General features: G+C 45.7%; 1 protein-coding gene across 2 annotated transcripts; it reads left to right on the top strand.

Moving 5' to 3' along the window:
• The first annotated feature begins 13,284 nt into the window (after positions 1–13,284).
• On the top strand, positions 13,285–46,502 carry LOC141117605 (uncharacterized). Of its 2 annotated transcripts, none has more exons than XM_073610537.1 (7): positions 13,285–13,372; positions 32,896–32,971; positions 37,767–38,081; positions 39,507–39,533; positions 40,775–41,080; positions 43,612–43,772; positions 45,908–46,502. In XM_073610537.1, the coding sequence occupies exons 2-7, from the start codon at positions 32,929–32,931 to the stop codon at positions 46,022–46,024; spliced, it is 969 nt and encodes a 322-aa protein (XP_073466638.1). In that variant the 5' UTR covers positions 13,285–13,372; positions 32,896–32,928; the 3' UTR covers positions 46,025–46,502. The 2 variants fall into 2 exon arrangements, with proteins under 2 accessions (XP_073466638.1, XP_073466637.1); XM_073610536.1 differs by lacking the exon at positions 13,285–13,372 and adding an exon at positions 27,488–27,615.
• Positions 46,503–62,175: the final 15,673 nt, after the last annotated feature.

Genomic DNA, 62,175 nt, shown 5'->3' with positions numbered 1-62,175 from the left:
AATTTTTCTGCTCCTGTTCAACAGGGACATGTAATTACAATTCTTGATCTAATATTTCACAGCAGGGCCTGTTTCTGCGCTCCACCAAGAGTAAATGTGAGGACTTACAGTGTTGTGGCACCAGCACCCCCACCATCAAAGGCTTAATTTTTCTGCCCCTGTTCAACGGGTGCATGTAATTACAATTCTTGATCTAATATTTCACAGCAGGGCCCGTTCCAGCTCCCACCAAGAGTAACCGTGAGGACTTACAGTGTTGTGGCAACAGCACCACCACCAAAGGCCCAATTTTTCTGACCCTGTTCAACAGGGGCATGTAATTACAATTCTTGATCTAATATTTCACAGAGGAGCCCGTTGCTGCGCCCACCAAGAGTAACTGTGAGGGCTTACAGTGTTGTGGCAACACCAACACCTAAGGCTCCAATTTCTGCAGAGTATATAGTGCCTACTTGCAAATGGAAGGAGACAACAGGAAGTGAGATGAAATCTACCCCTAGGAAGGGACATTCTCTCCTGTAAGAGTTTATATAGGAAAAACGTGTCTCCTTTCCACTGATGCTTTATCACCAATCCTTGTTTCACTAAAAACCCCAAATTGTCAAAAAACATTTGTCATTGGGACAGAAAGTGAGGTGAAATCTTCTGAAGAGGAGCACAGACAGCAAAACAAATGTCACACAAATGTGATAACCCTTCCCTATGTTTTCCAAAAAGCTTAAAATAGATTTTTTTGCTGGAGCTAAACACGTTAAAAATGTACCAGTTCAAAATTACAAACAGATTCTACTTAACAGCAAACTTACAGTCCCTGTCTTGATTGCACCGCCTGCATACTGCTGTTCAGAGTATATAGGGCCTGGTAGCCCTACGCCTTTCCTTTTTTAAATTTGGGTGCGGGGTTCCCCTTAATATCCATACAAGACCCAAACGGCCTGGTAATGGACTGGGGGGTACCCATGCCTTTGTCTCACTGATTTTCATCCATATTACCGGGACCCGACATTACATTAAAGCCGCAAGCAGTTTTAAATGACTTTTATTCATTTAAAAATGTCATTTTGTGCAGGGACTGTTCTAAGCATGGGAAACACGCACCACTTTACAGGCATACTATAGACACCCCCCAGGTATGATATTTAAAGGAATATTTCACTTTTTTTTCACTTTAAGCATCATTAAAATCACTGCTCCCGAAAAAACGGCCATTTTTGAAACTTTTTTTTGCATTGATACATGTCCCCTGGGGCAGGACCCGGGTTCCCAAACCCTTTTTAGGACAATACCATGCAAATTAGCCTTTAAAATTAGCACTTTTGATTTTGAACGTTCAAGTCCCATAGACTTCAATGGGGTTCTAACGTTCGTGCGAATTTTCGGCCTGTTCGCAGGTTCTGGTGCGAACCAAACCGGGGGGTGTTCAGCTCATCCCTATTCCTTACACTGATACCAATGATGGGGCACTATTAATCCCACTGATACCAATGATGAGGCACTATTCCTCCCACTGACATCAATGATGGGACACTATTCTTTCCACTGACACCAATGACAGAGCACTATTCCTCCCACTGTTACCAATGATTGGACACTATTCCTCCCACTGATACCAATGATGAGGCACTATTCCTCCCTTTGATACCAATGATGGGGCACTTCTCCTCCCACTGACATCAACGATGAGACAAACGATGATAACACTATTCCCCCCACCCACAATATTTGTCCTTCCACAGGCAGAAATCTTTGACCACAATCCAGCGTCTGGAGGTATGAAGGATAGTGATCTAACCCTTTGCTTAGAAAACATTATGACCCTTTCCTAAAGCTGGCCATACACTAGTAGAATTTCATTTGAAAATGTTTATTCAATTTTCTAATTGTTAGCAAGATCAACATTCATATTCAACTGCAGTGAAAATTGAATTAAATTAAATTTTTGGACAATGTACGTTGGAAAATTTACTGGTGTATGGCCAGCTTGACTCTCTTTCCTGCTGTGTTCAAAGCTAAAGAAAATTATTGGCTGGAGCTGGAGCTGAACACTGAGTAACAGAAATACTTGCCAAGTCTGCATTTTAACTGCAACTGTGTACATAGCCTTGACTGCACTATTTGAAGTTATATCCCATCAGAAGGGAATTTTCGAGGCATTGATCAGGTGAATGTATGAGTGTTAACTGTGAAAGGTAAATGTGTTGGCATATTGTGTATATATAAATTGTTATATTGTGTGTATGAAATTTCATGAATTGAAGGAAAAATAAAAAAATGAAGTAAAATTGTGTCTGTGTTGTGTGATAAATACTGTATATACATAATATATAACCTGAAGGATCTTTTAGATGCAGTTGTTCATATTTTGGAGAGATCAGGGGGTCCATCCAAGAGGATTGAGGGTGTCACAGGTGCTCATCAGTGTAGTCACAGATGTGGGTAATAATATATTTTCAGAAAGGAAGAGGAAGTGACAGTTATGAGTCTGCAAGAACCATGTGTCCAGAATGTGTTTTCAATAGTCCTGGGGAGCCAAGACTGGCCCAGACCTACAGTGTGTCTGTGCGGACATGGAATCTGTTGCCTTGCCTCCTGGGATGTGTGATGTAGACATCCAAAAAGACAGCGGTGGCTTCATACGTCATCCTCGCCTAGGTGAGGATTGCACAAGTGAACATGAAAAAAAAAGTTATTTCCAGTTATATTTCTTTTTTTTGCAACTGTGTAATGGCAGCCATTCATACTTCGTTAAATGTCTGATTTTTTTTCGGATTCACCTCTTCCCAAAATAAATAATCGATCAATATTTGAAAATCTATTCAATCGATATGCCACACACAGAGAAGTAGATTTCAATCAATAAATAAAGATATGATTGTAATTTACGATTGTAAATTATCGATCACATCTCTGTTTCCACCTTGTAATCTCAATGTAGTGCCACCCTTGTAGGGGGCCGTTGGTATTAACTGGTTCTTCCCTAAAACAGCACCACCATCTAGTCTCTGTCCCAACCTTGTATCAGCAATCGGCAGCAGAGAGGAGGACAGAACTCCTCCACCATATTCTGCACTTCTCTGTGCAACCGCAATGAAGATCCTTTTTGCCTCTCGTCTCAGCAGTCAATTCCTCAATTGTCCTAATTCACCAAGTGGCACCTCCTTGGCGTTGTTCGACTCGTTTTTTCGTGTAGGGACCCACCTCATTTTCATACCAGATCTCCCCTTATCACCACCTAGTTATGAAAGTAGAAAAGAATGTCAAGGGGCTTCAATCACCCCATAAACGAATGACGATTTTACGTCCCCTCAAGCGCCTTAAAACTGACATTGCATTATTACAAGAAACCCACTTGACAGTGGATGATTTTCATTGTATGCGTAAGCTGTGGGTAGTCTCAACGTCAGTCAAAGGGAAGGCAAGTGTGCTTATCCTCATTCACAAAAACTTACCCTATGAGGTGCTATCGGTAGAGGGTGATGGCGTCTGTTTTCCCAAGACTGGGTACTTTCCAGTATCTACGCCCCGAATTTCCCGTCTAAGCAATTCTTCCAAACACTGTCTTCCAATAAAGCCCCTCTCCTCCACCATCCTCTTTTAGTTAGGGGTGATTTTAATTTAGAGGTGCACCTCCTGGAGGACAAATCCCCAGGCAGGGACTCCCTGGGTACCTCCCCTTCGATAGTTACAACACCATTGACACACTTCGCAGACGGTTTACAACTTGTGGTCCTCTGGAGGCTAACCCCCCCTCCCCCCCACATCATACTTTGTCCAGGATAGACTCTCACAGTCTGGTAGATTTTGTGCCACGAGTTTTGTAAATACATGGTGTTTCCCATCTTATCTGTCAGACAACAAAGATCTCCTAGTGGTCATAAGGGGAGCAAGGGGAGCATGGGTATATTACACAACTAATTCAAGGCATACTTCTGACCCCAATCTTTTCTGTAAAGCTGGGAAAGCTGTGTTGTGCGGCAGAATTATTTCCTTCTCTGCTGATTACAGGAAAAATGCCACTAAACAGTATTGTGCAGCGAGCAATACCCTTTGTTTTGCCCAAACTAACGAAGCACAGCAAAGCTTGGCGAGAAGCAAAATGTCAATTTGATTTATGGGCAGATGTGCAGGAACAGATCCACCAGTCATTCCAGGACCTCCAATATCACAAATTTGGAAAAAAGACAGGGAAGTTGCTGGCCCGCCTGAGCAGGGGACATCGCATTCCCGCTCATAACTCTGCCCTGAAAGATCCTCATGATAGGCTTACTTCATTCTCCAAGGAAGTGAATTACATTTTAGAACAATTCTATGCTAAACTGTATGGTTGAGACACCATCAATGTGGTAGCGGTTCCTGGATCAGGTCCTCCTCCCACAGGTTGACCAAATGCTCCTGGCCCAGCTCAATGCCCCGATCATGGTCGCCGATGTTACACCCACCATTATGTCTTTGACCAACGGCAAAGCCCCGGGCCCCGATGGGTACACGTCTGAGTTCTACAAGCTTTCGGCCACCACTATTGCTCTGAACCTAGCCTCCATTTACCAGTCAATTCTTGATAGGGGACGATACCCCCTCAGGTTTCCAAGCCCATATCAAGTTATTTCCCAAGAAAGGTAAAGACCCAATGGAGCCGTGCTCATACCACCTATTATCCCTGGTAAACCTTGACCCTAAAATCCTCTCCAAGATTGTTGCCAACAGATTAGCATTGATCATGCCCACCCTGATTCACCCCTCTTAAGCTGGATTCACTTTAGGGCACTCTGCCACCTCCAATATATGTAAAGTCCTTACTGTTTTGGGACATGCAAGAGCTAACCCCTCCAGTGATCTAGCTATCATTGCTCTAGATGACAAGAAGGCTTTTGATAATGTTAGCTTTCACTGACTGTGGTTAGTTCTTCAGAATAACTGTAGCACTTGAGCCCCTGTCACATTACCTCTTATCCCACTCTCACCTCCACGGAGTCATGGTGGGCTGTGTACAGCTTTATTCACCTACAATATTCTAATTTTTACATCTGACCCCCAGCTGGACATGCCCCATATCCGGGAGATTTTCACACAGTTTCGGACTTGTTCAGGGCTCAGAATAAACGTTTCCAAAAGTGAAATCTTATCATTGTACCAGCCCACCTGGACAGTCAACTCAATCTTTCCCATAGCTATAACCAACAATACCTACTTTGGGATTAAAATAGGAAAACTTCCCTCCTCCCTATACTACCTCAATTATCACCTGCTTATTTCCAAAATGATCCAATATTAGAATTTATAACTTGTCTTGTCTTCTAAGGCTATCTTCACACTGATCCGACCTACTTTTATGCGACTTCAATGAACGGGATCCGACTTTGAGCCGACCATACCAGGCCCTTTGAGTCTGGTATGGATCTGGAGGGGGAGCCCCACGCCAAAAAAATGGTGTGGGTTCCTAATTAGATTCCATACCAGACCCTTATCCGAGCATGCAGCCCAGCAGGTCAGGAAAGGGGGGGGCGAGCGAGAGCCCCCCTCCTGGACCATACCAGGCCACATGTAGTCAACATGGGGGAGGGTGCTTTGGGACAGGGGAGGTTCTGCGCACCCCCCCAAAGCACCTTGCCCCCATGTTGTTGGGGACAAGGGCCTCTTCCTGACAACCCTGGGCGGTGGTTGTGGGGGTCTGCGGGCAGGGGGCTTATCAGAATCTGGAAGCCCCCAGATCTCGCCCCCCCATGTGAATGAGTATGGGGTACATTGTACCCCTACCTATTCACCAAAAAAAGAAGTGTAGTGTTACAAAAAACAAGAGACCGTTGTTGAAAAGTCCTTTGTTAAAAATCAAGAATGTCCCCCATCATAGCTCCGTGTCTTCCTCCAGTTTTCTCCCTCAGGTTCTTCTTCCCTGGTTCTTCTTCCTCCGGTCTTCGCCCTACGCTTCTTCTCCCGGTACTTCTCCATTCGCTGCTTCTCCCAGTTCTTCTCCCAATGACTTCTTCTTCTGCCTACCCAGTCCTCCTCCGACACTGGCTCCCACTGTTGTGTCAAGTCCAGTGTTTGACAGTTCTTATCCACTTACGGACTGCCCGCCGCCGTTATACGTCGGTTGTTTGAAGGAGGAAATCATTGTTATGGCAGCAGCTAGCTGCCATAACCCTGGTATCCTCTTCTTCAGTGGCCGGTGCACTACAGAAATAAAGTGGTCTCTGCGGCAAATCTAACGCACGATCACTTTTATCAGCGGCGGGAGAGGAGCCCCCCCTCCCGCCGCGCTCCGGTGCCCTCCGCCGCTTACTGGAGCCGTCAGCAGAGGCAATCGGGTCCGGTCACTTGCTGGGTATGGAGACGAGTGAGGGGAAGATGGCCCCCACCCGTCTCCATACGTCCAAACGTCACTTCCGCCCACAGCTCTTAAAGGGCTATTTTTTTAAATTATTTTTTTAAATGACAATTTTTTTTTTTTTATTGCATTTTAGTGTAAATATGAGATCTGAGGTCTTTTTGACTCCAGATCTCATATTTAAGAGGTTCTGTCATGCTTTTTTTCTATTACAAGGGATGTTTACATTGTTGTTGGGATGTTTACTAGTTCTGGCCGAGACCCGATTTATTTCACCCCCAGACGCTGCCTGGCTCACTGCCAAAACTACTGGTTGTCAGACATGGCCCGCCTGGCGTCTAACAACCAGTGACGTCATGATGAGGAGGAGAGCGGAGCCCCAGCATTCAGAGCGAGCTGGAGGTGTCCTCCTCCTCGCGCCTAAGCTCCGCCCTTGGCTCCACCCCCGACTCTGCTCCCTCCCATACACTGCCCCCCTCCAGTCATGCTGTATAGTCCCCCCATACTGCCCTACCCCCCTATTATACTTCCCCCCTCCCATTATACTGCCCTCCACTGCCCTCCTCCCATTATACTGTCCTCCACTGCCACCTCTACCATTATACTGCCCTCCACTACTACCCCTCCCATCATACTGCCCTCCCTCCCACCATACTGTCCTCCACTACCACCCCTCCTATCATACTGCTCTCCACTAACCCCCCTCCCATTATACTGCCCTCCACTACCAACCCTCCCATCATACTGCCCTTCTCTACCACCCCTCCCAGCATACTGCCCTCCACTAACCCCCCTCCCATTATACTGCCCTCCACTACCACCCCTCCCATCATACTGCCCTTCGCTACCACCCCTCCCATCATACTGCCCGTTCGCTACCACCCCTCTCATCATACTGCCCTCCACTACCACCCCTCCCATTATACTGCCCTCCACTAAACCCCCTCCCATTATACTGCCCTCCACTACCACCCCTCCCATCATACTGCCCTTCGCTACCACCCCTCCCATCATACTGCCCTCCACTAACCCCCCCTCCCAATATACTGCCCTTCACTACCACCCCTCCCATCATACTGCTCTTTGCTACCACCCCTCCCATCATACTGCCCTTCGCTACCACCCCTCCCATCATACTGCCCTTCGCTACCACCCCTCCCATCATTATGCCCTCCACTAACCCCCCTCTCATCATACTGCCCTTCGCTACCATCCCTCCCATCATACTGCCCTTCGCTACCACCCCTCCCATCATACTGCCCTCCACTAACCCCCCTCCCATTATACTGCCCTCCACTATCACCCCTCCCATTATACTGCCCTCCACTATCACCCCTCCCATTATACTGCCCTCCGCTTACCCCCTCCCATTATACTGCCCTCCACAACCACCCCCTACCATCATACTGCCCTCCACTACCACCCCTCCCATCATACTGCCCTCCATTAACCCCCCTCCCATCATACTGCCCTCCACTGCCACCCCTCCCATCATACTGCCCTCCACCCCATCTTACTGCCCTCCCTCCCTTCATACTGCCCTCCGCTACCACCCCTCCCATCATACTGCCCTCCACTAACCCCCCTCCCATTATACTGCCCTCCACTACGACCCCTCCCATCATACTGCCCTTCGCTACCACCCCTCCCATCATACTGCCCTCCACTACCACCCTCCCATCATACTGCCCTTCGCTACCACCCCTCCCATCATACTGCCCTCCGCTAACCCCCCTCCGATTATACTGCCCTCCACTACCACCCCCTCCCATTATACTGCCCTCCACTACCACCTCCTCCCATCATACTGCCCTCCACTGCCACCCCTCCCATCAAACTGCCCTTCACTACCTCCCCTCCCATCATACTGTCCTCCACCCCATCATACTGCCCTCCACTGCCTCCTCTCGCATCATACTGCCTTCCACCCCATCATACTGCCCTCCACTTCCACTGCCCTACTGATAATATCCACTGCCCTACTGACCATGTCCACTGCTCTGCTGACCATGACCACTGCTCTACTGACAATATCCACTACCCTACTGACCATGTCCACTGCCCTACTGACCACTTCCACTGCTCTACTGACCATGTCCACAGCCCTACTGACTGATATCATTCACAGTCCACACTGACACCACTGGCAGAACTACCAGCAAAGGTTGCACTTGCGACTGGCCATTGGTCTTCTGTCACCATGGCAGGGCCCAATACTCCACAACATGTGAAAGGGATCCACTGTGGGACCATGAAGGGTGGTGGGATCAGTTTGAGGGGCTCTGGGCTCGGAGGGAATGGCCCAGACCAGAGGTCGGGGGGCCCTTCATGGTTTCTTGCACCAGGGCTCTGAAGGTTCTAATTACGCCTCTGCTGCACCCTGTATATAGCTTATCCCAGTACCCTGAACCCTGTATATAGCTCATCTCAGAACCCTGCACCCTGTATATAGCTCATCCCAGAACTCTGCACCCTGTATATAGCTCATCCCAACCCTGCACCCTGTATATAGCTCATCTCAGAACCCTGCACTCTGTACATAGTTCATTCCAGAACCCTGCACTCTGTACATAGCTCATCCCAGAACCCTGCACTCTGTCCATAGCTCACCCCAAAACCCTGCACTCTGTACATAGCTCACCCCAGAACCCTGCACTTTGTACATAGCTCATCCCAGAACCCTGCACTGTGTACTTATTTCATCCCAGAACCCTGCACTCTGTGCGCAGCTCATCCCAGAACCCTGCACTCTGCACATAGCTCATCTCAGTACCCTGCACTGTGTACGTAATGCACTCCAAACACTGCATGCTTTTATCCTTTTTTTTAAATGAATGTGCTGGGGTTTGTATGTATCCATGAGACTCTTGCTTGAGTAACAATAATAAAAGCATATTTTATAGGTACAAGGAAGCCCGAGTTTTGTTTAATGGTGCCCCTTAAGCTCCTCCCACTGTCAGAAGTTTGAGCACACCCACATTTGTCACAACACGCTATGCAAGGTTACTTCCTTCCTCAAGTGTCCCTCATTCTGAAGTTCAAAAGTTGGTAGGTGTCACGGAACGCCCCACACTCCGCTTGAGTGCTTCCGTCATATACCGCTTCCTAAGTTCTGGAACACGAGTCCAATGGATCTGGCCATAGGAACCCCAAGAACTAGACAACACCAGTCTTGGAGTACATCAGAACTACCTTTATTTTGAGATCTCACAGACCTTTATACAGCAGGGATGACTCAAAGCTAACCTAATTAACATGACCTAATTTACTACAAAATGTACCCAGACCAGATGACAGTCTTGTGGGCACCGAGCTTCACACATTAATACAATTAACAATACAAACAACAATCTCCCCCCTCCTCAGCCTAGACCATTCGTCTATTAGCCAGGGCTGGTGGCTAATGTGATCAGCTCTCTCAATTAACATAAACACATGTTGATAACACCAGCATCTCCTCACAGGATGTGTCCCAGCAGAATGAATCAGTCTTATCAGCAGGGGGCTGCTGGAGGAATCCCCCCTCCCTCTTCAGGGACACAAATCTACAGTAAGGAGTCCCCATACAATATATACATGACTGAGTCCGATTAATACAGTTCAGACTGGATTTCTCATTCACCTCAAATGCTAGGGCCCATAATCGGTGGGCAACAGGCTTGCACACAGTCCTCTCCAACAGCCTCCGCTCTGGCCATGCCCGTGACATTTCTCCCCTTTCAGCAGGAGACTAACACAGGAGGAGACCCCAGACGGGTTGACTCCGAAGTTAGTCCACAGCTCCAGTCCTCTACTGCCTGTACCCACACAGTACCCCAAACAAATCATCCCAAACAGTGCATTACTCACCCAGCCATCCTCTGCCTCTCTCAGAGAACATATCTGCCGCTGGGGAGAGGCCCGGACTGGCCCTTCTCCCTGGAATCCTTTCTGCCGCTGGAGAGAAGACAGGGGGACTGGGCTCACTCCATCCTGCTGTTGGGGATCTGGGCCGACTGCCCAGCATCCCTGGGGTATACAGGTGGGGACTGAAGCCCCATCAACCGACACCAGATCAAGCTGCAGTTGTGAGGTGATGACTGCATTCTCTCCTTGGATCCTGATCTGCAGCTCGCGATAGACTGCCACCTCCTCACCTTGGGCCTCCACAATTGCTGCAGGTGTGGGGCAGAGGTCTTGGACCCTCTGTCCGGTTGCCAGCACTTCTGCTGGGGGTTTGCCAGGTGGTTCCTCCTCTACAGAAACGTCTATTAAATCCTCTACCTCTATAACTGGTGTCTGTGGATAGAGGTTCACCATCTCCTGTCCGTGGAACTCAGAAGATGCCATCAATGCTGAGCAGAGCGCAATGAAGTTTGGCCCTAATCCCAACTCTTCTGCTGGGGGCTCACCCGATGGTTCTTCCTCAGCAGAAAAGTCTATCAAATCCCCTGTCTCTGCAACTGGTGTCTGGGGATGGAGGTTCACCATCTCCTGTCCATGGAACCCAGAAGATGTTATCAGTGCTGGGCAGAGGTTAGCAGAGCTCTGCCCTGTTGTCAGCACTTCAGTTTTGGGGATGGCAATCTCCAGATTTTCCACTGCAGATTCTCTGGCATGCTGCTGGACAGGCACATTCCTCCATCCAAGATCATCCCATGCAGAAACAGGATCATCAAGGTCAGTCAGCACTTGCTGCATCCGCCATAAGACCTCCGCCTCCATAGCTGTGGGGGCAGGTTGGCAAAGCACACTATCGCTCTGCCACATTGCCGACTCTTCAGCCAGGATTTCAGGGTTGTCAGCTGGTATTTCCTGATAGTCCCAGGCAAAGGGAGCCCAGCCCTGGCACTGAGCAATGTCTAGCAGCCGTCTGTAGGCGATCTCTAGCTCCCATTCCTGAACGGCCAGAAACTCCAAATCTTCCTGTGCCCAGTGCACTTCCAAAATGTTCAGTAGCCCTTCTCTGAAATCCATGATTTCGTCCACCCGCCGCTCCAAATCACTCCCAAAGTTAGGGTCCCCTGTCAGCTTCACAAACAACAGTCCCAAGCCGCCGTAGCTTAAGCCTTCCGTTGGGCTGTCATCCGCTATCCAGGGACATGCTTGGGATACATGCCACCGGAGGGCTCTGTAGCTCTCATCCAGCTTCATCTCTGCCCAGACCAGCCTGCTTAATTCAGCTGTCTGCTTCTTGTGTGGTTTTTCTCCCAAAAACCGCACCCGCAGTCTGTACTGCGACCAGTACCTTTCCTCGATGGAGGGGAGAACTTTTCCCTGGTGTCGCTGCTCACGGGCTAGCGCTTCCTTCCAGAGTTTGCAGCGAATAGAATCACACCATCCCAGCAGGACCTGCTCCGATACTGGTCCTCTGTGCTGTATCTGCATCTCTCGCAACCTCCTTCTGAATTCCTCATCCATGGCGGCTGGTATCTGTACCTCTCCTCTTCTGCTATCTGGACCTTGGATCCAGATGGAAGTTTGGATGTCCCAGACTTCAGGAAGCTTTCCCGCTGCTTGCCACCAATGTCACGGAACGCCCCACACTCCGCTTGAGTGCTTCCGTCATATACCGCTTCCTAAGTTCTGGAACACGAGTCCAATGGATCTGGCCATAGGAACCCCAAGAACTAGACAACACCAGTCTTGGAGTACATCAGAACTACCTTTATTTTGAGATCTCACAGACCTTTATACAGCAGGGATGACTCAAAGCTAACCTAATTAACATGACCTAATTTACTACAAAATGTACCCAGACCAGATGACAGTCTTGTGGGCACCGAGCTTCACACATTAATACAATTAACAATACAAACAACAATCTCCCCCCTCCTCAGCCTAGACCATTCGTCTATTAGCCAGGGCTGGTGGCTAATGTGATCAGCTCTCTCAATTAACATAAACACATGTTGATAACACCAGCATCTCCTCACAGGATGTGTCCCAGCAGAATGAATCAGTCTTATCAGCAGGGGGCTGCTGGAGGAATCCCCCCTCCCTCTTCAGGGACACAAATCTACAGTAAGGAGTCCCCATACAATATATACATGACTGAGTCCGATTAATACAGTTCAGACTGGATTTCTCATTCACCTCAAATGCTAGGGCCCATAATCGGTGGGCAACAGGCTTGCACACAGTCCTCTCCAACAGCCTCCGCTCTGGCCATGCCCGTGACAGTAGGTATGTTCATGTTGATGTTTATATGCTACCTATTCACTGATACCCTTGACTGTTTTATGTGCTTGATGTTTTCCGAGTCCATTGATGGCTCCTCTTATGTAAAACTCTAGCTTAGGCTACTTCTCCCCTCCTTCCTCACCTTCCCCCCCTCCCCTCTCTCCTTTAGTTGCCCCCCACCCCATGTTTAACATTACGATGGCTTATATTACCTTTTATGTAATTTTTCAAAGACTACCTTTGTCATTGCTCAGAGTCTTTTGATTTTGTATGTTGTAAAATCCAATAAAGTTTCTTTTAAAAAAATACACCCATTTTAAGTAACTCTGAATAGACAAAAACAATTTGTCACTGCTCCACTCAGTACAGAGAAGCCTAAAACTAAATGTAGCAGCCTAATCTGATTAACTAAAATACAATGGTGTTCATGAACTAACGATCTCAGTGCTCCTGACTGGCTAAAAACGATAATATTCTAGCCTGACCGATCAACTTAATTTGATTGAATCCGATCGAAATTGAGTCTAAATTTATCGGATGAGATGTTAAGGCTATTAAATTGTTTGTGGATTTGACCGTTTTGATGAAATCAGACAAAATGAAGGATTCTCTACTTTTTTAAAGACACATAAAGGCACTGCAATGGCATAAATTTGTAATATAAGTAAATAATTTTTTTTGCATATGCATTCGTACTGCATTTAAAAAAAAAACATTTGCGTGCATCTACTGTTGTAAACAAGCCTTAACCTCTGATCTAGCTTTGCACACGGATCCATGGAGGGAAGAATACAGGAAACAAGAGACTTCCTGATAAGGGTTAGAGAGATATTTGAGAGACTGTGAAGTGAAACATTGCGAGATTCGTCTTAACAATTCACAGAGGTAAGAATTTGTTGAACCTTTCTGAGAATTCACTGCTGACTAATACTTAAGCAGAAAGCTTTGCTGGGGAAACCCAAAGCTCTAACAGCACTCATAGAGTCTCTGAGACTCCAGCTATATCTTCTGTGTACTCAGACCTAAATTGTCCAAATTGTTTTTTGTTAAAACTGTGTTTTTAATTAATCACAATTTTTTTTTCTTTGAAGATCAAGGCTTTATATATAAACAGGGTTTCAAATTTTAGAACCACAATCATAGGTCGCCAGGGGGTGGCTATTGAGGCTGTAGCCCCGAATCTTGAGCCCATAGCCCCGAGTCTCTTGACGCGGGGTCCCTGCCTAACCAGCGGGTCGTGGCTGCGGCGGGCGGGCTGCATTAGAGGTGGAGGAGAAAAACGAGCGGGCGGACAAGCATAGATGACATCATCTCTCTCCGCCCGCTCCACGTCATAACTCTTCCGCCCTCACAGCTGGGCCACTTCAATGTGGCAGCGATGTGCGGCGGGGGGCAGAGAGATGACATTGTCTCTCACTGCCCACCACACATCAGCGCTCTTCCGCCCTCACATCGCTGGCCTCTTCAATGTCGGAGGTGCGGCGGGGAGCAGAGAGATTACATCATCTCTCACTGCCCGCCCCGCATCTCCACTCTCCTGCCCTCACTAAATGGACCAGTGCTGCCAGCCTGCCACCAATGCAGTGACAATGGACATTTTGTGGCACTGGCTGGCATGGCAAGTGACAATCCACATCAGTTGGCAAGTGCCAACCCACATCTAGTAGCAGGTGACGTGGCAAGTGACAATCTGCTAATGGTGGCAGGTGACGTGGCAAGTGACAATCCGCATCAGGTGGCAAGTGAGATGGCAAGTGACAATTTGCAAATGGTGACAAGTGATGTGGCAATCTGCAAATGGTGGCAGGTGACGTGACAAGTGACGTGGCAAGTGACAATCTGCAAATGGTGGCAGGTGACGTGACAAGTGACTTACCAAGTGACAATCTGAAAATGGTGGCAGGTGATGTGGCAAGTGACAATCTGCAAATGGTGGCAGGTGACGTGGCAAGTGACACGCCCAAGGCTCCCACTGATTCTGTATTATGGTGAGTTGAACCACTTCATTATATATTAGAATGTAAAAATAGAAACAATGCGCTTTGATCACCCTGACACCATATCAAACATGGTGCCATGATGATTGAAACGTCAGCACCAGCCTTTGCCCGCGAAAAATTGCTTACCACTGGCGTTCTCACTTCTGGTTCTGCACCCATCTCAGACTGCAATCTGCCAGTCCTCTCAGGCGTGCCACCCCAGGCCTCTCTTCTGGTTCCACACCCATTCCAGACTGCTTTCTATCAGTCCTCTCAGGCGTGTCTCCCCAGTCCTCTCAACTGTGCTTCACTCACCAGCCCTCCTGGCTGCGACCTGTTGTTCCTCCTTGGAGACTTGCCTGGCAGTGCTCTCTCCCACTGTCCTCTCCTTATTCCTGTGCAACCTGTCCATGATACCTCCGTGTGTTGTAAGAGGGCCCCGACTGCACCTGGTGCCCAAGGTCACCCCCTCCCCAGATTGGGGGACTCCCTTCAAGGCCACAGACAGCCTAGCACTCCATCTCCAATCTCCACCCGAACAACTCCTACTTCAGCTGCGCTGAACCTGGGTATTTAAGGAGGCCTGCCCCCTGCCAATCCAAATTGGGGATAGGTCAGGGTTCCCCAGAATGCCCCAGGCAGCTCCACGTCCCCCTCCACCTCTCTTTCCAGAAAACACAAGAATGTTCTGGAAAGAAGTGAGAGGTGCTGGTGATGCTGCCTGTGAGTCACCCAGCACTACCCTGAGCCACTCCCAGCCCAGATCAAAACAGGCAGGCCTAGCTACTCTGACAAAAACCTATATACATCACTTCTAGCAACCTAGAGGGTGCTACACCTGCTTCCCCCAGCATGCCACTGCATACAGGAGTGTGCTGGCCATCACAGACTCATAAAACTCCTCAAAAAGTAGAGGCGGCTCTGGCCCTTCCTATAGAGCACCTTAGTGTTCTTGCTCCAGTCCAGCTTATTATCTATGTGCACCCCCAGGTACTTTTAACTATCTACTACCTCCACATCCACTCCTCGGATGGAGATTGGGGTCAATGGCAGTGGCGGTGTTTTTTTATTTTTGAGGGGGGCAGCAAACAACCCCCACCGGGCCGCCGTGGAGCAGCACTACCCCCCCCCCCCCCGTGGCAATTACCCCCCCCCACGGCACTAACACAGCCCCCCCACCACCAAGTGTCCTTACCTTGGATGCGGGTGGTAAGAGTATGGCGGGCTCGGGGAAAGCTGCTCTGGTGACCGGTGTGCTCTCCTTTAGCAGCTTCCGCAGTGTCTCTCTCCTCCTCCCGGCGCTAGGCGTCCAATAGAATCGCCTGACGTTTTGGCCAATCAGGAAACATGTTTCTTACCTGCTGTTTCAACACACCTGGTTGGGCTCCAGACGCAATGCTCTGCGTCCTGAGTCCACCCTATTTTGAAGTCTATTAGAACCTATGGCTCTAATCAGGTTCTTAAAAAAAAAACCTGGCCGCTCTAATTCATATGCCCGGTGATTTGAAAGGGGCCGGACACATGAATAGGAGGTGGCGGCCGTGGATAGATTTATGCTATGCATGAATCTATCCACTGCATATAGGGGGTGGAGAGGATAGGGGGGCCGTGCCCGGGTGCCCCTAATGGATGGGTCACCCCTGGTCACTGGTTGCTTTCTCTTTCTGAAATCAACAACCAACTCCGTTGTCTTTGTCACATTTAGATACAGATCATTAACCTCACACCATGTGACAAAGTTCTCCACCACAGCCCTATACTCAGTCTCTTCCCCATTCCTCATACATCCCACTACTGCAGAGTCATCAGAAAACTTCTGAAGATGGCAAGACTCTGTCTGGTAGCTGAAATCAGTGGTGTAGACAGTAAAAAGAAAAGAAGAGAGAACTGTCCCCTGTGGAACCCCAATATTGCTGATCACCCTATCTGACACACAGTCTTGCAAACGCACATACTGCGGTCTTCCTGTCAGGTAGTCTACAATCCATGACACAAGGGAAACATCAACCTGTATTGCTGCTAGCTTCTCGCCCAAAAGATCCAGCCTGATAGTATCAAAAGCACTGGAGAAGACCCTCACAGTGCTTGCTGACTTTATCCAGAAATGCATACATGCGATTTAACATGAAAACGATAGCATCCTCAACCCCCAGTCTTGGCTGGTATGCAAGCTGCAAAGGGTCTAAACATTTACTAACCATGGGTCGTATATAAAAAAAAGTCTCTCCAAGGTCTTCATGACGTGGGAGGTCAAAGCCATCCTTGGAGCCACAATCTTTGGCACAGGGACAAGATATGACATCTTCCACAACACAGGAACCTTTCGTAGTCTCAGGCTCAAGGTAAAGACCCGTTGAAGAACACACCCCAGTTGCATTAGTAAGCACCCTGGGGCTAACTCCATCAGGGCCTGCTGATTTTACTACCTTAAGCCTCCTCAACTGTCTTAATATAAAAAGTCTGCTGCACTTAGCAATCTTAAGTAAATAAATAAACAAATAGTCCTTCAAGCAGCCAGCACAAAAAAATGGTAGAACACCAATGTTAAAGAAATAGAAGAGAAGGTGCAGCGCTTAAAGCAGGGCCGGAGCTACCACTAGGCAAACTAGGCAGCCGCCTAGGGCGCCCGGGCACTGGTGTTCCTACTCTCTTCTCTCTGCAGCAAGCAACTAAGTCTCAGCATCAGCAGGTAGCCGCCGCTCCATTCATACATAGTGTCAGAGGCGCAGCGGCAGCAGGGGACTGTGTCTGTGTCCCAACTCCCGAATGAATGGAAGCAAGCAAACATTCATTGATGGGCACTGATGAGGCTGCATTGATGGATGCTGGTGAGGCTGCATTTCATGGGTGCTGGTGAGGCTGCATTTGATGGGTGGTGGTGAGGCTGCATTTGATGGGCGCTGGTGAGGCTGCATTTGATGGGCCCTGGTGAGGCTGCATTTGAAGGGCCCTGGTGAGGCTGCATTGATGAGCGCTGGTGAGGCTGGATTGATGGGCACTAGTGAGGCTGCATTGATTGGCGCTGGTGAGGCAGCATTTGATGAGCGCTGGTGAGGCTGCATTTATGGGTGCTGGTGAGGCTGCATTTGATGGGTGCTGATGAGGCTGCATTGATGGGCGCTGGTGAGGCTGCATTTGATGGGCACTTCATTAAAAAGGTGGGGTTTACATGGGCAGGGGAAAGGGGGTGGAGTCGGGGTGGAGCCAGGGGGGCGGCAAAATGAGGTTTCGCCTAGGGTGTCAAAAATCCTTGCACCATCCCTGGCTTAAAGATATTGTCCTTAAGGTGGTGAATCCCCAAAGAAAGCTCAAGATGTATCGTATTTCATGGTAAAAAACACACTTGATCAGGAAAGAGAGGGAGCCACCACTGTCTCACACTGCCTCTTACCCTCCTCTGTGGACCCTTATTACAGGGGTCAAATCAGCCAGAGATAAAAATGGTATCCTTGATCACAGCACGCCATGTTCAATCAAGCCAGCCAGGATAGACATAGGTAACCACGTCTCTAGAAGCCGTTCCCAGTGTTCATAACAGCGTTGCAACACCAGCGTACATCCCAATGAACTCAACTGTCTACTCACCTGATCAGCTGTAAAGGACATTGATGCCCTTTTCCATAAAGGAGGAGTAGAGTTCTTCTTATAAAACGAACCAGTAAAAGTATCCAATAGGGGTGAATCAGAACACATATTAAAGGAGGAAGGACATCTAGTATGAGGAGAGGAGGGTACTTTCCGCAACTCTACTCTCGTACAGCTTTGTGTTGAATCTGATGGAGTTAAAGCCAGGGCCCCATGATTTAAACCTATTTAAAAAATGGTTCAGTTCATTTGCCCATTACACATCACCCCTAGTCTCTCCACCAACCTGCTTAAGACCTGTAATGGTTCTCATGCCACTCCAGACCTCCCTTACTTTGTTTTGCTGGAGTTTCCACTCCAGCTTTTTCCTATTTTTCTCCTTAGCCTCTCTAATCTTTATCCTCAGGCCCCTCTGAATAATTTTTAACTCCTCCCTATTACCTACTCTAAAAGCCATCTTCTTGGAGCTAGGAATATCCTTCATATCCCCAGTTACCCACGGTTTATTCTTTGAATAACAACAAACAATTCTTGTTGGAACAATAGAATCTACACAGAAATTAATATGTGTTATGCACTCAGTAAGCCGATCAATGTCCCTTCCATGTGGCTCGCAGAGTGCATTCCAGTTTGTTTCCTCAAAACAGCCCCACAAAAACTCAAAAGTACTCCTCACTGAACTGGTGGTCACAGGTTGGCTCTTAACCATAGGCACATAACAAGGATTGAGGTAGACACGAATTATGATGTGATCTGCCCAAAGGTAGAAGATTAGAAGAGCTGTATGTATTCTCATCATTGGCATGCAGCAGATCCTATTCTCTCTAGTTGGGCAGCTCACAAATACTGTGTGAAGTTTGTCAAGGTTTTCCCCATGGTGACATGATTAAAATCACCTGAGATTATGATAAGGGCATTGGGATGCTTGGTTTGAAGTTTTGCAATAACACCGTGGTTGGCATCATTTGCCAACGTTGGGTTGGCAGAAGGTGGAATAGTCACTGCCACAACAATAACATGTGGAATCTCCCTTGGCAAGTAATAAGGCCGAAGCCCCATAACCAATAATTCTATATCTGGGCAGCAAACACTTTCCTTAAGAGCCCTTGCACACTGGGGCAGGGGCGGCGTCGGCGGTAAAACGCCGCTATTATTAGCGGCGTTTTACCGCCGGTATGCGGCCGCTAGCGGGGCGGTTTTACCCCCCGCTAGCGGCCGAGAAGGGGTTAAATACCACCGCAAAGCGCCTCTGCAGAGGCGCATTGCCGGCGGTATAGCCGCGCCGTCCCATTGATTTCAATGGGCAGGAGCGGTAAAGGAGCGGTATACACACCGCTCCTTCACCGCTCCGAAGATGCTGCTGGCAGGACTTTTTTTACCGTCCTGCCAGCGCATCGCTCCAGTGTGCAAGCCCTCGGGGCTTTCACACTGGGATGACAGCAGCGGCACTTTCGGGGCGGTTTGCAGGCGCTATTATTAGCGCAATAGCGCCTGCAAACCGCCCCAGTGTGCAAGGGCTCTAATAGTTATGTGACCAGGGTTGGACCATCTATTGTTTAGAAAAATAACAAGCCGTCCTCCCTTCCTCTTATCTGGCATCCAGACAGGTGTTTTATGTTATGTGTTACGTGGCTTATGTCACTGTTTTCTTTGTTTCCTTTGTTTGTTTTTTTCATTTTTGTTTTTGTCACGGTTGCCATATCTGCAGGGTCACTTTGTTAAGGTGCCCTTTAAGCATAAACCAAGTCTAGTATTTAATGTCACTATTTCTTTGAGATTAATCTATATGATCCTTTTAATTCTTAAATAAATATTGGTAGTATATGGACAGGCTAGGGTAGTATATAGACAGGCTAGGGTAGTATATGGACAGGCTAGGGTAGTATATAGACAGGCTAGGGTAGTATATAGACAGGCTAGGGTAGTATATGGACAGGCTAGGGTAGTATTTAGATAGGTTGGGGTAGTATATGGACAGGCTAAAGTAGTAAATAGACAGGCTAGGGTAGTAAATAGACAGGTGCTCTTCTGAGCAGTCCAGTATCTTCTCAGTATATGGGTGACATGTGATGCGATTAGACCCCACACGCACACACACACACACACACCCCTTTACCTGAGAACAGGACGCAAACAGAGGAGAGCAGACAGAGCGGAGAGCCCGATGTCCGGCCATTGTACAGGGGACACCACCAATTGTGGAAGGGAAATCCACATCCTTACTGCTCTAACAGTAAAGAAGATTAAAGAGGAGCTCCAGTCTCCCCCCAACAAATACTGTAGCTGCTGACTTTTAACATAAGGACGCTTACCTGTCCAAGGATCCAGTGATGTCCTTTTGGTTCTTCAATTGGCTTCGGGTCCAGGCGTCAGCATGTTTCCGGCTTCACAGCCAGTTTCCTACTACACATGCTCGACCCCGCTGTGCTTTGCAAATGTGTCTCAGAATGCTGCGAGGAGATCAAGTGGGGGGGGGGGGACTTTCAGCCGTGGCAATCTGACCATAAGTGAGAGCGAGTACCTGTCAAAACCAGGTACCCCCCCCCCCCCCCAAAAAAAAAAAGCCAAATGGGGCAGTGGAGGGGGGAAGATGCAAACAAGTGCTACTTTCCCTTTTGGGTGAAGTTCCGCTTTAAGGTTAAACTCAGTGGCAGAACTACCAGGGTCAAAAAGGTCACACTTGTCGCATTGATTTAGACGGAATCCATTGAAATGAAGGTGCGTTTTGACTTGTCTTGTGACTTAATGTGTGTCGCAAGTCACATGAAACTCACAGCAGTGTGAACCAGGGCTTATAAAGGGCCCTGTGGCAGGACTAAAGGGCCCCAATATCAAAGGGAATGACCCTAGGCCCAGAGGGAAGGACCCCAAGCTTGGATGGAAAGGGCCCCTGTGGTCAGGGGGGCCCTTCATGGCTTCTTGCACTTGGGCCCTGAAGGTTCTAGTTACACCTCTGGTTAAACTGCTTCTTATTCAACTTAATTGAGTGATTGCGTGTCCTCTTAACCGCTTCAGCCCCGAAAGATTTTACTCATTTCCTGACCAGAGCACTTTTTGCGATTCGGCACTGCGTCACTTTAACTGACAATTGCGCGGTCATGCAATGTTGCACCCAAACAAAATTGACGTCCTTTTTTTCCCACAAATAGAGCTTTCTTTTGGTGGTATTTGATCACCTCTGCGGTTTTTATTTTTTGCGCTATAAACAACAAAAGAGCAACAATTTTGAAAAAAAAAACACAATATTTTTTACTTTTTGCTATAATAAATATCTCCATTTTTTTTTTTTAAAAAAAAAGCTAATTTTTTTCTCAGTTTAGGCCGATATGTATTCTTCTACATATTTTTGGTAAAAAAAAACGCAATAAGCGTATATTGAAAAGTTATAGCACCTACAAAATAGGGGATAGATTTATAGCATTTTTATTATTTTTTATTTTTTTTACTGGTAATGGCGGCGTCTGCAATTTTTATCATGACTGCGACATTATGGCGGACACATCAGACAATTTTGACACATTTTTGGGACCATTGGCATTAATACAGCGATCAGTGCTATAAAAATGCACTGATTACTGTAAAAATGTCACTGGCAGTGAAGGGGTTAACACTAGGCGATCAAAGGGTTAATTGTGTTCCCTAGTGTGTGTTCTAACTGAAGGGGGGAGGGGACTGACTAGGGAAGATGACAGATCGCTGTTCATACTTTGTATGAACAGACGATCTGTCACTTCTCCCCTCAGTGAACCGGAATCTCTGTTTTTTCACATAGAGATCCCGGTTCTCACCATGTTACGAGCAATCGCGGGAGTCCGGCGGTCATCGGTTCTGGGGGTAAGCAGCGGGCACCTAGTGGTCGCCTTAGGAACCGACGTAACATAACGGCGATTAGCCTGCCCGTGCCATTCTGCCGCAGCTGCGGCGGCTGGTCGGCAAGCGGTTAAAGGACCTCAGACAAAATAGTTTCCTCCCTATGCTAGAATCACCATTTAGATATTTAGATATTGTGATCAAATCTCCTCTTAACCACTTCAGCCCTTCAACCACTTAAAGTGGTTAAGCTTCTCTTCCCTAGGGAAAATAAGCTTAATGTGTGTGGCCTTTCCTCATAACTGAGGTCCTTCAGCCACCATATTAGTTTTGTTGCCCTTTTATTGCACTCTCTCCAGTTCCAGCACATAGTCATTGAGGACTGGTGACCAGATCTGGATGGCTGAACCAGGGTCTTGTAAAGTGTATAGTTTTGGAAGTGCTCCTATTTGTTCCCAGTAGGCCCTCAATGTCTTACCTCTAAACTGGCCGTTGGACCATTTGTGCACTCACAAAGAGGTAAAAATAGGCGGTTGATCCTCAAGCGTCCTGCTAGTACACATTAGCCCAGAGCAAACTATACAAACTGTCATGTTTGGTGGCAATACCCTATCCAAGTGCATGGGCCCACGTCGCAACTGTGAGCCAAACGCTTGGCTCATGAGTGTGCAGCAGTATTTCCATTCAAAATCCCCCTTTGACTGCCTGGTAGCCGCATCTCTACCACCCCAAAAAAACAATCCCCTATGGTTTCATTTCAAGAGGGGAGATTGAGACTGCTGCCCATCTTAACAAGCCCTTTCTCACATGGGAAATGCCCAATCACTTCTACAGATCCAGGAAGAGCAAAGCAAAAGAAAATTTCAAACCAAAAATGGTTCTAAAAAATTGATCTGGTGGCAAATGGGTTCAGCCCTTTCTGGCTTTGGGTAGAGTATGGAGGGGTTAGAATCTATTTTCTATTCTGTACCCTCCATAGTAGACCTTTTGTCGGCATAGTAGATTTTTCCTTACTTCCTGTTCTGTTTGACACTCATTCCCTGGACAGGAAGTGAGGGGGAAATCTTCCAAGTAAGCAATGAGCAAAGTTTCTTCAGACTACTAGAAAAGAAAAAAAATGGTCAAATACATATTATAATTTTTGTTTCCTTGTGCCAATCCATGGCAGCATACTACCACATGTGCCACCATGTTGGCACCAGGTAAACAAAACATTTTATTACATATTTACCATAATTTCCCTTCCCTGGCATCAACCCATGACATCATGCTAACACATGTGGCACTAGAAAACTGGAAAATTATATCAAATACTTACTGTTATTTTAATTTCCTGGCGCCAATACATGGCAGCATGCTGTCACATGTATGTTGCCATGTTGGGGCCAGGAAAACAAAAAACTGTATCAAATACTTACTGTCATTTTGTTTTTCTGGTGTCAACCCATAGCAGCATACAACCATGTGTATGTTGTCATGTTGGTGCCAGGGAAACAGAAAATCTATCAAATACTTACCGTAATTTTCTTTTTCTGATGCCAACCCATGACAGCATAGTACCACTTGTATGTTGCCATATTGGTCCCAGGTAAACAGAATATTTTATCAAATACATACCGCAGTTTTTCTATCCTGGCACCAATCCATGACAGCATACTATCACATGTATGCGGCAATGTTGGCACCAGGAAAACAAAAAATGGTATCAAACATTTATCATAATTTTCCTTTTTTGGTGCCAAATTCATGACAGCTACCATATGTACGTTGCCATATTGGTCCCAGGTAAACAGAACATTTTATCAAATACTTACTTTCATTTTTCTATCCTGGCACCAATCCCTGACAGCATACTATCACATGTATGTTGCCTTATTGGCTTCAGGAAAGCAAAACATTTTATCAAATACTTACCACAATTTTTGATTTCTGGCGTCAATCCATGACAGCTACCAAATGTATGATGTTATGTTGGTGCTAGAAAAATGGAGAATTGTATAAAATAATTACTGTAATTTTCCTTTCCTGGCACCAATCCATGGCAGCATGCTATCACATGTGTGCTACCATGTTCATGCCAGAAAAAACAAAAATTGTATCAAATACTTATTGTAATTTTCCTTTCCTGGAGCCAAAACACGGCAACATACTATAACATGTATGCTGCCATGTTGGGACCAGGAAAACGAAAACTGACATCAAACATTTATCAAAATTTTCATTTTTTGGTGCCAATCCATGACAGCTACCACATGTATGCTGCCATGTTGGTGCTAAAAAAATGGAAAATTTTCCTGTAATTTTCCTTTTCTGGTGCCAATCCATGGCAGCATACTACCACGTGTATGCTGCCATGTTGATAACAGGTAAATGGAATATTGTATCAAATACTTAAAATAATTTATTTTCCTGGCTCTAATCCATGGCAGCATACATGTGGTAGTATGCTACCCACCAAATAGAATGGGTGTCAAATACAAACAAAATAATATTTTTAAAATGAACATTTTTAATTAAATCTTAAATTAAAATAAAAAATGTAGGTGCATCGAAACTATCAAAATAGTAAGGGTATGGGGCTTTTAAGGCACAGCATATTTTGGTAAATTTAAATTTATTAAAAGTTGATAAGATTCAAACAAGTTCAATTCATATAACAATAGATTGCAATAAAATAAAATTGTATATAAAACCAGTCGATTTCGGTACTGTAGAAATGCACATGATAGTCTATTCAGCTCAACGCATTTCTTGGACAAAGTCCTCTTCGTCAGGAGCTATCAGAACAGACTTTCTATACATGCCATCTAGATAGAATAACAAACTTTTAAGTAATCATATCATAATACAATGAAATATAATACAATTTAAATGTAATTGTTTAATACTCTACACTAAAAAAAATCTCCCCATGGGGGGTGAAAAGCATACATATGTGTACAGGAGTCCCAGAGTGCCCTCTCCTCCTTCCCCTCCTCCTCCAACCTGCAACCTCCAATATAGTCTTATTTATTCAAATGCAATATATGAAATTATTTACCATTCTAATTTGTAGGTATCATAAATGTGTAAAAAAAGTCACCGCCGTGGTGACAGGCATGTACTGGCCATCGGGACTCCTGGGAGTTTCCTTGTGGGCCGATGGCTCAGTGGGCCAGTTTCAGCGGCTGCCTAATTTGCCTATTGCATTGTTTCTCAACTGGGGTTTCCCAGTTGTTCTGCGGTGAATTCCCCCGGAGGTCCGCGGCGATCTACCTGTCAATCATCGACAGCTGGCGCCTGATGGGTAGATGGATATTTAGCAAACATGCAGAGTAGCACAGGAAGCGCCTATAATAAGTTCTATCTCATGTCACGCTGCTCCCCCCCGGTACCCTGATGTGCCCCATGTACCCTGATGTGCCCAGAAAAAAGAATGAGGGAGTTCACCACTCACAGGTAAATACCTTTCCCAGAATCAGCTGTCTCCACATACAAGCAGGGTGCAGGCTCTGTTTGCAACAGAAGTGATAGGAAAAAATGAATAGCTGGATAGCTGCACTCCAAAAAACAATTCACCTTTATTGTATAAAATTGGATATCAAAGCATCACAGATGGGTACAGACTAACTGTACAGCCACTGACAAGTTTCACACCAGGCACAGTGCTTAGTCATAGTGCCGTGCCTGGTGTGAAACGCATCAGCGGCTGTACACTTAGTCTGTACCCATCTGTGATGCTTTGATATCCAATTTTATACAATAAAGGTGAATTTTTTTGGAGTGCGGTTATCCAGCTATTCATTTTTTCCTACCCTGATGTGCCCCATGTACCCTAATGTGCCACATGTGCTTTGATGTGCCCCATCTACCCTGATGTGCCCCATGTACCCTGATGTGCCATGTGCCCTGATGTGCTGTGCCTCGATGTCCTGTACCGTGATGTGCCCTGTTGTACTGTGCCCCAATGTCCTGTGTCCTGATGTGACCTGATGTGCTGTGTCCTGATGTGCTGTGCCCTTTACCCCGATGTGCTATGCCCTGATATGCTGTGTCCTGTACCCTGATGTGCTGTGTCCTGTACCCTGTCCTGATGTGCCGTGTCCTGATGTGCCCTGTCCTGTCCTGATGTGCTGTGTCCTGTGCCCTGCTGTGCCATGTGCCCTGTCCTGATGTGCTGTGTCCTGTACCCTGTTGTGCCATGTCCTGATGTGCCGTGTCCTGATGTACTGTGCACTGATGTGCCGTGTCCTGATGTGCTTTTCCCTGATGTGCCATGTCCTGATGTGCCCTGTCCTCATTTGCTGTGTCCTGTACCCTGTTGTGCCCTGTCCTGATGTGCCGTGTCCTGATGTGCCGAGCCCTGATGTGCCATGTCCTGTACCCTGATGTGCCATGTGCCCACTACCCTGATGTGCCATGTGCCCTGTCCTGTACCCTGATGTGCCATGTGCCCACTACCCTGATGTGCCATGTGCCCTGTCCTGATGTGCCATGTCCTGATGTGCCGTGTCCTGATGTGCTGTGCCCTGTGTCCTGATGTGCTGTGCCCTGTGTCCTGATGTGCTGTGCCCTATGTCCTGATGTTCTGTGTCCTGATGTGCTGTGCCCTGTGTCCTGATGTGCTGTGTCATGATGAGCTGTGTCCTGATGTGCTGTGCCCTGTGTCCTGATATGCTGTGTCCTGATGTGCTGTGCCCTGTGTAATGATGTGCTGTGCCTTGTGTCCTGATGTGCTGTGCCCTGTGTCATGATGTGCTGTGCCCTATGTCCTGATGTTCTGTGTCCTGATGTGCTGTGCCCTGTGTCCTGATGTGCTGTGTCCTGATGTGCTGTGCCCTGTGTAATGATGTGCTGTGCCCTGTGTCCTGATGTGCTGTGCCCTGTGTCCTGATATGCTGTGTCCTGATGTGCTGTGCCCTGTGTAATGATGTGCTGTGCCCTGTGTAATGATGTGCTGTGCCCTGTGTCCTGATGTGCTGTGCCCTGTGTCATGATGTGCTGTGCCCTGTGTCTTGATGTGCTGTGTCCTGATATGCTGTGCCCTGTACCCTGATGTGGCCTGTTGTGCTGTACCCTGATGTGCTGTTCCCTGATGTGCTGTGCCCTGTGTCCTGATGTGCTGTGCCCTGTACCCTGATGTGGCCTGTTGTGCTGTACCCTGATGTGCTGTGCCCTGATGTGCTGTGCCCTGTGTCCTAATGTGCTGTGCCCTGTACCCTGATGTGGCCTGTTGTGCTGTACCCTGATGTGCTGTGCCCTGTGTCCTAATGTGCTGTGCCCTGTGTCCTGATGTGCTGTGCCCTGTACCCTGATGTGGCCTGTTGTGCTGTACCCTGATGTGCTGTGCCCTGTGTCATGATGTGCTGTGCCCTGTACCCTGATGTGCTGTGCCCTGATGTGCTGTGCCCTGATGTGCCCTGTAACCTGATGTGCTGTGCCCAGTACCCTGATGTGCTGTGCCCTGATGTGCCCTGTACCCTCATGTGCTGTGCCCTGATGTGCCCTGTACCCTCATGTGCTGTGCCCTAGGCCGGTCTGGATGAAGTCCAGGGCCACATTTTTGTCCCAGTCCAGCCCTGCATGGTGATTTGTACCCTTGCTCTGGGACTCACTCAAGAGAGGTAGAGGAAGTAAAAAAAGCTCAGGGACTCAAGTAGTTAAGTACTGGGAGGAGTGCAGACATGCGTACATTCTATGCAATGAGCAAATAGGACAAGTAGCTTGTAGGACAAAAGTGAAGCAATCTACGATCCGTCTGATCATTTTATGAAGGTAAGATTTTTTTCAATCTATCCGCGTATTCCCTACTAAAATTCTCTATGTGACCATTATCCAAACAGGAAGCTTTTCTGATGAAGCGAATGGCTCTAACAGTAGTTGTATTGTCTCGGGGACCTACAATGACTTCTCTGTAAATGTCTTCAGTTCTTCAGAAAACATTTCCAGCTTTGGGCACTGTGCAAGATCGCAGGCATTATTCTACAAGTCCTGGCTGTTTTTCACCACCTAGACTCACTCCTGTACGCCCCCTATGGACCAGAACAAGGCTTATATTTCTCCTATGGGGCTATTGATCTGGCATTAACTTCTCGTTACTTTCACTTTCCACTTTGATAAAAAAAAAAATAGCTATATATTAAAAAATTGTAATAGCAATAATATTATTAATAATAATAATATTATCATTATTATTATTATTCACGATTTATATAGCGCCAGCAGTTTACGCAGCACTTTACAATGTAGAGGGGGGACAGCACAATTACAGTACATAATAGTAATAATAATAATGTAGCATAGTTAGACAACGAGTACAAGTTCTAAGTCATATTGTAATTGAATGTTATTAAAAACCACCTTTCTTTTTCAATCTGCAGCTCTGTAATTTTCTGTAAACTTCAATATTGCCATCCGGAGGTGTTCTGTACAGTAGGGGTCCCCAAATGGTTTAGTATGAGGGCCACATCATATCAGTAGTCCCCCTTCGCATGAAAAGCTCAAATCGCATCAGAGCTCCCCTTCACATCAGAGTCCTCCTTTCACTTCAGAGCCCCCCCACCCCCCTTAAGTCAGATCTCTCATCACATCAAACCTCCCCTTCACAACAGAGTCCCCTTTTCACTTTAGAGCCCCCCCTTACACATTAAAAGCCCCCCTTACACATTAAAGCCCCCCCTTACAAATTAAAGCCCCCCCTTACACATTAAAGCCCCCCCTTACATCAGAGTGCATCCTTCACGTTTATTTCTGTACTCTCTTGGGAATGTTAGCAAGCAAGATTAGATGCTTTGTAAAGAATTACCAGGTGTTTTACAGATCTCGTCTAACCGGTTGATCTTCAGGGTTGTTCACTCCCGAGTAATAATTAACAAATGCAAATAGACTCAGGCAGATCAGTGAGTTGCAAACATTTCTGTTCCCTAAGAAATGCCCTTCAGCCATCACAGAAGGGCAGGTAGTCAGGAAGTGGCTGCAAAGAGGCTGCAGGAGATCAACAGTGCTGAGATGTAACAAAGAATAAAAAAAGTGAAATGTGTATTTTATTTTTTTTAAATGGCAGTTGGGGCTGTTTAGCATAGTTTTGAGGATTGGCATACAGTATTTGGTATCTACTCGATTCAAACCTTTTTTTGTACAAAAAACAAAATTGGGATTAAATTATGTTGGTGTATTTTTTTTTTACTGGAAATATAGGTTTAAACCACTTCCCGCCCAAATTACGTCATATGACGTCCTTGACTTTGTGCGGGTATATCTCAATAATGCCTACAGCTACAGGCATCATTCAGATATCGTCTTTTTCAGCCGGTGAATCCCTACACCATAAGCACAAACATAGCGGCTGTACCGACGCTTGATCCTTACAGGTGGCGAGAGCAGACGCTTCCATCAGTGATCGTTTGGAGGCCAGGCGGTATGTTATGACGTCACACCCGGCCTCTGCATTTTCAAACAAATGACGCCGCCTCGGCTGGGAAGCCGAGATCGTTTTTTAATTTTTTTGATTTCAGGCTTCCCAGCCTAGAGGTGAGATGTGGGGTCTTATTGACCCCATATCTCACTGTAAAGAGGACCAATCATGCCATATTCCTATTACAAGGAAGGTTTACATTCTGTGTAATTGCGGACTTTGGATTCTTCCTTCACCTGTTCCAAGTCATTTGGTCTAAAAGTCAGGAAATCCAGCAACTTCATCACAATAAATACAATCTCTTCTTGACTGATTGCAAAAGTCTACTGCATCAGCAAGAATTGCTCCTTATTTGTAACCCTTAAAGAGGATCTGTACTGTGGAAGCTGTGCCCAAATAAGACATATGGCAAAGGACTAGTCACCGGTATTCCCTGTGGTCTTCCTGCAGCAAATCTTTGCCCCATTACTGGCTTAATATAATTTGACCTGCATTCTCTGTGGAGGCAGCCATCTTGGTGTGGGAGAAGATTCTCTGTTTCCTTATGCCAGAGCTGCTCCCCCACTGATGAGTGGTGATATATTGTCTGGTGGGATTATGACAAAGAGCCAGCAGGAGAGATAGAGGAAGCACAGATCCACAGAATGATGAAGCAGGGAGATCCTTGCTCTACAAGTCCTCAGCTACAACTTCCTCTCCAGTAAGGAGAACAGTGAGCAGCACAGTAGTGACATCATCTAATAACTGATGGAATAAAGATATGGATTGAGCAAGCACTGCACCACAGAATGGATGAAACCAGAGCAGGGAGATTCTTGCACTGCAGCTCCTCGGGTTCAGCTTCCTCTCCAGCAAGGGGAACAGTGAGCAGCACAGTAGTGGTATTATCTAATAACTGGTGGGGTAATGAAGGCTGTTGAGCAAGATCAGATCCACAGAATGAATGAAACAGAAGCAAGGAAATCCGTGCACTGCAGGTCCTCAGGTACAGCTTCCCCTCCAGCAAGGATCACAGTGAGCAGCATAGTAGTGGCATCATCTGATAACTGGTGGGCTAATGACGGAGGTAGAGCATGCACAGATCCACAGAATGGATGAAGCAGAAGCAAGGAGGTCCTTGTGCTGTAGGTCTTCAGGCACAGCTTCCTCTCCAGCAAGGAGAACAGTGAGCAGCACAGTAGGGACATCATCTGATGACTGGTGGGGTAATGACACAGGTAGAGCAAGCACAGATCCACAGAATAGATGAAACAGGAGCAGGGAAATTATTGCGCTGCAGGTCCAGCAAGAAGGATAGTGAGCAGCACAGTACTGCTACGTTGGAGTCCCCCTTCACCCTCCTTGCTTAGCAGTGGGTGCAGGCTCCTATTCCTACAATCCCTAGGACTCCTGGACATGCCAAGGAGATAACAATTCCACTGACAATCCCCCCCTCTAGTAATCAGAGACACCCTGCCCGATGGGACAGAAGTGACTGGGCATGTAACCTGTAACCAGGTGCTGGGCCTTACATTTCTATGTCCAGCATGTGGTGGGCCACCAGCAGAGAGCACAAGCGTGCAAAACTTCTGCCTACGCCTTAGTCACTCTGGTCGATACTGTGCTAGCTGACTTTGGAGTAATGTCCTCCCGGCATTGTCTTCAACCACCTGAACATCCAGGCCAAAAACGCCTCAAGCCTTACCCTAGGGCAGTGATGGCGAACCTTGGCACCCCAGATGTTTTGGAACTACATTTCCCATGATGCTCAACTACACTGCAGAGTGCCATGGTTCACCATCACTGCCCTAGGGGGTCCTGTGTCCAGCCGCCTGAACTATCAGCTACAACAAGCCTCCTAGTAGGAGAAATGTTAAGCCAGCCATGCGTTACGCAATTTTCTTTCCTTTAACCAAAGGTTGAGGGAAAGAAAATTGCTTGATTTCCCCATCAACACAGTCAGTGTTGATGGGGGAATACCTCCCGCAGGGCTATTGTGTTTTGCTGGGAGCATTCCCCACTAGCAGAATACAGTGATCACTGCCGGTGGATGGCTAACAGCAATGATGGAGCTGAAAAAACCCTAACATGCTGGTTGTATTGAAGTCGATCAATGGATTGTCTTCAGTACAACCAGCCTGCCTATAGATGGATTAAAAATTTGGCTGGTCCTGCTGAACCGGCCAAATTTGGATTCATCTATGGCTCGATTTTCACCTCTTTACCAGGGAACCACAAGTAAGTGCATTGGTAATGACTGTATTGCAGTTTGTTTTGCAAGAGGCTATCCTTGTTCTTTAGGAATCAGTAATACTTTACTGCCACTTAGTGTTCAGGTGTGGGAACTACTCTTCGCATAGCACAAACAAACAAAAGATTTCCCAGCACACCTACCAGCTAACCTGCAAATAAAACAAAGTGGTACTGTCTAACAATTTATGGTAAAAGCTGGGGTTATAGCTACACACGTTTGCAAATACAGCCTCCAAGTTGGAGTGTATATAGCATATATAGCAGTGAATAATTTAAGGGCAGGTATGCCTGAAGGGAGCCTATTCCTAAGGTGCAGGGACACATTAGAAGCCCAGCAAGAGTACACTGGAAGCTAAAAACATCCAATGTGTCCCCATGCCAAATCCCGCAAGCAAGCTATACAAGAATGGCAACCACCCTAATTTAACTAGCTTTTAAAGTAAGGTGCAAATGGAAGGGCATTGCACAGCACAAACAAACAAAAAATTTCCCAGCACACAGTGCTGGAGTGAGATTTAAGCCGGGTACACACAATTTTTTATTTTTGTTTTTCATTCAACCCCACGGGTTAAACGAAAAAAACAAAACTGTCAGCTCCGGTCAGAGCCACCCTACTAACCATGCGAGGGCGGTTCAGAGATCTCCCCCTGCTGAGCTGTTGTGTTCTGACAAGGGGACGGTCTGCCCTTGGCTGAGAGCGCTGATCGGGAGTCAGTCGGCTGCTGGTTTTCCAGCATGCACGTCTGACCAAAGCCAGCCAAACGGCATCTCGACAATTGTCAACATTTCTAGACATACCTCCCAACTTTTTGAGATGGGAATGAGGGACACCTATCAGCAAAAGTATGCAGGCATAGGACACACCCCTTGCCATGCCCCGTTAAAGTAGAATTGTACAAAAAAAAAATACAAGATTGGTTAAACCCACAAGTGCTTTTTTTACCACTACTATTCCTTTATATTGGCTTTTGGAATTTACAAATGCAGCACTGGAAAACACTTTTTGATACTTAAAAAGTGCATTTTATATACAACTATATAGATCAGACCACAATGAGGGACAAATGAGGAGGAATGAGGGACAGAGGGACATTGCTCCAAATCAGGGACAGTCCCTCCAAATCAGGGACAGTTAGAAGCTATGTTTCTAGATGTTACTATAACATAGCTTCTTCCCCAGGTCTACTTTATACCCTTTACTTCCATTGACAGTCCTGTTCTGTATCTTTATACAAGGCATAATCTAGCAGCATAGTATACCTGCAACAGCCCTGGAGGTAGGATATGAGCTTATCATAGGTGTGAGGTCACAATCACAAGTCCATTCTACCAAAGAAAAAAAATGTACCAGACTGTAGATATAGTCGGAAGTTTCTGTGCTTTTAACATTTTGTTTTTTACTCTTTCAGCCCCACAAGAGAAACAAATAAACTTGAAGGAAGATGGATGCTATTGTATTATTAGTCATTTTACTAATTACACATGGTAAGTTTATAATATTATCCTCCAATGTGTTCTTGTAGCTCAGGCAAAGGGGTGATGGATGGAACTTTACACACAGTGCCCCTCAGCTTACTCAGAGGGCCCCTTGGCTTGTATCACAATGTCCGTCATTACTAACAGCACCCCTCGGTTTACACACAGTGCCCCTCAATGCACAATGTTCCCCTCAGTTACACACAACGTCCCTCAGTAGTCACAGTTCCCTTCAGTACTCCTAGTGCCCCTTGATTTTACACTTGCCACTGACAGTGCCCCTCAGTACTCCCCTCAGTACTCACAGTGCCCCTCAGTACTCCCCTCAGTACTCACAGTGCCCCTCAGTACTCCCCTCAGTACTCACAGTGCCCCTCAGTACTCACAGTGCCCCTCAGTACTCCCCTCAGTACTCACAGTGCCCCTCAGTAGTCCCCTCAGTACTCACAGTGCCCCTCAGTTGCACATTGCCCCTTGGTTAAACATTGCCTCTCGGTTACTCACAGTGCCCCTTGCTACTAACAGTGCTGCTCACTACACCCTTCAATACTCACTGTGCACCTCAGTACTCACAGTACCCCTCTATTACTCATTGCCTCTCAGTTACTCACAGTGCCTCTGGCTACTCACAGTGCTTACATTGTCCCTTGCTACTGACAGTGCCCCTCAGTACTCACATTGCCCCTCAGTTACTCACAGTGCCCTTTCATTAAACATTGCCCCTCGGTTACTCACAGTGCATCTCCGTTACACATTGAGGTTGATTTACTAAAAGTGAAGAGTGCAAAATCTGGTGCAGTTGTGTATGAAAGCCAATCAGCTTCTAACTTCAGCGTGTTTAATTATGCTTTGACAAAAAACCTTGAAGCTGATTGGTTTCTATGCAGAGCTTCACCAGATCAGACTCAGAGTGCCCTTCTGTTACACATTGCCCCTTGGTTACTTACAGTGCCCCCCTGTTACACATTGCCCCTTGGTTACTTACAGTGCCCCCCTGTTACACATTGCCCCTTGGTTACTCACAGTGCCCCTCCATTCAGGGCCAGATTAAGAGCAACATGGGCCTGGTGCTAAGGATTTTGGTGGGCCTTTTTATGAAAATAAATAAAATGAAAACGCAAACAATTTTTTGTTGAATTAAATTAGAGAGAGAGGGGTGTGTGAGAGAGAGAGAGAGAGAGAGAGAGAGAGGGGTGATAGCGAGATAGGGGGCTGAAAGAGAGGGGATGAGAGGGAGGGGAAAAGAGAGAGAAAGGCATTGAATGAGAGAGATGGGGATGATAGAGAGGGGGTGAGAAAAAGAGGAATAGAGAGAGGGTGAAAGAGAGAGAGGGTGGTAGGAAAGAGGGGGTTGAAGGGGGCGAGAGAGAGAGAATGGGAGATGAAGGGGGTGAGAGAGAGAACAGGGTGAAAGAGAGAGAGAGAGGGGGGGTGAGAGTGAGAGGGTGAGTCTGTGGGGGGCACAGCATAGTACATTACACGGGGGGGGGATAGCACAGTACATTACATGGTTGGCACTACACATTACATGGTGGATACATGGATACAGCACATTTAATGGTGGGCGAAGCACAGCACATTACATGGCGGGCACGGCACATTACACTGTTGGCACTGCCCAATACAGCACATTACAAGGTAGGCACAGTACATTATATGGTGGGCACAGCACATGACATGGTTGGTACTGCACAACACAGCACATTGCATGGTGGGCACAACACAGCACATGCACACGGTGGGCACAGGACCTTATATGGTGGGCACAGCACATGACATGGCGGGCACAGCTGAGCACATTACATGGTGGGCACTGCGCATTACAAGTGGGCACTGCACAGCACATTATATGGTGGGCACAGCATATTATATGGTGGGTACTGCACATGGCATGGTGGGCACTGCACAGCACATGACAAGGTGGGCACTGCATGACACCATATGATATGGTGGGCACTGCATGACACAGCACAGCACATTACATTATGAGCACAGCACATTAATTGGTGGACACCGCACATGACATGGTGAGCCCTGCATAGCGCATTCCATTGTGTGTACTGCACGGCACATGCCATGGTGGACAATGTACAGCACATTACATTCTGGGTACAGCACATTACATGGTAAGCACTGCATGGCCCAGCACATGACATGGTGGGCACAACACAGCACGACAGGGTGGGCAGTGCACAGTAATTTACATGGTGGGCACTGCACATGACACGGTTGGCACTGCATGGCACAGCACATTACATGGTGGATACAGCGCATTACATGGTGGGCACTGCATGGCACAGCACATGACGTGGTGGGCACAGTGCATTATATGGTGGGCATTGAATGGCACAACACATTACATGGTGGGTACTGCATGGCATAGCACATTTCATGGTGGGCAATGCAACTGCACATTACATGTTAGGAACTGCACATGACATGATGGGCACTGCTGAACAGCCCAGCACATTGCACAGTGGGCACAACACACTACATGCTGGGCACAACAAATGGCAGGGTGGCCACAGTACATGACATGGTGGGAACTGCACATGACATGGTGGGCACTGCATGGCACATCACATTACATGGTGGGCACTGTACATTACTTGGTGGGATCACTGCATGGCACAGCACATTACATGGTGGGCACTGCACATGACATGGTGGGCACTGCAATGTACAGCACATTACATGGTGGGCACTGCAATGTACAGCACATTACATGGTGGGCACTGGAATGTACAGCACATGACATGGTGGGCACTGCACATTACATAGTGAGCACTGCAATGCACAGCAAATTACATACTGGGCACAGCACATTACATGGGGGCACTGCAATGCACAGCACATGACATAGTGGGCACAGCACATTACATGGGGGCACTGCAATGCACAGCACATGACATAGTGGGCACAGCAAATTACATGGGGGAACTGCAATGCACATGACATGACATGGTGGGCACAGCACATTACATGGGGGGCACTGCAATGCACATGACATGACATGGTGGGCACTGCAATGCACATGGTATGACATGGTGGGCACAGCACATTACATGGTGGCACTGCAATGCACATGGCATGACATGGTGGGCACAGCACATTACATGGGGGCACAGCACATTACATGGGGGCACTGCAATGCACATGACATGACATGGTGGGCACAGCACATTACATGGGGGGCACTGCAATGCACATGGCGTGACATAGTGGGAACAGCACATTACATGGGGGGCACTGCAATGCACATGACATGACATAGTGGGCACAGCACATTACATGGGGGCACTGCAATGCACATGACATGACATGGTGGGCACAGCACATTACATGGGGGGCACTGCAATGCACATGACATAGTGGGCACAGCACATTACATGGGGGGCACTGCAATGCACATGACATGGTGGGCACAGCACATTACATGGGGGGCACTGCAATGGACATGACATACTGGGCACAGCACATTACATGGGGGGCACTGCAATGCACATGACATGGTGGGCACAGCACATTACATGGGGGGCACTGCAATGCACATGACATGGTGGGCACTGGGCACAAGAGAGCACATTACATGGGGGGAAGCAGGCAGTCTGTCCCCTAGCACAATAATTACACAACATCTCCCTAACAAATGTACTAACCTTATCTCAACAGTATGGGAGATGTCCTTCCTCCCGGGCTCCCACTGGTTAGGACATCAGCGCCCCTCCCCCAGACACTGAGGATCTGTGTGAGTGAAACAGATCCTGTGATAGGAGTCAGGCATCGGCAGAGACAGGACTCTGCTGCATTGACTAACACTTGTCTCCTCTTCCTTCAGGAAGGCACACAGATATTCATAAGCCACTGGTATGGGCCTAGATTGAGGGAGGGGCCTGGAGCTGCAGCTCCACCAGCCCCTATGTTAATCCGGCCCTGCCTCCATTACACATTGCCTCTTGGTTACTCACAGTGCCCCTCTGTTACACATTGCCCCTTGGTTACTTACAGTACCCCTCCATTACACATTGCCTCTTGGTTACAGTGCCCTTCTGTTACACATTGCCCCTTGGTTACTCACAGTGCCCCTCCATTACACATTGCCTCTTGGTTACTCACAGTGCCCTTCTGTTACACATTGCCCCTTGGTTACTCACAGTGCCCCTCGGTTACACATTGCCCCTTGGTTACTCACAGTGCCCCTCCATTACACATTGCCCCATGGTTACTCACAGTGCCCCTCTGTTACACATTGCCTCTTGGTTACTCACAGTGCCCCTCCATTACACATTGCCTCTTCGTTACTCACAGTGCCCCTCCATTACACATTGCCCCTTGTTTACTCAGATGCCACCCCCCCCCCGTTACACATTGCCCCTCGGTTATTCACAGTGCCCCTCAGTACTCACAGCCCCTCATACTACTCACTGGGGTTGATTTACTAAAACTGGACAGTGCGAAATGTAGTGCAGCTCTGCATAGAAACCAACCAGCTTCCAGGTGTTATTGTCAAAACTTAAATAAACAAGCTGAAGTTAGAAGCTGATTGGCTGCCATGCACAGTTGCACCAGGTTCTGCACTCTCCAGTTTTAGTAAATCAACCCCTCAGTGCTCAAAGTGACAGCAGTTCTACAAGTGCCTGACATCATACTCAATCAATCCAACAATCACCCCACTGCAGTGATCACTTGTGGCAGCTCCTACTCCACATTCACCAGCCTCTGGGGAAAATTCCCTTGCAAAGGGAAGAGCCTGTTTGCCTTCAGTAAATCAACCCCAATAACGCACATTTCTGTTGTTGTCTAGGTGTCACCACTGAAAGTTTTAGTAAAAAAATTATAGTTGCTCACCGGGAGGAGGAGATCAGCCTACCGCTGCCTGAACATCTACGAAATCAAACAAAGTATGTTTGGAAAAAAGTACAGGAACATATTGCCACAAGTTTTGGCAATGGATCCCTAGATATTCCAGACCCCAAATATACAGAGAGATTAAGCTGCGCTCATGGTGGATCACTGATTATAAAGGCTCTGTATTGGCAAGACGAAGACGATTATTCAGTGGATATATTGACGATTGATAACAGTCGCTCTATAATACATTATCAAGTCATTGTTCAAAGTGAGTCACTAAAATGTTCTATTTCTGGACCAGTAACTGAAATGTTTGTTGATCTTGGCTGTATCTCTCTTTACTCCCAACCGAGTGTATTTATTAGTGAGGCTGCAATTTACATTAAAGGAAAGGTCTCCAAATCATAGCTCATGAGCCACATCTGGCCCTCTACAAGCTTTCACTTAAAATCCACAGATTGAGGATTCAGGTCAGCAAAGGCTGGCCATGGTCTCTGTTTCTTACCACCTAACCCCTGCCCCGGGACCACCAGCATCCTGGCAACCAATGACCTATTTGCCTCAGACTTCACAAGAGGACAGCACTTCCTCTGTCCAGACCTGCTCACCTCCTAGCTTTTGCTCTGTGCATGAAAGAGGGACTGATGGGGACTCTGACGCAAGTGAGGGGATGTTAATGAGGACAATTTCACTTTAAGATAGGAGATGAGAAATCTGTCCTAATTCTCTAAAACTCATTACTGAACATACAAAGGTTTTGTCAAACTAGCAGGGATGGTAGGAAACCCTCATAATAGACATGGCAGGTGTACAGACCCGAGAACTCAGCACAGGGATGGTGGGAACACCTCATAATGGGCACAGCAGGGGTGCAGACCTGGAACTTAGCACAGGGATGGTGGGAACCCCTCATAATGGGCACAGCAGGCGTATAGACCCAGGAACTCAGCACGGGGATGGTGGGAACCCCTTATAATGGGCACAGCAGGTGTACAGACCCAGGAACTCAGCACAGGGATGGTGGGAACCCCACATAATGGGCTCAGCAGCTGTACAGACCTGGGAACTCAGCATAGGAATAGTGGGAACCCTCATAATGGGCAAAGCAGGCATATTGACCCATGTACTCAGCACAGGGATGGTGGAAACCCCTCACAATGGGCACAGCAGGTGTACAGACCTGGGAACTCAGCACAGGGATGGTGGGAACCCTTCATAATGGTCACAGCAGGGGTACATACTCAGGAACTCAGCACAGGGATGGTAGGAACCACTCATAATGGGCACAGCAGGCTGATAGACCCAAGAACTCAGCACAGGGATGATGGGAACCCCTCATAATGGGCACATCAGGTGTACAGACCCAATAACTCAGCATAGGGATGATGGGAACCACTCATAATGAGCACAACAGACTTGGGAACCCAGCACAAGGATGGTGGGAGCCCTTCATAATGGGCACAGCAGGTGTACAGACCCAGGAACTCAGCACAGGGATGGTAGGAACCCCTCATAATGGGCACAGCAGGTGTATAGACCTGGGAAATCAGCACAGGGATGGTGGGAACCCTTTATAATGGACACAGTAGGCACAGAAGTCTTGGTGAATGTATTCAGTGAATGTATATATGAATATCACATAAAATTTTACATCTATTAAAAATTGTTTAACACTTTTTCTCTTTATCCGTAGGATATAAGCACATCCAAAAGGATACAGGTATATACACACACACACACATATATATATATATATATATATATATATATATATATATATATATATATACACACACATGTCTTATATTTTATTTTTAATCAGCTGATTCATGTGCAGTTTGATAAGGAGCAAATATTATATAGTCCTCACCATGGTTGGAGTAGGAGGTACACAGGTATCTGCTCTTCTATCTCCACCCTTGTCCAAGCCTGCCTTGCATAAGTGTGCTACACCCGGTGTCCTTAGACAGATCAAATGGGCACAATTAATTCTATTAACACCAGCGATTGGGCGCAATTCCTTCAATAATACCAAAGATAGGGCAGTGTTTACTCCCACTGGTCGCCAGGACATTTTCTACTCCCACTGACTACAGTCCGGCCCCTTTAAAGTCTGAGGAAAAGTAAACTGGCCCTTTGTTTAGAAAGTGTGAAGATCCCTGATCTAAAGGGAGGGGGAGGTGGTACAACAGGTAATAGCTCCGGGGATGATCTAATGAAGGTGGCCAAATGACAGTTTTTAGTGGGAGGTGGGGTAGGCATCCCTGAATAACTTCGTTTTCAAAGATCGTTTAAAGGAGGACAGGGTAGGAGGTAACCAGACATCCTGGGTAGCAAGTTCCAGAGAATATGAGAAGTTCTGGAGAAGTCCTGGAGGTGAGCATGGGAGGAGTTACAGTAACAAGGGAGCTAGAAAGCAAGATTTCTTGGGGGGGGAGTGGAGAGGACGATTTGGGCAATACATCAAGATGAGGTTTGTAATGTACCTGGGAGCAGTGTTGTAAATGGCTTTGTACACTGTGGTTAGCATTTTGAATTTTTTATGTTGAGCTAGTAGAAGCCAGTAAAGGGATTGACACAGAAGGGCAGCTGCCACGGATCGGTTAGTAAGGCATATAAGTCAGGCAGAGCAGCATTTATATAAGACTGAAGGGGGATAGCCTGTGTAAAGGTAGGCCAGTGAGAAGGAAGTTGCAGTCGTCAAAGCGAGAGATAACCAGGGAGTGAATAAGTCATTTTCTGGTGTCATTAGTTAAGAAGGGGCAAATTCTGTTAATGTTGCGAAGATTAAGGTGGCAAGATTTAGACAGTGATTGGATGTGGGGCTTGGAGAGGTAAGAATCCAGGATTATGCCTAGCACTGTGGCATGTGTGTAGGGACCAATAATTATGCTATTGATCTCAATGGTAATAAGCACATACTTGTATTAACTAATGTGTATTATGAATCTTCTTTTGAAGGCCCAATAATTGTATATACTAGAGTTGAAGAAGATGTCATTCTGCCACTGGAAGATGGTGTAGTTGCAGAGAGTGAAATCGAAGAGATTGATTGGCTCACGGAGAGATGGGTTTACTTGGCTGCAACAAAAGTTGATGGCAATATTCACATTCTTAAAAACAATTATGAAGGGAAATTGTCCAGCTCACCAAATGGCTCCCTAATATTTAATAAAGTAACAAAGAAAAATGAAGGCGTGTACAGAGCCAACATATTTTCAAATAAAGGAAAAATAGTGGAGCAAATGTACCGGCTCATCATTTCTGGTGAGTTGGAAAGTCTATACAGATGGGTGACATGTAGTTGCACATTAAGCAAGTTATTTGACTAGTCCACCACTTCAGCCTCCGATGTCACTTCCATGCCTTCGGTCTTCTCATTAGATAGTATATCGGCATCACTATCTCTGTCCAGTGAACAAGGAGCTAACCCAAGAAGCAGCAGTGCTAAAATGGAAAGTTGAAATATCTGGCCAAAACCACAAACAAAGCAATAAATATATATGTCTTCCAACTATGTATTGTGATGTTCACCTGTAGTTCCACCTTAAAAAAATATAGTGAACTACGTAACTAGTATAGTTGAAGTATTTACTGAATATCATTAAAGCCTAAGTTTGGGTATTTTTTTTCCATTAGCATTAGTTCTTACATTCATCAAGAAGTGTCTCTTGTGCCAGTTGTCCTAATTGAAATCAGAAGTCCTTTGATCCCCTCCCCCTTCTCCAAAACCCCAGAAGCTATAATCTTCCAGTTCTGCAAGTGTGCCAACAATGCCCACCCTTTCCTCCCCCCTCCTTCATTTATGGAAGCTGTACTAAAGCTTTCATCAATGAAAAGCATCCACCTCTTTAATTATTATAGCAGCTATTATCAGGGAAGCTATAGTAAAGCTTCTACGAATCAAGAAAGGGGCAGGAAGGGTGGGTGTATTCGCCACTCTTGAGGAGTGCCTATGACAGGTCAAGCACTTGTATTAACCACTGTGGCACCAGAAGATTACGCCTGCAGGGGTGATCAGAACACTTTGGATTTCAACTAGGACAGCCAGCACCAGCACAAGGGCCTCATCTTTTTAAATATAAGTAACTACCCTTGTGCTGATTTTTTTTTTTTTTTACCTAAACTTAGGTTTTAATAGCTCACTAAAAGCTTTCCTCTATAAAAGTAGACCATTCTTTTTTTTAAAGTTGTTGGATAAACTAATGGCCGCTCGCTCCAGTGCTTCTACAACTGGCTAGGCAAAGATGCCATTTAGAGGTCGTCATTACAATAAAACCATATAAATGCAACAGTCACACCAATGCTTAAGAAGGCAAATGCCAAAAAACATTGACATTAATTAAAAATATTAAATATGTTGATGTTTAGTGGCATATTCTGAAAAAAGTTTTCCATTTCCGCCATTGGCCAATGCCAAAAACATTGATTCAAAATTAACTTTAAAATATAAAAAATGTAGATGTTTGCTGATTTATTCTGAAAAAGTTTTCCTTCTCCACCCTGGGCAAATGCTAAAAAACATTGATCCAAAATGAATTAAAAAATATTAAAAATGTTGATATTTAGTGATTTATTCTGTAAAAGCTCTCCATTTCCACCCTTGGCAAATGCCAAAAAAATATAAATTTTAAAAAATATTTTTAAAAGTTGTTATTTAGTTATTTATGTCGAAAAAAGTTCTCCGTTGCCACCCTTTGTAAATGCCCAAAAAACCCCATTGATTCAAAATCTGTTTAAAAAATATTAAAAATGTTGATGTTTGGTGGTTTATTCCAAAAAATTTATCCATCTCCAACTATGGCAAATGGGTAAAAAAAAAACAAAACATAAATTTAAAAAAATATTTTAAAAAGTTGATCTTTAGTGATTTATTCAGAGAAAAGCTCTCAATTTACACCCTTGGCAAGTGCCAAATACACTAATGAAAAATTAACTTTAAAAATGTTGATGTTTGGTAGTTTATTCCGAAAAAGTTTTCCATCTCCACCCTTGACAAATGCTAAAAAACACTGATTCAAAATGAATTAAAAAAAATATTAAAATGTTTAATATTTAGTGGTTTATTCTGTAAAAGCTATCCATTTCCACCCTTGGCAAATGCCAAAAAAAAACATAACTTTAAAAAAACTATTTTAAAAAAGTTGATATTTAGCAATTTATTCAAAGAAAAATTTCTAAATCACCACCCTTTGCAAATGCCAAAAAAAATGTATTCAACATTTAAAAACAAAAAAAACTTTTGATGTTTAGTGGTTTATTCCAAAAAAAAAAGAAAATAGGCATAACACGAACACAGTCCCAGATTTAGAATTTTTCATGCGTGGCATGCTAGACCAGAGAACCGACAGTAGTTAATGTTTAGTATGCCCAGATATGGGCTTTGCATTTTGCATTGCTTTGCACTTTCTCAATGAATGCAAAGCATTCTTTGATTGGACTAGGTGGAGAGTGGAACATCACCGCCCCACCTCTCCATCTCATCCAATCAGAGAACACTCTGCATTCACTGAGATAATACAAAGAATTCTCGAATGGCGTCCTTTCCAAGCTGACCTCCAAGCAGCAAGCTAGTGGAGATCCCTGGGGTAAGGGTGCCTACTACAGTGATCTCAAGCTTCCCATGGGATCCCACAGGTATAGTATCTACATACTTACATTGGTCTAAGCTGGTCCAATGTAACAATGTAAAAATATCCTTTCCGTCTTTAATAAATAAACTGCATTTATTTAGAGATGTATTGTATATGTCTAAAATGTGTTTTGTCAAAAATATTATTATGAGGTTTATTTTACAGATCAAAATTATGAACCTTATGTTGGGAAGAGAACATCAACTGAGCTTTCTTCAGTTAGTAAAAATAAAATGACCAGCCCTGTTTTCATCGGTTTATACATTTGCATCACAATCGTTATTATATCTGCCAGCTGTTTGATTTATCTAATTAAAAGAGACAAGGTAAGTTAAACCAGAAACCCATTCCCTTTAACTTGTTCAAGCCGTAAGAATTATCAGTATATTTCAGAATTATTTCTTACATGTTCAATATCTACTGTACCTTCAACCGTTCAAACTGTAATACAAAATGTAGAGCAGACTTTCTAAACCTTTTTACCCCAGAGGAACCCGTGAAATAATTTTCATGTCTTGGGGAACCCCTGTTGAAATTAATAAATTGGTGGCCAGTTGCAAAATTGTCCTTCTTACACTGGTGGACAGAAGGCCATTCACAAACAGATAAAAAGGTCATTGGTGTCAAGCAGTTGGTTTTGCTATGTGGGTTTGGTCCCAGAACTATGTAGACAAGATCAAATGGGAAGTCAATCAGCCACAGCTCAAGGAACTCCTAGGAACCTGGGGAGGATCTCTAGGGTTCCATGGTACCCTGCCAGAGGATGGCTGATCTAGACATACCAGGCTCAGGTTATGATGAAGGTATGCATAGTCAGGGTTCTCCCTTTAGTGAAAACTGTATGTCAAGGTCATCAGAAGACACAGAGATATAGGCAGGTACATTTCTAATTTTAAAAGGAAAAATTGCATTAGCCCTGGACCTTCCATGCCCAGTAGCTCCTCATTGGCATTTTATTGCAACATGGACCTCATTGACCATTGAGGAGATAAAATTGGGAGGGGCACAATTACATGAGCAGGATACATTACAAAGAATGAATCAGGCGTACTGAGAATGGGGTAGAGAATCCTTTGACTGATCAGACTCTCCCCATTCACAGATTGTGTTATAAACAATGTAACCAATAAAAAAAAAGTCTCAATGGATTAGAGGGCAGGAGGGAGCGTGTCCCCATGAGATCATCTTTAGTGCAGCTAAGCTCAGATACCTGAAGCTTTTAACCCCCACAGCGAAGGGAATTTAGCAGCAGGAAGAGAACAGGGCAGCCCTGCAGGGAAGTTCAGCAGCAGGAAGAGGACAGGACAGCCCTGCAGGAAAGTTCAGCAGCAAGGAGAGGACAGTGCAGCCCTGCAGTGAAATTCAGCAGCAGGAAAAGGACAGGGCAACCCTGGAGTGAAATTCAGCAGCAGGAAGAGAACAGGACAGCTTTGCAGTGAGATTCAGCAGCAGGAAGAGGACAGGGCAGCCCTGCAGGGAAGTTCAGCAGCAAGGAGAGGACAGTGCAGCCCTGCAGTGAAATTCAGCAGCAGGAAGAGGACAGGGCAACCCTGGAGTGAAATTCAGCAGCAGGAAGAGGACAGGGCAACCCTGGAGTGAAATTCAGCAGCAGGAAGAGGACAGGGCAACCCTGGAGTGAAATTCAGCAGCAGGAAGAGGACAGGGCAACCCTGGAGTGAAATTAAGCAGCAGGAAGAGGACAGGGCAGCCCTGCAGGGAAGTTCAGCAGCAGGAAGAGGAGAGGGCAGTCCTGCTGGGAAGTTCAGAAGCAGGAAGAGGACAGGGCAATCCTGCAGTGAAATTCAGCAGCAGGAAGAGAACAAGGTGACCCTGCCAGAAAATTCAGCAGCAGGAAGAGGACAGGACAGCCTTGCAGTGAGATTCAGCAGCAGGAAGAGGACAGGGCAGTCCTGCAGGGAAGTTTAGCAGTAGGGAGAGGACAGGGCTTCCCTGTCCTCTCCCTACTGCTGAACTTCCCTGCAGGACTGCCGTAACATTTAGCAGCAGGAAAGGACAGAACAAACCTTCAGGGCAGGGTAAGTAATGTAACTAAAGCTGTAGAGAAACATGCTTCTTAAGCTAACAATCAGCTTCAGTTGCCTTAGTCTTTTGCTAAACATTTGATAAATTAAAGATACGAGAACAAGAATCTGCAGAATCCAGGCTTTTGCTGTCACGTATCGTGAAATAGACCCCCTGCTTTTTGTTTGAATCTCTTTTGCAAAATCAAATTAAGTGCGGTTTAAAAAATCAACTTGGTGAATTGTAGGGTAAATCCTGTTGTTATTGGTAAGTCCTGTCTTTCAGCTATTTTTATATCAATATTGAATATTACTAAATAATAACTCCACTGTTACTTACTTCATCACCATGTGCCTTCTGAACTTTTCTTTATGATAGCCTCAATAGTTTTTGATCTGCAAATCAATGATTTTTATACTGTTTTATTCTTCTGTTTTAGAGTAAAATGGAAACTATATTGGGTCCAAAAGATTACAACAAGACCTGGACGAACCATGACACATCCCATTTAGAAAGTCAGACTCAGTTACCAAACAATAGGCTGCTTTCTGTGTGACTTTTCCAGCATCTTCTACTACCCCCCCGATGGTGCCCTTACTTTGTCGTAGTGGGGGGGCTTCTATGGTCAAAGAAACTGGAGAGCTTTACCAGCAATAGCAAGGCTATCTGTATGGTCACCTATGCTGGACAGATCTCTGGTGATGATCTCGACAAAAAGGGGTACCCTTCAAGTAGGCTTTGATATCTGGTTAAACATTGAAATCTAGACTTTTTCACCTCCTGTTGTCTTTATCTTAAAAAAACATTCTACCTAACGATCCTCCCTATGCTTGCTAATTCGCACAATCTTCATATTTCTGCTCGGTTTTCATAGTACTCTGCCAGACTGGTACCACTTCAGTCCAGCCTGGACTTATCTGCCTCTTGTTTTTATCTCTTCAAAATGCTAGTTCCTTACGTTAGGTTCAAACTTTGAACACCTACCTACAAAGCTCTCTACAGACAGATGTTTGCATATATTTCCTTGATGGTTTCCATATATCTCTCATATATGGTGCACATTTGTCCCTCTTTCATTATCAACCTTTTGTCTGTCTAGATTATAAGTGTCATGTACCTTGGTTGGAGGCCAAGCTGACGAGAGGGCTTCCCTTGCTTCTCTGTTCCGAGCACCCCTGAATATGGTGACAGAGGTACAAGGCTCAAAGAAGCACGGGTGCCGGTAGCTTGGTAGCAGGTGACTGCCAGTGACAGAGACATAGTCTGGATTAGCCGGGGTTTTACATGGTGAGACAGAAGCATGGTCAGATAGCAGGCCCAGGTGAGTAACAGTGAAGAAGGCAGAGCAAGATCCAGTAGCAGGCCAAGGTCAGTACCAGGGAAGCAGGCAAAAGAGTAGTCAGAGGCAAGCCAAGGTCAGTATCCAAAATCAAAAGAGCAAGGTCAGAAACTAGCCAGGTCAGCAACTGGAGATCAGTTATCAAAAGTGGGAACCAGGGGCAGATCCAGGGGGGGCAACGGGGCAGTTGCCCCCCGAAAATAGTACTGACTCCAAGGCTTTCTCCCTCCGCCACCTCACCATATTTGCGTTACGAGGCATCTAAATGCAGCTGCGGGGACTTTATTTCTGCTTCCCCTGGCTCTCTCAAAGTCCCAGGTGGCCTAAAATATATTCCCTGGGCCCCATCAGTCCATTTAGAAGGGGCCAGGGGCATCACTATGGGGGTCTGGAAGCGATGTGACACCGGGGCCACTGCTACACGCTGGCAGATTTGCAGCACAGCGGTCCGAGTGTCACTTCACTTCCCTGTCAGGCGGAGTGATCTCTACTCGACAGGAGATTCCTAGTCCCCGCTGGTGTGACGTCATGATTCAGAGGCGTGCAGGATTGAAGACAAGATGGACTTGTAGCCAGCTCAGTGCACTGCAAGTGAGTGATCACTTAGCTAAGGAATTGCTATGTTAAATAGCTACGACGGGCATTGTTATGTTAATGAGCCACGATGGGCATTCTTATGTTAATAAGTTAACACCTTGTGAAGAGGTTAACGCTTTGGGGGAGGGAGGTTAAATAATTTACAATGGTAATTGTAATATGGCACATGGAGGGGGTTAATGTACTCACTCATGTATTAGTGACCAGTGGCAATTAACCCCTTTATGCTGCATTAATGACAGTGGCACCATCAATGCTAATTAACCCCTTTTATGCTACAGCATGAAGGGGTTTATAAACACTGCCACTAGTGCCACTACTGCAGCACAAAGGGGTTCATTAATTGCCACTGGTCAGTAATACATCAGTGAGTACATTAACCCCCTCCATGTGTCATATTACAATTAGCAATCATTATCATCATGATAATCACACAGTACAGGTGCGTTGAGTCACAGCACCTGTATTGTGTAATTAACATGATAATGATGATATAGAATGACAGAAAAAATCCTCTTTAGGCTTAATTCACAAAGGGCGTGCTGCAGACATGCGTCTAACATGCAGGGCTGTCTTTTACTGGCTTGGGGATGCATAAAGTGTTACATGCATCCCAATGCCAGCATCCCATTTATTTCGACTGAGACACACAGCCGCTATAGCCCAATATGTCATGCGTGCGGATCCCAGAATGCAGGCAGGGTTTATTCAAGGATCTGCACCAGCATGTCATATTGGGATATAGCGGCTGTGTGTCTCAGTAGAAATAAATGGGATAAAACCACCCCGCTAGCAGCCAAATAGCGGCGCTAACAATAGAGCCGATTTACCGCCAACGCCCGCCCCAGTGTGAAAGTAGCCTTATTATCTGGCAGTCCCCCTCCCAAGACTAGACTCTGGATCCGCCCCTGGCGGGAACACAGTAACTTAAATCATGGGGAAGCTGAAGAACATCCAGTGATTACCTGCACTAGCTTCTCTTCCTATCTCTGTTACTTTAGAGCAAAAGAAGTTCCCCTAGCGGACTTTAAAGGCACATTTTTTAAGAAAATATTTTAAAAAAAGGTATGTAAAGTAGATAACAGTTTATTAGTTACAAAAAATAATCAAGTGAATCACATAGTTACAAAGTTAAAAACAAGGAATGCATTTCCATAAATATAGAAGTTGATACCAATACATGTGCACCCGACGCGTTTCGGAGTTACTTATGCCTCCTTCTTCAGGGGTGATTGTAGGGTTTGCAACAAGAATTTTATTGGTATCTACGGATATAGGTTGTGCATTCCAGGACGAATTAAAAGAAACATAGATATGTTGACGTACTGCCCATCGGACACGCTCCCTGGTTGTGGTGTGTAGAACTTTAGTGAAGTATAGCAGGAGTATTCACATAGCCACTGTCAAGGTGGAAGTAGAGACGTATAAATATATAGGGTGGTTTTATTCTTCCTTCCAGTAGGAAGAAAGGCCCAAGGTTAGCGGGCATATGACAGTTTAGATCTGAGGTCACACTGGGGCCAAATGTGTATCCTGGTCCGCCTACAATAATGGGGGGCAGTAACTGGTGGTAAATATGGATCAGATGTGGTTCAGAAAGCAAGTGTCACAGCACCTCGCACCAAGAGCGTCCTGTCTGCTGCAGACAGGACGCTCTTGGTGCGAGGTGCTGTGACACTTGCTTTCTGAACCACATCTGATCCATATTTACCACCAGTTACTGCCCCCCATTATTGTAGGCGGACCAGGATACACATTTGGCCCCAGTGTGACCTCAGATCTAAACTGTCATATGCCCGCTAACCTTGGGCCTTTCTTCCTACTGGAAGGAAGAATAAAACCACCCTATATATTTATACGTCTCTACTTCCACCTTGACAGTGGCTATGTGAATACTCCTGCTATACTTCACTAAAGTTCTACACACCACGACCAGGGAGCGTGTCCGATGGGCAGTACGTCAACATATCTATGTTTCTTTTAATTCGTCCTGGAATGCACAACCTATATCCGTAGATACCAATAAAATTCTTGTTGCAAACCCTACAATCACCCCTGAAGAAGGAGGCATAAGTAACTCCGAAACGCGTCGGGTGCACATGTATTGGTATCAACTTCTATATTTATGGAAATGCATTCCTTGTTTTTAACTTTGTAACTATGTGATTCACTTGATTATTTTTTGTAACTAATAAACTGTTATCTACTTTACATACCTTTTTTTAAAATATTTTCTTAAAAAATGTGCCTTTAAAGTCCGCTAGGGGAACTTCTTTTGCTCTAAACTCGAATTTAGGATGTGGCACAACAAGTAGATTATTGATCGATCAAATATTTTGTTATCTCTGTTACTTTCTACATTGATTGCACTATATCAACTATAACAATATCAATACTACAAATTCTATCACTGATCATCATGGCTCCCTCTGTAAAGAGTCCAATTAGCCATAATGATACGTAAAATGAGGCATTCAAGGAAGATCAATGTAAAAAAGCACCATGATAGCTGCAGGTTCAGCTGTATTATCCTACAGGATCTCACTCAACTCTACTTGTCTAACCTGGAGAAAACTCCAACAGAATGAGCCACTTTCTAGTTATCTGGGGGGACATTCCCAAGTTAACCCTGAAGATTACTCAACAAGAAGCCTCATTTCTGCATCAACATGCCAACAACCAGAAGCTCCAAATCCTACTGAGGACTACGATGTGGAGCAGGAGCCCTCCCTAAGGCTGGTATCTCAACTGGCCTTAGTGGTGATCACCAATAGAAAATGTCCTTGGGAAAATTGATGAATTTAGGGTGTACTCATTCCTAAGCCTATGGAAAAATACAATCTAGCCAAACAATTACATCAAGATAGGCCTCCAGCTTTGATCTTTTAAAAATTCAAGCTTAACTGTAGCCATGTTGGATGGCATGGGGAAGAGGTCAAATTTTTGGCAGGTTTCATTTCTGTGTGTGCAAGGCAGAGAGTATTAGAAATGCTGTTCAAAGGTTTAACTCTTCTACACTCTACACAAGATGGAAATTTCCCATAATTTCCTGTCCTGTTTGTAAAAAAAAATCACCTTTATAGAGCTATGTACAAGGTGTCATCATTCCAAGAGTGAGCCCCTTCGTGAACCATGCTAGCAGTGATTTCTTCTCTCTTTGGAAGCACATATTGGACAATTTGAGAGTGCATATTTGGAGCCTTACCCTGGGATGTGCAATACCTACTTTCTAAGGAACTGATGATGTACTGTTGTGTGATATCATGCAGAATCTTTTTGTTTTATGTCTGACAAGTATGTCTGACTTGGACATTTTTCGCCTTAACAATAGGTGAGTAATGATGTAATGATGAAAAAATTGGATTTATTACTTTTTTTACTTGCTTGTAAGTATTTTTAATACTCTTTATTTTGGCACCTAATAAAGATATTTATTTTATACAATCCCTGTGTGTTATAGGTAGTGGGTGGTTAATGATCTAATGTCGATATTTTCATTATAGTTTAGGCAAACCTGACAAGCCACTTCTATATACAGGTAAAAGTATCATTCCAGGCAGTTCAGGGACATGGTCATCCAGTGCCCAGGGCAAAGGTGCCAAACCGCCCAGCTTTGTAACAGGAAGGTACCCCCATCCCTACAGTAAACCATTGCACCCAGGACAGCCACCCCCTTTCGCCCACCCCTTGTCCCAGCCCTGATTTCAGGTGCCACACATCGAACAAAATCCATAGGTTAACCTCCATGACTAAGCCCCGTGGGTGCAGCATTACTCATGGGGTGATGGCCTGGCTAGAGTCTGGCTGAAGCTTCTTCCTAGCCTGCACCCCCCCAACTGCTTTTCACAGCACTTGGACCGACAGGAGCATGGAGCGGCACCCTATGTCTTTTTTGTGTTGGTTTAAAGTAATGCATAAGTAGGTCAAAGTACATCCATACCTTTTTAGCACCTGCCCAGTACTTGAAGGGAGCGCAATGCATCTAATAGGTAAGGGGCAAACCAGCTTGCTTATTAACCTCTTGCCACCCATGTAATGCATGTGTTTAGCAGCAAAGAGGGTGGGCTTTAATGCCCCATAATGCACTGCAAGATCGCAGTGCATTGCTGTATAATGATTGGCCAAAGCATGCACCAGACCTGCATGCTTTGGCCAATCCCAGTGCCCTCTGATAAGAGAGCCATAATTGGCCAATCATGGCTCAGGAGGACTAAGTCCATGCCCCACACTATATAAGGCTGCTTACATGGCGGCCCTGTGTAGTGTTGTTGGTGTGGACGGACAGATAGCTTGATTTAGATTAAGCAGGCAGGTTATTCAGCAGTGCAGTGTATATATATATATATATATATATATATATATATATATATATATATATACTCTGCATCCAGTGTAGCCTGTATCTACAGTGCATTCCGTGGTCTACTACACTTCTGGTGGTGTACACTGTATACAATACAGTGCAGCCGTAGTGCAATTTTTGATCTAATATTTCACAGCAGGGCCCGTTCCTGCGCCCAACAAGAGTATCTGTGAGGGGTTACAGTGTTGTGGCACCACCAACACCTAAGGCCCAATTTTTCTGCCTCTGTTTAACGGGGGCATGTTATTACAATTCTTGATATTATTTGATAGTATTGTATTTTTACAGCAGGGCCTAAGGCCCAATTTTCTGCAGAGTATATAGGGCAGGCCGTATAGTATATATACTTCTGTTCAGAGTATATAGTGCTTGGGGGCCTGGGGGGCCCCCCACGCCATTTTTTAAAAAGATTTGGGTGCGGGGTTCCCCTTAATATCCATACCAGACCCAAAGGGCCTGGTAATGGACTGCTGGGGGGGGGGGAGAGAGACCCATGGCGTTTTTCTCAATGATTTTCATCTATATTGCTGGGACTCTTTTTCCTTTAGAAATGTAATTTTGCTGTGGTATTGTTTTAAACACGGGAAGAATGCGCCACTTTACAGGCATACTATAGACACCCCCCAGGCACAATATTTAAAGGAATATTTAATTTTTATTGTTTCACTTTAAGCATTATTAAAATCACTGCGCCCAAAAAACGTCCGTATTTAAAACTTTTTTTTTGCATTGATACATGTCCCCTGGGGCAGGACCCGGGTCCCCAAACACTTTTTATGACAATAACTTGCATATTAGCCTTTAAAATTAGCACTTTTAATTTTTCACGTTCGTGTCCCGTAGACTTTAACGGTGTTCATGTGTTCGAACAAACTTTTTCCCTGTTCGCATGTTCTGCTGCGAACCAAACCGGGGGAGGTGTTCGGCCCATCCCTAGTCCTGTGGTGACAACATGCACTTACTGAAATGTATTTGTGCAGAAGTAGCATTGTCACAGAGGACACTGGATACTTGACAGAATTAACATGACCTTTTTCTGTACTTGAAAAATGTACCTTCCCAAAAAAAACGAAAACTAGCCATATACTACAGGATTTTTTTTAATTCAGCCTGTGGCCCAAACAAAGAAATCAGCATACCCCTTCAAATTTCCCCCCAATTTTGAAAGGCACATGAGCTGGTCTGATACAAGGGGGGGGCACATACTCACTGTCCTCCCTTTCTTGGCCGTCTATGCTGAATGCCTGAGAAAGGGTCTGGGTGGAATTTTAAGGGCAGCCCCATGCCACTTTTTTTCCCGCTTTTTTTTTTTAATGCCACTGACTACATCATACTGTTCTGTAGCACCATGCACAGCTTGTACAGTGATTGTAAAGTCTTGTTTTAAAAAAAATAATAATTAAAATAAATATATAAAATATATAATTATACTTACCTCTGCTCTGTAATCAGTTTTGCACAGAGCAGCTCAGATCCTTCTCTTCTCGGGTGCCTCTTCAGTGCTCCTGGCCCCTCCCTCCTGTTGAATGACCCCCACAGTAAGCAGCTTGCCATGGTGGCACCCGAGCCAAGCTGCAGCTCCGTGGGTCCATTCAGACAGGGAGCTGCAAGTCGGCCCTGCCACCAACTCTACCCTGATTGGCTAACTGACATTGATCAACAGCAGCGTGAGCCAATGGCTCCATTGCTGTGTCTCAGCCAATCAGGAGGGAGAGTCCCGGGGTGGCTGAGGGACTCGTGGACACTGTTGGATAGAGATGAGGCTCAGGTAAGTATTAGGGGGGCTGAGAGGGGAGCTGCACACAGAAGGCTTTTTATCTAAACAATTAAGATCTGAACAAATTAATGGGGTGGGCAACTACATGGCAAATGAGGTTTAATGTAGAAAAATGTAAAATAATGCATTTTGGTGTCAAAAATATGAATGCAATCTATAAACGGGGGGAGAACCTCTGGGGGAATCTAGGATGGAAAAGGACCTGGGGGTCCTAGTAGAAGATAGGCTCAGCAATGGCAGGCAATGCCAAGCTGCTGCTAACAAAGCAAACAGAATATTGGCATGCATTAAAAAGGGGATCAACTCCAGAGATAAAACGATAATTCTCCCGCTCTACAAGACTCTGGTCCGGCCGCACCTAGAGTATGCTGTCCAGTTCTGGGCACCAGTCCTCAGGAGGGACGTACTGGAAATGGAGCGAGTACAAAGAAGGGCAACAAAGCTAATAAAGGGTCTGGAGGATATTAGTTATGAGGAAAGGTTGCGAGCACTGAACTTATTCTCTCGGGAGAAGGGACGCTTGAGAGGGGATATGATTTCAATGTACAAATACCGTACTGGTGACCCCACAATAGGAATAAAACTTTTTTGCAGAAGCGAGTTTAACAAGACACGTGGCCACTCATTAAAATTAGAAGAAAAGAGGTTTAACCTTAAACTACGTAGAGGGTTCTTTACTGAGCGGCAATGATGTGGAATTCTCTTCTACAGGTGGTGGTCTCAGCGGGGAGCATTGATAGTTTCAAGAAACTATTATATAAGCCCCTGAACAACCACAACATACAGGGATATACAATGTAATACTGACATAAGCCCCATACACACGATAGGACTTTGTACAAACTTTCCCTTGGATTTTTGTACAAAGGGCGTTGCCCAAAATTTTGTCTTGCATACAGACGACAAGACTTTCCAAGCCAACTTTCACCAAATCACGTGGTTTTTCAGCTCTTTACCACCACCCTTTGGTCAACTTCTTTATTGTTGTCTGATATTGTGTCAATCTCGCCACTTTTATTGGCGAGATTGACACCTTGCGAGCCGGGTTGACACTGGTGCGGGGATCCGACTTGGATCCCCGCCAATACCAGGCACTGTGTTTGGTATGAATCTTGAGGGGTATTTTAAATAAAAAAACAAATTTTAAATAAAAAAACTGGCATGGGTTGCCCTCCAGGGGCATACCAAGCCCTTCGGTCTGGTATGGATTTTAAGGGGAACCCCCTACGCCGAAAAAACGGCGTGGGGGTCCCCCCAAAATCCATACCAGTCCCTTATCCGAGCACGCAGCCTGGCTAGTCTGGAAAGGGAGTGGGGACGAGCGAGCGCCCCCCCTCCTGAGCCTTACCAGGCTGCATGCCCTCAACATGGGGGGTGGGTGCTTTGGGGGGAGGGGGGGCGCCCTGCGGGCCCCCCACACCAAAGCACCATGTCCCCATGTTGATGAGGACAAGGGCCTCTTCCTGACAACCCTGGCCGGTGGTTGTCGGGGTCTGCGGGCGGGGGGCTTATCGGAATCCGGGAGCCCCCTTTAATAAGGGGGCCCCCAGATCCCGGCCCCCCACCCTATGTGAATGAGTATGGGGTACATCGTACCCCTACCCATTCACCTAGGGAAAAAAGTGTCAATAAAAAAACACAGTACACAGGTTTTTAAAGTCATTTATTAGGCAGCTCTGGGGTCTTCTTCCGACTTCGGGGGTCCTCTTCCGACTTCGGGGGTCTCTCCGGCGTTATAAGGGGGCATGGTCATAGGATGACATGACCACGCCCCCTTATGACCTCACAGTCCCAGCATGCCCTGGGACTGTGATGTCATAGGGGGGCGGGGTCACCGCCTATATAAGTCCGTTGAAAACAACAGCAATAACACAGCGCCAATGGTAGACTACCTGGAGAGCTCAAACAAGGCATGAGGTGTGTAACATATGTAGTTACTACACCAAGTAATGTAACATCTTGTATACATGTAACATGACTTAAAAATGAGGGAGGAGGGAAGTGAAAGGAACACCCGTGCAGCTGGACCAACCGTAGCTGGTGGATACAGATCAGAACAAAAACACAAATATTGCCCAGCGCTCTGGATATTATAAAAACAAACTGCAACAGTCAGAAATAAAACTGAGTAGTTTAATAAAACCAATAGTGATTATAAATGGTCAATTATAATTGGTAAATTGTAAGCAAAATTGTAAGGAAATATTACAATTAAACCCACCGTAGCACAGTACTATATTGCACTAAAGTAAACATATAAATGTGCACTTAGAATAAAAGACAATCAGTCCTTGAACAACAGGAAACCAGCACGGGAGATCCATCCAAATGGAGCCCCAATAAAGGCAATGGGATGAGGTGGTAAGAGCCGAACGGGGTGCTCAAAACAAGAAGTAAAGGGAACTCACAAATTCCCCGCTGGCTATAGGGTCTGGCACCGTACAGAGCGACTCACCAGCTCCAATGGACTGTGTAGTTGACGTGGCGTGGACAGAGCCGATGCTCCGCCGTTAGGAGAGAAGCCTCACCGAGGCTCCGTGGCGGTAGATGATGACGTCAGCACAGGAGAGCCGCCGGAGTATCAGCTGGTGGAAGCAGACCGCTGACTCTCCAGACTGTGTCTCCTCGGGAGTGAAAACCCTTAATAGTGGGTGGTGTCACTACATGGATTCCGGTAATGGGTCTGGGAGGCCAACCAGGAGAGAAATAATTCTGCCGGCAGGCTGATGGAGCTCACCTCTGCCTAATTGGCCTGTGGCTCTTCAGGATGGAATTGATTTAATGATAAATGAATGGTACCAAACAGGGAGACTGATGGTAAAATAGTCAAACCAGAAGGGAATAGTGGAGCTGGTGATGCTGAGGGAAAAAAAACACTGCTGGCTGATATGGAGTTTCACAAAAATAAAGGGATAAATGGATGGATGGATGGATAGATGATCACCGTGACATGGTTCTGGATAGAACCAGTGTCATGAGGTTGCCTTGACGACGCGTTTTGCGCATGAGCGCTTTGTCATAGTCAAGGGAAAAGGCAACACGCAAAGTTTAAAAACATAAATGTAAATTAGGGGAGGGGGAACAGTGGGAGAGACAAAAAAAAAAAAAGCAATGATAATTAACCCATTGTGAGGAGAGGGGGGGACAAAGTCTCTGGTGTTAACCCCCTGTTGTTTTTATATAAGTCCGTTGCGGAGCGCACAGAGAGCATTCCGGCTGGAGAGAGCGTCGTGTCAATATCTCTCGAAGAGAAGAGGGAAGAAGACGATCCAGAAGTCCGTGCCACTGCTGGCAAAAGAGCGCCAGAAGATAGCGGTGGAGCCGGCAGAAGATGCAGACACTGGGAGAAGATGCCGGAGAGACCCCTGAAGTCGGAAGAGGACCCTCGAAGTCGGAAGAAGACCCCCGAAGTCGGAAGAGGACCCCCAAAGTCGGAAGAAGGCACCGGAGCTGCCTAATAAATTACTTTAAAAGCCTGTGTACTGTTTTTTATTGACACTTTTTTCCCTAGGTGAATGGGTAGGGTTACGATGTACCCCATACTCATTCACATAGGGTGGGGGGTCGGGATCTGGGGGCCCCCTTATTAAAGGGGGCTCCCGGATTCCGATAAGCACCCCGCCCGCAGAACCCGACAACCAACGGCCAGGGTTGTCGGGAAGAGGCCCTTGTCCTCATCAACATGGGGACAAGGTGCTTTGGGGTGGGGGGCAGGGCGCCCCCTTCCCCCAAAGCACCCACCCCCCATGTTGAGGGCATGCAGCCTGGTAAGGCTCAGGAGGGGGGCGCTCGCTCGTCCCCACTTCCTTTCCTGACTGGCCGGGCTGCGTGCTCGGATAAGGATCTGGTATGGATTTGGGGGGAACCCCACGCCATTTTTTCTGCGTAGGGGGTTCCTCTTAATATCCATACCAGACCTAAGGGCCTGGTATGCCCCTGGAGGGGAACCCATGCCGGTTTTTTATTTAAAATTTGGTGTGGAGTTCCCCCTCAAGATTCATACCAAACACAGTGCCTGGCATTGGCGGGGATCCAAGTCGGATCCCCGCACAAGTGTCGACACGGCTCGCAAGGTGTCAATCTCGCCAATAAAAGTGGCGAGATTGACACAATATCAGACAACAATACACAAGTTGACCAAAGGGTGGTGGTAAAGAGCTGAAAAACCAGATGATATGGTGAAAGTTGGCTGGAAAAGTCCTGTCGTCTGTATGCAAGACGAACTTTTGGGCAACGCCCTTTGTACAAAAATCCAAGGGAAAGTTTGTACAAAGTCCTATCGTGTGTATGGGGCTTTAAGCCCCATACACACGATAGGCCTTTTTGACAACAAACATGCAAATTATCTGTTTTAAGGCAACATCCTACTGTGTGTACGCTCCATCGGACAAACTTTTTCAGTTTTCATTGGACAAATGTTGGCTGTGCAAACAGACAAATTTTCCAGCAACAAAAGTCCTATGGTGCAAAATCCTATAGTGTGTACACAAGTCCATAGGACTTTAGTCCAAAGTACAAACACGCATGCTCAGAACCAATGCAAAAGATCAGACAACAATACAGAAGTTGACCAAAGGGTGGTGGTAAAGAGCTGAAAAACCACGTGATTTGGTGAAAGTTAGCTGAAAAAGTCCTGTCGTATGTATGCTTATTTAGTTTACGGCCGATGCCCTTTGTACAAAAATCCACAGGAAAGTTTGTACAAAGTCCTATTGTGTGTATGGGCCTTAAGAAAGACTATTTCCCTGCTGAACAGTATTGGTAAAAGATCATTTTTGCATTGGTACATGTCCCCCATGGCAGTGCTCAACTTCCTTGCCATTTTTCAACAATAGCAAAAGTGTTGCGCTAAACAAAAATATAAATATACATAAAAATATAAATGTAAAACAATGAGTCCACGTGTCTTCCAACTGACATCAATATAATGCCTTCACTTTTTATAAAAAGTGCATGAACGATTGTTCATTCAATTCCTCCACCTTGTGATAACCACCACCATAATAAATGTTGTACTCTTATCAGAGTGTATTAACCACCTATTATGGGGAGGGGGCAAATAAGGCTTGTGTATCTTATATGTTCCATCCACACTTGCTGTTCCACATCAAAGAACAAGAGGAATCGTACAGCAGTCACCTCTGAGCGATACTCCTCCGGTCCCAAAGCAAGATGTCCAGTGGGATGTGTCAAAATAAAGATAAACGCCAATAGCGTAAAATCCCTAAAAATCGGCTTTGTTTAAGTAACACATAGCATGCCATTAAATGGGTACAATCTACCTCGGTTCAAAGATAAGGACGTTGGTTCAATTCAAAAGCGATGACAGGAGACAAACCTTTCAAAGGTGTTTTTTTTCTTATTTATTTATTTATTTTTTTTACACTGTCTCTTTACATATTTTTTTTTGATCGCATTTATTACTGTCACAAGGAATGTAAACATCCCTTGTGACAGCAGTAGTCACGTGTCAGGTTTTTTTTGGAGAGATAGGGGGTCCCCAAGGGGGGGGGATAGGGGGACCCCAAATCCCTGCTTTGCACTTAAAAGCATTCAAAACAAGTTTGGTGGTTTTTAATACTGACATTCTTTTAAATTTGGCGCCTTTAAGGTTCCAGTAGACCGCAATTGATGTCATGACATTGCTTCATGGTTACTTGCCAGCTGGTCGCTCAGACCTCCCGGTGGGACAGAAGGCGGCGGGTAGGGGGAACGTAGCCTCCCGCTGCTTGTAATAAAGATCAAGAAGCTGCTTAGACACATCGGTTGTTATTACAGGAAAACTGACCGTCGGCTCTAAAAAACGGTACTGGGGTGAAGCCTGTAGCTGTAGGCATTATCCCGGTACAACCACTTGAAGCAGAATCATGTACAGGTATGTGATTTTGCAGCAAGTGGTTTTTAAACGAAATCTCTCTAAATCTGAGCTGATGATAATCTTCCCTTTTATTGTATTGTAATTGTGCTGTCTCCCTTTTATATTGTAAAGTGTTGCTTAAACTGTTGGCACTATATAAATCCTGTATAATAATAATAAACACTGAGAGTCATTCAGCCTGGAGGATTCAACATGACATTGTGAGTGTAGGGACTCATGGCCTCACCACTTTGACCTTCAAGACTATATTGAGATGCACTGAGCCCTGGGAGGAGGCGAGGATGAAGAGGAGCCTGCAGAATTACCTGATCAGCATGCAGACTGAAAAAGGAATGTATTAGAATAAAGAAATGTAAAAAATGCCACCAGTGGGGGCCACAAAGTAGGGATTTATTGAGAAGACCATAGAGCCAGGAGTTGAACTTTAAATGAAAGTACCAATGTTGTATGTATGGTTATTACAATTTCCAGTGTGGTTGTGTTGAACGGTTTATTCTGATGTAGGATTAGGTTGGTGAAGTGTATTAGTCAATAGTCCATGTAGTCTCTTGCTGTGGGTTGGCAAAAAAAGAACTGCGCTATTAAATAAAATGCAACTCAAAGTGATATACAACACAAACGAAACAATGGAACAAAGGGAGCTGCGCTATGGTAAAACAAAAAATTGTGATAAAAACACCAAAATGATGTAAAAAATTGTGATATAAAAACCAAAAATCATTCAAACGAATATATGCTGCAAAGTACATAGAACATATATGTAAGTGCATCACACCAAAATAAATGTGAATAAAAAAACAAAAAAAGAACAACGTGCTGACATCACCGCGTATTGTCCCGCTCCGTATTGCACGGGTGTGTGTTGTTCTTTTTCTGTTTTTTAAACTTGCCAGGCTGGCTTTCACTGTGCACTAGTCTATAGCACTTTTTACTTATTGACTGGCACTGATCAGTTTTTTAATATACCATTAAACCATTGGATTTTACCTATGGCGGTACCCAACGTCAACCTTTCCTTTTGTTGTCTAAAGGACTCTAGTAGATCTCCAGTGCCTTTGTGTATTGGTAGAAGGACTTATCACTTCGGTCTTCATGTGATGGGTAAACACACAGCAAGCAATCAATAAAACACAATCAGATATCACCAGTCGTATTGTGTTCTCTGTGTAATCAACTCGAGTTTGCATCTGGGCGAATCCTGAAAATTAGAAAAAAACAAAAACATTAAAGCCCAATTCCAATTTTTTTATTACATCTATCCCAGCCCCTGGTAAAATAGAAACTGTAATACTCCCCTTATCTCTGGGCCTCTCCCCCCGCATACTCACAGTTCTGTCATCAGCGTCAGCCATCTTCTGGGCTAAACGGGGCTTATTGTCATTCAACCCACTTCCTGTGGGCCCAGGGACTACAGCTGGCCACCTGTAGAACTTTGAAGATTTGTACAAAAATTTAATGTTGTGCCAACAGTGCCGGGACAAGGTCATCTAGAGCCCAGGGCGAACATGCCAAACTGTGCCCCCCCAAAGATGTATGAGCATTATATGTCAGCAAACCCCCCTCCCCACAAAAAAAAATTGGGGACTAATCTGCATGCTTACCCCTAAGCATAAATTCCCCTTCTTGTAGACCAAATCCACCCCCCTGCTGAAATTTCCCCTCCCAGCATAAGTCTTTGCCCCCCCCCATCTCAAACACTCTCTCTCTCTGCAAATCACCCCTGCACAAATCTCCCTCCCCAAAAAAATCACTCCTCCTAGCACAAATCCTCTGCAAATCCCACCTCCCAGGGCAAATTCTCCACCCTCCTAACACAAATTTCTCCCTCCCCAAAATTCCCCACTTAGCACAAATATCTCCCAATCATCTCTACTAGCACAAATTCCCCCCCCCAAAAAAAAAAAGAATCCTCCTAGCAAAACTCCCTACCCCCTCCACCATATCACCTCTTCTCGCACAAACCCACCAAATCCCCCATCCTAGCACAAATCCTCATCCCCCATCTTCCTTCCCAACAAAAAAAACCCCAAATCACAACTCCTAGCACCCCCCCCCCCCATTTCGCCTCCTAGAACAAGTCATACCCAATGCCAACCCTCTGATTTCCCCTCCCAACACAAATCCCCTCCCCCCAATCCCCTTGAGGTACTACTCCCCCCCCATGATACACCAGTGCCCAGGGCTGCTGCCCCTCCTGCCACACCTTGTCCCAGGTCTGCATGCCAAGGTTTCATATTTTAACGTTTGATTTCAATAAGTGATGTATTGCCCTTGTGGTGCTTTCAATTTGTAAGACCAAAAGCCACATTCTCTGTCAGAATTTTGTTCCTTAACCACTTCAGCACGGGACCATTAGGCTCCCTAAAGACCAGAGGACTTTTTACAATTTGGCACTGCGCTGCTTTAACTGGTAATTGCGCGGTCATGCAATGTTGTACCCAAACGAAATTTGCGTCCTTTTTTTTCCATAAATAGAGCTTTCTTTTGATGGTATTTGATTGCCTCTGCAATTTTTATTTTTTGCGATATAAATGGAAAATGACTGAAAATTTTGAAAAAAAAAAGATATTTTCTACTTTTTGTTAAAAGAAAAATCAAATAAACTCAATTTTAGTCATACATTTAGGCCAAATTTGATTCAGCCACATGTCTTTGGTAAAAAAAGATGTCAATAAGCGTATATTTATTAGTTTGCGCAAAAGTTATAGCATCTACAAACTAGGGTACATTTTCTGGAATTTACACAGCTTTTA

Source organism: Aquarana catesbeiana, linkage group LG13 (assembly GCF_042186555.1).
Source record: "Aquarana catesbeiana isolate 2022-GZ linkage group LG13, ASM4218655v1, whole genome shotgun sequence".
Taxonomy (NCBI): Eukaryota; Metazoa; Chordata; class Amphibia; order Anura; family Ranidae; genus Aquarana; species Aquarana catesbeiana.
The sequence above is the reverse complement of the archived record's forward strand: the minus strand, read 5'-3'. Positions and strand labels throughout refer to the sequence as shown.

Coding starts and splice junctions, on each gene's coding strand:
- LOC141117605 (XM_073610537.1), top strand. CDS start 32,929: ATGGATGCTATTGTATTATTAGTCATTTTACTAATTACACATG. Junction 32,972..37,766: donor CATTTTACTAATTACACATG/GTAAGTTTATAA, acceptor GTTGTTGTCTAG/GTGTCACCACTGAAAGTTTT. Junction 43,773..45,907: donor ATCTAATTAAAAGAGACAAG/GTAAGTTAAACC, acceptor CTTCTGTTTTAG/AGTAAAATGGAAACTATATT.